General features: G+C 44.0%; 3 protein-coding genes across 3 annotated transcripts in view; all 3 read right to left on the bottom strand.

The window, feature by feature from the left end:
- Nucleotides 1–1,661, bottom strand: part of RAX (retina and anterior neural fold homeobox) — a gene marked incomplete at both ends in the record, with an annotated part of 3,920 nt that extends 2,259 nt beyond the window's left edge. The window contains 2 exons of the mRNA XM_080714576.1: nt 639–895; nt 1,373–1,661. Of these exons, the coding sequence (XP_080570702.1) occupies nt 639–895; nt 1,373–1,661 (546 nt within the window). The remainder of the gene's footprint in view (nt 1–638; nt 896–1,372) is intronic.
- A 16,951-nt stretch (nt 1,662–18,612) lies between these two features.
- CPLX4 (complexin 4) lies at nt 18,613–38,944 on the bottom strand (the record flags this gene model as incomplete). Its single annotated transcript, XM_080714394.1, has 3 exons — nt 18,613–18,840; nt 33,336–33,423; nt 38,778–38,944. 3 exons carry the CDS (start codon nt 38,942–38,944, stop codon nt 18,613–18,615), a joined length of 483 nt encoding a protein of 160 aa, XP_080570520.1.
- Nucleotides 38,945–50,335: 11,391 nt separating this feature from the next.
- LMAN1 (lectin, mannose binding 1) lies at nt 50,336–70,664 on the bottom strand (the record flags this gene model as incomplete). The annotated part of the gene is made up of 13 exons (XM_080714786.1): nt 50,336–50,372; nt 50,623–50,744; nt 52,558–52,711; nt 56,903–56,973; nt 57,096–57,289; nt 58,758–58,890; nt 59,335–59,393; nt 60,356–60,479; nt 63,710–63,809; nt 65,551–65,612; nt 66,471–66,578; nt 66,662–66,816; nt 70,427–70,664. 13 exons carry the CDS (start codon nt 70,662–70,664, stop codon nt 50,336–50,338), a joined length of 1,557 nt encoding a protein of 518 aa, XP_080570912.1.
- Nucleotides 70,665–72,089: the final 1,425 nt, after the last annotated feature.

The following is a 72,089-nucleotide window of genomic DNA, read 5'->3' as shown; positions in this document are numbered from 1 at the left end:
TAAACTCTCTCAATTTGGAAATCCTCCCAGATTTTTCACAGATGACTAGCAAATATTTAAGGCTTTCAAATATTTTAATGATCAGGGATTAAAGATAATTCAGCTTTAATTAAAGCGAAAACCTTTTTACAATAAAAAAAAAAGGAAAGAAAAGACCTCTGCCAGCCCCCGGTTGGGTTGGATGTGCACCAGAAAAGAAAAAGTCAGTTTCTTAAATCCGCTCAAAGTTTCAAGTGCGCGGGGCCAGGGGCTTTCGTTTTCTACACGGTGTTAGCTAGTAGGCGAGGAGGTTGGCGTTCGGATATGCAATCCGCGACCCTGGATCCTCTGGCGGCTGCCTACCTTTCCTTTCAGCTCCCCACACCTCGGCCCCATGTCTTCGGCATCTGTCAAGTTCTCGGAATGGAAAACCTCCCCCAATTCCTCTTCTGAGTTTGGAAGAGGGAGACCCCCAAAGGGGCGATCTACTTTAAGACTGCCCGAGAGGTGGTGCGTGGGGGGACCTTGCACACCTAGACCTTGGGCGTTCCAGGCCCAGGAAACACCCTAATAAAAGCACGGGCGCCCGGAAATTCAGAGGCGCGGGCTGCGGTCTAGACCTCGAGCCTCCTCTCCCGGGTGGGGTGAGATCGCTTTACCTGGACTCGGACCTCGGGCAGGTTGACCTTGCCCGCCAGCTCCTCCCGGCTGTACACGTCGGGGTAGTGGGACTTCTCGAAGGCGCGCTCCAGCTCGTGCAGCTGGTACGTGGTGAAGGTCGTGCGGTTACGCCGATGCTTCTTCTTGGGCTGTTCCTCCTCCGACAGCTTCGCGTCGCCCGCTGCGGGCCCCCCCACCGGCAGCCCTGGGCTCTGCCGCGCCTCCCCGGGCTCCTTGGGGCAGTAGGGGCGAGAGGCTGGGGAGCGACAGGCCCGGGAGGGGGTGGTCAGAGACACTCCCTGGAAGACTCGGGCCCTTACTCCGCGTCCCCATAGCTCCGGGCCAGCCCAGTCGTGGCTAAGAGCTGGCTGCAGGCGGTAGGGGCTGGGAGATGCTAGACGGTCCATCGATTTCTCTGGACGCAACAGGGAAGCTCCCGCCATGGACGGTGCCTGCAACCCTGTGTCTAGGTGTCCCCATTAAATTTAAGGAAACTCAGGGTCATTCTACCTCTGAGCGCCCAGCCCTTTAAACTTTTATTTTGAAACAAGATCTCGCCAAGTTGCTGGGGGCATTGCTAAAATTGCTGAGGCTGGCCTCAAACCTGCGACCTTTTCATCTCAGCCTCCCCAGTACTGGGGTTTACAGACGCGTGCCTCCGTGTCCGTCTCGGGGAGCTCTCCTCTTGCAGGGCGCCCCAAAGGCCTTGAGGCAGCCCAGGACACACACTCACCTTCGTACTCGCGGACTGGCGCGGGGGCCGGTGGAGGGGAGGGCTCCGCGGCTCCCCCCGGCGCCTTGGGGCAGGCAGGCCGCGACCCCAGCCTCCTCTCTCTCTCCTTCGCGCCCTGAGCTCCGGGCTCGGTCGGGAAGGTGCCCAGGATCCCGTCGTCCTTGGTGAAGCCCAGGATAGCCTCGATGCTATGCAGCCGCGAGGCGCTCCCGCCGGGACTGCGGAGCAGGTGGCCGGACAGCGGGAAGCTTCCGTTGGCCATCGCGGACGCGCAGCCCTGCAGGTGCATGGGGAGCGCACCGGAGGGAGGGCGCTTTGGAGATCCGCGGGGCCCCGAGAGGACTCTTCCCAACTGTGCACGTCGGGCTAGCCGGACTTCTCGCAAGTGGACCGCCCGATCCAAGGTCAGGCTCCTCCGGCAACGCCGTCCAGGCTGCGCGCCAGGGAGGTGGGCGAGCTCTCGGCCGCCTCAGTCCCTGCAAGAGTTGGAAGGTCGACGGAGGAACTGGGGCTCTGCTAGCTGAAAGCCAGGAATCCTCCGGTCCCCAGCTCCTCCTCCCTCGGGGGGAGGGGGCTGAGCCCCTCTCACCACCCCTCCCCCGCAGAGGGGCGGGGCCTTCTCCAGCCCGGCCCGGGTCCCAGCCTGGCCACCCGAGACCAGCCCGCGGATCATCCCTCAACACCCCACCCCTCTAGGTTCTTCCCAGTCGCTACCTGTCCTGCGGGGTCTAGACGTGGGGTATTTGAGGGTCTGGGGACTCCCAGTCCTCCCTTGGGCCCACCTCCCCTCTCCCTCGCCCGCGCCTCCCCACCCCGGCTCACCTCCGCCGCAGGGCTGCGCACCCTGGCCCCGCGGACCCGCGCCCCTCGGAAGCCCAGAGAGCCCAATGCAGGCTTCCCAGCTCCAGGGCTTCGGAGATCAGCGCGCACACACCCTGTGATCTTCTCTTCCCTGACCTCACTAGCTCTCCTCTCTTGGTCCGGTGGTCCAAAGGCCCAGACACTGGGGGTCTTTTGTCTTCGTTTTTAAGTACTCCTCGACCCCTGGGACGTGCGCGCCCGCAGCTCCGCTCACTCCGGAGCCCGCCCTGGAGCCGGCGGGGCCATCTGTGCCGGCTCAGGCTCATCGGGTGACCTCCAGCCCTGGAGGCGCAGAGAGGGGCCAGCGATGGAGACCCGCAAAGGGCCTGCCTCTCTGACTGTCCTGCCGGAAGGACAGGGGTCCTTTACTGTTGTGCGGCGATGTCCACCTCTAGCCCCCACTCCCCAACACGGCGCCAGCCCTGGGAGATGACCCTAAGCTGATGGGGAAGGACCTTCGCCAGGGCTGCCCAGCGCTTTACCAGCATAATCCGCTTGCGTTTCTCCCCTCTTTGGGGGCCCCTTGAAGCTTTCATGACCCCGAGCGACTCAAAGACTAAGAAGAGAAGCGATTTGTGAGGGCCATTCACCGGGGCTGATGGACCACGGTCCTGCGAGCACCGCATCATCCGAGGCTGAGTGGACGCTTGAATTAAATACTCCCCCAAAGCCTAAAGACCCGGGAGCCACAATCCTAGACTCTTCTTTTGGTCGACGCTCTTATCTGCATCCCAGCAAGGGCTTCCTTATCCTCATCTTCCATTTCTTCTCCCTTGCGTCCAGGGTCCAAGCTGGTGCATTCCAACTGGCCCAGCACTGTCCTGGGCCCTCGAGGTGGTGAGCAGCCCAGAGAAAGGAAAGGCCCCTGGTCTCAAGAAGTGTAATGTCCAGTCTGTGAGACAAGGCAAGAGAGAAACTCGGGGAAAACCTCTTAGCTCCTCCACCTTTAAACTGGTGTTTGAAGAACATCACCAGAAATACCTAAGGATTTTAACTGGTCCTGTCTTGAAAGGAAAGCAGGGTTCATTCAACTAAGATGTCTATTTTATTTTATTTTTGTAGCACTGGGGACTAGAAGCCTGGGAAGTTCTACCACTGAACTATATTCTCAGCCTTATATTTTATTTATTTATTTATTTATTTATTTATTTATTTATTTATGTTTTGAAATAGGGTCTTGCTAAGTTGCTGAGGCTAGGTTCGAACCTGCAATCCTCCTCCTGTCTCAGTCACTCAACGACTGGGATTACAGGAGTGTGCCGCCATTCTGGTCTGATAGCTCTATTTAATTTAGTTAATTCATTCATTTTTTTTTTGTGGTACTGCGGATGGAGCCCAGGGGCAATCTACCTCCGAGCTACACCCACCCCCAGCCCTATTTTTTTCTTCTTTATTTTGAAACAGGGGGCTCACTGAAGGCCTCACTAAGTAGCTGAGGCTGTTTGTGAACCGCAATCCTTGGGTCTCAGGCTCCCGAAGCCAGTTATGTAGACCAGGTTGCTGACTGTGGAGATGACCAGAGGACAGCTGTAGAGACCATTCACTAAAATCTCTGTTTTCCCTTCTGATTGAGACTTTTTTATGCAACCTCTCCCAATATTAAATGGATCTCCATAACAGCCACTAAACAGAGATTGGCAGCGATTGTTTAAGCCTCTGCCCACGCGCGCTGCTAGAGAGTTTATATGCCCTCTCCCTTCCATTTTCCAAAGTTAATTCCTTTTGCGACTGCCCAGCTCTCTCTAATAGGTCCAGGTGAGGTGAGCTTTTATTTGCTGTTTATTTCGGAGTCTCAGGAGAAAAGCAGAAAGACTTCAACAGCCACTGGGGAGGGCCTGAGCAGAATGGGGAAGCTGGGGGCCCCTTTGTGCAGGACCTAAAAAGCCAGTCAATACCATTGTGGGCTCGGTGGAGGGTACTCCAAGCAATCAGCCGGGGGCCATTGTTAGGGGCTAATCTACATGTGTATTTCCCAAGAACTCGATTAGGGATGGTGAATGGACTCCACCTCGTCCCTAATTCTTCCAGCTGAAAGCCACATTTTCCCAGCAGTTATGCCAGTTCATCATCAGCCCTGCTTTAGCAAAAGTAGGGAGCCTGGCTTCTGAATTCCGCCTCTGTTTAATTCATTAATTCATTACACGGATCAGAGAAAACTCCCCCCTCCCAGCCCCCACCTGCAGCTGACCTCAGAGACAGATTGAGCCCGTGAAGACATGCATTTTGGAAGTGCCGAAGTTGAAGTATGCCACGGATGTGTGCAGGAGGGCTAATTTCTGGAAGTTTGCTAAGAAGCACTGCTTCACCTACCACGTTCTTAGGAGAAATGGTCCACTGCTAGAGGCTGGGGTCCCCGGGCCTGGAGTGGGAAAGGAGGGGGATGCCAGGGTATCCTGTGCCATTTTGCCACAGTTTCTAGTTATTTTGCCTTTTAGAATTCCTTGTTGTTTGGGTCAAATATGTCTATTTTTAGGGCCAATGGGATATCACTTCCTAGAGTGTATAGAAACAACTTGAGTGTTTGCATGTAGATTAGTACCTCAGTAGATGTGCTTTGATCCTGACAAACCACACTCCTCTGCCTGCCTGATACATACTCTGGGCAGGCAACTTGACTTGAGTTAGTTTTTGTTTGTTTGTTTTGTTTTTGTTTTTGTAGCACTGGGGATGGAACCCAGGGGCATTCTACCTCTGAGCTACACCCCCCAGCTCTACTTTTTTTAGTCTTTATTTTGAAACAAGGTCTCTCTGAGTTGCAAAGGGCCTCACTAAGTAGCTGAGGCTGTTCCTGAACCACGATCCTCCTGCCTCAGCCTCCTGAATGGTGGGTGGGTGTCATCACACCCAGCTTTGACTTGAGTTTTAACCAAAGCAAAACACAATGGATATATCAATAAACACACACACACACACACACACACACACACACACACACACACACACTGAAGCTCAACAAATTCAGTTGGACAGTACATATATATTTCATGATATCTATATCTATAATAAAAGCTATTCTGTGACAGCAAACATATGCTATGCTCTGTTGAATGCCTTACAGGGATTATCTAATTTAGTCCTTACACCATCCCTTTAAGGAAGACGCTATTATTATCCCACTTTACAGACAAGGAAACAGGGGCACAGAGAGAGCAAGCCACTTGCCCAAGCTTGCACAGCTGATTTCAGGTGGGTGGGGGCAGGATTTGAATCCAGGTGTTTTATTCAGTTATATAATCATCTACCCAGCAGGCGAGCGTAAATGTGCTGGTTAGTTCTTTAGTGTCTTTGAAATAACGGGTAATTAAAGCAAGCAATTTGGGGGAGTCGAGGAAAATAAAAATAGTATAGCTCAGGGTGAGGTCATGGGTGGTCTGCTAAGTTGCCAAAGTCCTATATTTAGGAAAATGGCCCAAAACATTCATCATTAGTTGCCTACATGTAAAAATGGAGTTTCTCATTAAGTGCCTCTAAGAACATTTTTCTGATATACCTTCTGTGATGCTTCAAGTAGGAAAATATTTTATCAGTTAGGAAGATCCGGTTGTGGGAGGTGAGCGGCATGGTGTACTTTATTTCTGAACTCATTATGCCAGTATTTTTTCTATTCTTTTTTCCATACACCAGTTTATCACACAATAGGACCAACTGAATATTGTTTTCAGACTCCATTGAATTAATTGTCGCTATATCGACATTGTTATGAATAACCACCCCATCACATATTGTAGCACAGATGCACACCAATGAAGAGTAAGCCGTTGCGGAGCATTTCCGACTCAACTAGGAGCCCTGTCAGACGGGAAGCGAACATTGCATGTGGTCACCAACAAAAGAAGGGCAGTTGGGAACTGCTGTGTCCCCCGGAAGAAATCCCCTGTTTCAAAGATGTTCTTTCCCTTCAAAACAGAAACTACCGCTCTTTCCAGGACTTTGAGCAAAAAGCAAGAAGCCATCCCCATGGTTTTCCAGTAATACTATTTTGTGTGTGTGTGTGTGTGTGTGTGTGTGTGTGTGTGTGTGTGGTTGTGAGGATGGAACCCAGGGGTATTGACCTCTGAGCTCTACCCCCTGCCCTATTTTTTATTCTTGATTTAGAAACAGGGTCTCACTAACTTGTGGAGGCCCTCACTAAGTAGCCGAGGCTGTCTGTGAACCGCGATCCTCCGGTCTCAGCCTCCTGAATACTGGGATTACAAGCGTGCGCCATCACTCCCAGCCTCGGTAGTACTACTTTTGAAAACAATATCACTTAAAACTAGTTTATTGCTGGGTGTAGTGGTGCACACCTCTCCTCCCAGCTACTCTAGAGGTTGAGACAGGAAGATAGAAAGTTTGAGGCTAGCTTGAGTAACTTAGTGAGACTCTGTCTCAAAATAAAAAATAAAAAATAAAATGAGGCTGGAGGTATAGCTCAAGGCACTTGTCTAGCATGGGGGAGGCTCTGGGTCCCATCCCAGTCCTGCAAAACAAAACCAAACAAATTTCCCATTGGTTCCTGTGATTTCTGTGGACCCTATGTCGAAGCATAGAAGGGGAAGCTTGGTGATTAGCTTGTTTTCTCATATCTAGCCTCCACCCTTGTTTCTGGGGGGAGGGATAGTAGAGACTGAACCCAGGAGCATTTAGCTTCTGAAGTCCACCCCAGCCCTATTTTATTTTGAAACAGGACCTTGCTAAGTGGGGAAGGTCTCACTGAATGGCCGAGGTGATCCTCCAACCTGCTATCCTCCTGTCTCAGCCTCCCAAGTACTGGGACTGTAGATGTATGCCACCCTGCTTGGTTTTCATCTTTCCTTTTAAGCGGTGGAAATGTGGGCCCAGAGAAGGTAAGTGATTTGCCAAAGTGAGATCCAATGTGTGTGGCCAGGCGCCCGCTCTCCCGGCCTCCCAGGAGGTCACTCTGGGTGTACCATCTCTTGTAGACCTCGCGGGCACTCACACTTGAATGTCCTTTGCTTGTAGTTAGAACCTGTGTGTGAATCCAGGAGGAACGTACCTGTTGCACAGACACTGTGAAGTTACTCCTGACACAATTATTTTCGTGCTGGACTTGATTTTAATGACGTAGGCAAGTCCACATCATCTTAATCTAACAACAATTTAAAAATTCTTTTGGCAACAGGTTTGCGGGGCATCTTGGCAAACAATGGACATTCCTTTCTATTCACACTGGAGTATTAGAACCAGTATCTTGTCCCAGCTCTGAGTTTAAGGTTTCACTTTGGTAGCTTGAAATTGGTAGTAGCAGGAATATATATATATATATATATATATGATATATATCATATATATGATATATATCATATATATATATATATATGATATATATATATATATCTCATCACAGAAGTTGTTACACACTATAAATCAGGGTGCCCCCCCTTTCATTTTTTATTTTTATTTTTTGGTACTGGGGATTGAAACCAAGGACATTTTACTACCAAGTCCTATTTTCAACCCCCAGCCCTTTTTTATTTATTTATTTTTATTTTGAAACAGAGTCTCACCATTGTTGAGGCTGACCTTCAGCCTGCAATCCTCCTGTCTCAGCCTCCCAAGTACTGGCATTACAGGTGTATGCCACCGTGCCTAATGGTGGCATACACCTTTAACTTCAATTTTGAATGGTTTTTAAACATTTGCATCATAAATGTTTTAAACATTAAACATCATATCACTGCTCCTATCTTTCCAAAGAAATAATCAGTGAATGTTTATTCATAACATCCTTAAAACTAAAACAAGAATATGATTAATTGGGCATGAGAGATGCTCACGTTTTTGCTTTAAGTGGCAATTTGCCCCACTATCTCAGATTATGGAAATAAAAGAGGGAAATTTGGATTTCTGCCAAAGAAAGGGACTTCTTTTTCTGAGTTGCGAGGAGCCACGCTATATTAAGATAATGCCTCTTTACTTGTTTTCTAATTAAACTAATTGAATTCAGAGTGTCTAGGGGGAAGCACTAGAGACATTTATCTTGAGGGATGATAGTCTTGAAGCTCATCAATCCTCTTAGGGCGCTAAGAAGGCGGATCGGGGGCGTCCATTTGCTGCAGCCTCCCCTCCCCCCCGCAACCCGTGTGCCTGTTCTTCTCCACTTGTCCTTCTTCAGGAGCATTATTGATCACCCTTCATGAGAGCACTGATCGATCACCCGCACTCACACTTAACACACTCATTCTTTGCTCCCACAATTGGTGGTGGTGGACTTCTTTTTCAAACAGGAGTTCAAAGCTGGGTGTGGTGGCACATGCCTGTAACCCCAATACTTGGGAGGCTGAGACAGGAGGACGGATTACAGATTGGAGGACAGCTTTGGCAAACTAGTTGAGCCCTGTTTCCAAACTACAACAACAACAACAACTAATAATAATAATAATAATAATAATAATAATGATAGTTGGGCGTGGTGGTGCATACTTGTAATCTCAGCATTTGGAGGCTGAGACAGGAAGATTGCAGTTCGTGGACAGCCTCAGCTACTACCTAGTGAGGCCCTTTGCAACTCAGTGAGACCCTGTTTTGAAATAAAAAGAATGGGGAAAAAAAATAGGGCTGGTGCTGTGGCTCAGAGGTAGAATGCCCCTGGGTTCCATCCCTAGTACTGCAAAAAATAAAATAAAATAATGATAATGGCAATAAGGATAATGATAATAAGGGCCTATGGGTATAGCTCAGAGATAGAATGCCCCTGAGTTTAATCTCAGCACCACAAAAACAAAAACAACAACAAAATAGGATTTTGACAGATTCTGTTTTACTAAGTAATTTTTAATTTGGAGAGTGAAGAAAAACCCAGAATGTACCTAAACCCTGATCAGTTGGGCCTTAGCTATTCACAAACACAAATAATTCAAAGATTAGGACTGTATCTTTTACTTTTTTCTTTTTTAAAAATATAACTACAGCCGGGCGTGGTGGCGCACACTTGTAATCTCCGCGCTTGGGAGGCAGAGACAGGAGGATCGCGCAGGTTCGAAGTCAGCCTCAGCTACTTAGTGAGGCTCTCAGCAACTTAGTGTAAAAATAGGTCTGGGAGTATAGCCTGGAGGTAGAAAAGCCCCTGGGTTCCACCCTCAGTACCACAAAAAATTAAAAAAAATAAAAAATTAAAAAAATAAAACTGTAACTACCTAACTAAAATGGTACCTTTTAACCATTTTGAAGCAAAGAGCTTTTAAGTACATTGTGCCATGATAGTCATCATCACCCATTTCTATACTTTGTCCTCTTCGCAAACTCTGTACCCAGTAACTAGTAACTTGCTTCTGCCCTCTCAGCCCTTGGCAACCACCATCTACTTTCCATCCCTATGAATCTGACCACTGTAAGCACCTGCTCTGAATGGAAGCACAGAGTTTTCTCCCTTTGCAATGAGCTTAGCAGAACAGGTTCAAGCATTATTATTTATGTTATAGCATGTGTCCAAATTTTCTTTCTTTATAAGGCTGAATACTATTCCATTGCTTCCACTTACCACATTTTGTTTATCTCCTGATACAAGAGGCGGGCTTCTCCTACCTCTTGGCTATTGCAAATAATGCTGCTAAGAACATTAGAGTGTACGTGGTCTGAGTTCCTACTTTCAGCTCTTTTGAACATATACCCAGAAGTGGAATCGTTGGCTCATCCAATAATTCTACATTTTAATTTTTTGGGAACCACCATACCATTGTCTATAGCGGCTGGACCTTGTACATTCCCATCAATAATGCACAAAGCTTCCCGTTTCTCCACATCCTTGCCAATTCTAGTTCTATTTTTTTTTAAATAATAGCCTCCCTGATAAGTGTGAAATGGTATTTCATTGTGCTTTTGATTTGTATTTCTGAGTGATTAAAGGTGTTAAGTAGCTGGGCATGGTGGCGCACGCTTGTAATCCCCGCGCTTGGGAGGCGGAAAGAGGAGGATCGCGCAGGTTCGAAGCCAGCCGCGCTGACTTAAGAGACCCTGTTTCCAAATAAAAAGTATAAAATAGGTCTGGGAGTGTAGCCCGGAGGTAGAAGGGCTTCTAAGAACCCCAGTACCACCACCACCACCAAAAAAAAAAAAAAAAAAAGGTACAAAAATAGTTCTGGGAGTGTAGCCCGGAAGTAAAAGGGTTTCCAGGAACTCCAGTACCACAAAAAAAAAAAAAAAAAAAAAGATGTTAAGTACTTTTCACATTTTCACATACCTGTTGGGCATTTGTATTCCTTCTCTGGAAAAAAAGGCCTCTTTATTTTTTGTTTATTTTTGAAAATCAAGTTATAAGTTTTCGTTTACTGGTGAAATGCATGTTTTATTAATGTATTTTGGATATTAGTCCCTTATAAGATGTATGGTTTGCAAAAAATACCTTCCCCCATTATATATTTGATATCATAGCCCCCAAAATCATCACTGAGACAAACATCAAGAAGCCTTTTTCTGTTTTCTGAATGCAAATCCAAACTAGTTTCAGATCTGATATCTTTAGTCAATTTATGTTAATTGTTGCACGTGGCATACCATCCAGGTTAATTCTTTTGCACATGAATATCCAGTATTCGCATCACTATTTGTTAAAGAGACTCTACAGCCAGGCGTGGTGTCCCACGCTTGGAATCCCAGCATCCAGGAGGCTGAGACAAGAGGATCACGGTTTGCAGACAGCCTCAGCTACTTAGTGAGGCCCTTTGCAACCCAATGAGACCCTGTTTCAAAATAAGAATAAAAAATAGGGCAGGGGTGTAGCTTGGAGGTCAAATGCCTCTGGGATCCATCCCCAGACCCCCCCCACACAAAAAAGACTCTACTTTCCCCACTGTGTATTCATGATGTTCTGTTAGCGATAGTTGACCATACATATGTGTGAGTTTATTTCTGGGCTCTTTTGTTTCATTGCCTGTGTCTGTTTTTGTGCCAGTACCATACTGTTTTGATAACTACAGTTTGTGTGTGTGTGTGTGTGTGTGTGTGTGTATGTGGTACTGGGGGTTGGACTACTCCCCCAGCCCTATTTTTTATTTTTGTTGTATTGGGGATTGAACCCAGGGGCATTCTCCCTATGAGCTACACCCCCAGCACTATTTTTTATTCTTTATTTTGAAACAAGGTCTCACTGAGTTGCAAAGGGCCTCACTAAGTACTAGCTGAGGCTGTCTGCAAACTGCCATCCTCCTGTCTCAGCCTCCCAAATGCTGGGATTATAAGCGTGTACCACTACGCCCGGCTTTCCTCAGCCCTATTTTAATTTTTGTTTTTTAAATAGAGTCTTGCTAGGTTGCTGGAAGTCCTGATAAATTTTTGGGGCTGGTCTGGAACCTGTGATCCTCCTGCCTCAGCCACCCAAGTACTGGGATGACAGGCGTGAGCCACTAGACCTGGCTCAAACCTGTATTTCTCCTTTACTACTTGCCTCTCCCCGTTAGACACCGAGCTACAGGAAAATAAGGACCTTGCCTGATGGATTCCCCAAACCCAGAATCTATGTTGCAAATGGTAGTGGTTGGTTTCATGAATAACTGTAAAGAATTCCATTTCACACACGAGGAAGCAGTTTAGAAACTCGTCTGACTTCACGCAGCTATTAGCTGGCACAGATATACATTTTTTCACATTCTTTTACTCAGTCATCTGGAGTATTCTAAATATTAATTATTTCCCATGCATTTGGGAAATGTCAAACTGCTTTGCTTTCCTTCTCAAATAGCCCGCAGAAATCATTTGATCACTTTCAAAAGGCATTTGGGTCCACTCCAGTCTCGTTAGCATCAGCTCAGGCTGGGGCGTCCGCTACCGCCTTTGATGTGAGCATTCATTAAAAGAGGAGACCGAGGCTCCTGTGTAGCACCGCCACCACTTTGACCAGGGCCCACCCTATCCCAGGCCACGTCATTCTTTTTTAAAGTGGCTCCTGTAGCCCGGTGTGATGGAGCACGCTTGTAATCCCAGCATTCAGGAGGCTGAGACAGGAGGATCGCTGTTCGCGGCCAGCCTCAGTTACTTAGTGAGACCCTTTGCAAGTCAGTGAGACCCTGTTTCAAAATAAAGACTAAAAAATAGGGTTGGGGGTGTAGCTTGGAGGTAGAATGCCCCTGGGTTCCATCCCCGGCACCATAAAAAATAAAGAAAGAAAAAAATAAAATAGCTGGGGCGTGGTGGTGCACGTTTGTAATCCCCGCGCTTGGAAGGCAGAGACAGGAGGATTGCGCAGGTTCGAAGCCAGCCTCGTTGGCTTGAGACCTTGTTTCCAAGTAAAATATAAAATAGGTCTGAGAGTATAGCCTGGAGGTAGAAGGGTTCCATCCCCAGTACCACCAAAAAAAAAAAAAAATAAATAAATAAAAATAAAATAAAATAAAATAAAACAAAGTGGCTCCTGCAACTCCATGGCTGACTATTGGCTTTAGTTTATTTTTACAGTTTACTGTAATTTTAGGGAGTTTTTTGTTCTTTGGTCCATTTTATTGTGCTTTCTCCTTTGACTCCTTAAGTCTTAGAAGGGCTGAGCCTATATGTCCCAAGGAATCGAATTGGCCCCCGTTGCTCTCCAGTGGGTTTTCTGATGCTACCCAGAAGTGTCTTTGCTCAAGTGTCAGAAACATTGTATGTTAAATGAATGGTCTTTGGTGAAATACAACTTGGAAATTTTTAAGGATTTCTGAACCAAGTAAATATCACTTGGTGCATGTATATTATCTTTCTGTGGCTCAGAAATTAGACAGCATCTAGGAATAATGTCTTTAGTTTATATGGAGCTGTGACAATATATAGTTTTCCTAGGAGAGTGCCACTTTAGAGGTGGGTAAGGAAGCTAAGCTCTAGAATCGGTGGATTACTGAGTCCACAGATTTATTATGCTAGTCTTTCTACTTTTTTGTTCAGATTTAAAATTTTTCATGATAAAGTTTTTAAAAGGCAAAAACTTCAAGATTTATACATCTAAATTTAGTTTGTATGATTCTAACTTTTATTATATTCTTCAAGCAAATATATATGTGTGTGTAGATATATATATATGCATATATATGTATATGTACTTATATATGTATTTTTTGTGATATTGGGGATTGAACCCTGGGGCATTTTACCTCTGAGCTATACCTCCAGCCCTAATTTTATTCTTTATTTTGAAATAGGGTCTCACTAAGTTGTAGAGGGCCTCACTAAGTAGCTGAGGCTGGCCATAAACCTGCGATCTTCTTGTCTCAGCCTCCCAAGTACTGGGATTACAAGTGTGTACTACCACACCTGGAATATACATATTTTGGGTGGTGCTGGGGATTGAAACCAGAGGCATTGTACCTCTGAGCTACAACCCAAGCTGTAATTTATTTTTTATTTATTTATTTGTGGTGCTGGGGATTGAACCCAGGGGCATTCTACCTCTGAGCTACACCCCAGCACTATTTTTTATTCTTTATTTTGAAACAGGGTTTAAGTTGCGGAGAGCATCACTATGTAGCCGAGGCTGGCTGAGAACCTGCAATTCTCCTGTCATAGCCGCCCAAATACTGACTCAAGCATAATTTTTGTGGTTGTAAAAAAACGGCTAATTCTAGTGAGGAGAAAAATCTAGAAATTATCTAACAATTCCACTTTGGGGTATATTCACAAAAGAATTGAAAGTAGGGACTCATACAGATACTTGTACACCTTTTTTTCTTGGCAGTGTTGTTCACAAGCGCAAAAAAGAAAAAGCAGAAGCAACCTAAGAGTTTCCCCCAAAATGCAAAATGTGGTCCATACATGAAATATAATACAGTAATAAGGGGGAGAGGAAATTCTGACATATGCCACAACATAGATAAACCTTGAAGATATTATGCTAAGTGAGACAAGCCAGTTACAGAAACAAAATACTGTACGATTCTACTCATGTAAGATACTTAAAGAAATCAAAGGCACAGAGACGGAGAGGAGAATGGTAGTCGCCAGGGGCTGGGGTGAGGAGTGGTGAGGAGTTACTGATGACTGAATGTAGGGTTTCTACTAGGGCAGATAAATAGTTTTAGAGATGATGATGCTGGCGATGGTTGTATAACAAAGTGACTGCACTTAATACCACTGAACTGGACACTTCAAAATGGTTAAATTGCTAAATTTATGTTGTGTATACTTAACTAAATTTAAGAAATAGCCAGAGTCGGGTGTGGTGGTACTCTATTCTCATCCCAGTACTTGGGAGACTGAGACAGGAGGATCCTGGTTGGAGTCTCAGCAACGTAGTCGTAGTGAGATTCTCAGCAACCTAGAGAGACCCTGTTTCAAAACAAAACAGGAATTTTAAAAGGGCTATTTCTTTGCCTTCCATGGGAGTCCACCCTTAAAAGAAATCAGTAGATAAAGGTCAACTCATCGGTAAATCTTTTTTCTTTCCAGTGTAGATTGGATTCCCCTCTGGAGGAGACCTGTGTTAACTCATCCCTGTTTTTCAGGCAATTGCTTCTTAGTTTTGTGCCTAGAATATATAGCTGTCATGCGCAGGAGGCCTCCTAATTGGGAGAAGCTATTTCGTTATCAGAAGCGGGAGGCCTCAATTTGTTCTTTCTTATCTCACGTCTCTCTCTGTCTCCAATGGTTCTGTCTGTAAGAGGCGATTTGGCCAAGTTTCCAGCGCAAGAAGCGAAACCGAAGTGCTTATATAACTCCTAGACTGGATTAGTTGGCCTCTGACTAACTGAGCTTGCTGTGTTTATGTGCTTTCAAAGTAGAACTCCCGATCATTATGCAGTAGGAGGCCACATCTAATTGGGACTAGACTCACGCCAGGCCAAACCGGGAAGCCCATTTTATTTGTCTTCCTGGAACCTATTCTTCAGTTCCTCTCCCCGGTGTTATTATGGTTCTTTCTGCCTGGATGGCCCTGCTTCCCGGATCTCTAGAATTTCCTCCGCAGAAGCCCTCCATGAAGCCTCTTTCTTCTAAGTCTTATCAAAACTGTCTCTTGTCTTTCCCTAGTCCTGGGGCCTGTGGTCCCTTTGCTCAGCTGGAGTTGGTAAAAGGACTGGAACCTAGTTCTGTGTGTTTTCTTTCATAAGTGAAATATCTACTGGGTATTGCCCACTCTGAAACGAGAGCATGAATCACAGAATGTAAAGTAACCCAGCTTCTTCATTTTCCCCATTCAGAAAATAAATTTCCAAAGAGGATGAATCAATGTCTGAGGTCCTGCCTAGTGAAATTAGGGCTAAGCCCCTAATTCCAGACTGAGTGGACCCAGGCATGGCCTCAGGAGTTGTTCTGTGGAGGGGTGTGGAAGGCGACAGAATAGAAGCTTTTGAGGCTTCACTCCTTTACATCACAAGGTATATTGGATGTGGACCATTACAGGGGACAAGGGGGGACATGGTGACCTTGTGGATTGACAGTATCAATAACTATGATGTGGCTGGGGAGGTAGCTCTGTGAAAGAGCACTTGCCTAGCATGCAAAGACCATGGATTTGGGTCCCACCACACACACACACACACACACACACACACACACACACACACCCCAGTAGTGTACAATAAGAGCTGATGAAAAGAACTAAGAATATCTTTCTCTAAGAGAGCAAACAGAGTTAACAGCATCAAAGGCTTGAGTGGGAATTTAGGTATTTTCTATGTAGCCCCATATAACAGAACCATGGCAAACAGGTCAAAGATACAACCGATTCCAGCTCAGGATGAGGAAGGATTTTTTCTAACCGTGGGAGCTGTCTGCAAATGGAAGGGCTGGTGGCTGAATTCCTTTGGGGCAGCAGGTGGTAAATTCTATACCCTGGGAGCTTTTGGATAAGGCTCAGCTGAGACCTCTTGGAAGGGGTTCTTTTAGTATCTGGGAGTTGGGAAAGATTCCCTCCTAGTTCTTCACAATTGTTGGAGTCTAAGTCTTTTTGTCCCGTAACATCACAAGGTATATAGATATTGTTGACCTCCTAGAGGGAAGGCAGCCCTCGAATACATGAACATGCCCACTCTCCCTGTCCTCTGGATACCCTAATTCACATGTCCTCCCTTTCCAACTCCCTGCCCTTGGGATTTGGTAACGATTGGGATGGGGTGCTGGGGGTGGTTTGGTGTGTATCGTGTGTCAGTAACGTCCTGTGGTATGGGTACTGACGTATGGGGTGGCAGGATTTGCCGTGCTGGTTTTGGGGTTTGGGTGGTACCATGTGTAGTTACGGTGTGCCCCGTTATGATCTGAGAGAAATCCTGGCCAGTGTCTTCTAGCAGCCATGCAGCCCCATGACCAAAGAGTAGTGGAGTCATTTTGTTTCTTGAAATGAAATGCTGAGTGACGTCCTCGGTAGTATGGGCCAATCTTTTACCAGAAAGCAAGAGTTGTGTGTCATCCTGCAGCGGGTCTGTGGAATGGCTCAGCAGTACAGTATCAGACATCACAACAGAACACACACGTAGGGTTTCACACAGTACCTCCCGCCCACCGCTCACCCCATAGGCTACAGAGCAGTCAGGCACTGAGCAGAGAATAACTCATGCATCATTTCATGGCTTGAGAAACTGTATTTTATCCCTCATACATGGAAGATAGGGAGAGAAAGGATCATAGGGGGAACTCGAGATGAAGGAGAGAAAACCACAGTGAGCCGATAATGAAGCCTAACTCGGGGTGATGGGAGGGGGAAGACGGACACTCCCTAATGTACATAATGTGCATTTACAAACACATCAGGCCCTAAGCCAAACACGAGAAGAAGGGAGCGGGAGGGGATGGGGCGGGAACTGGGGAAGGGCTAAATGAGCGCCGTGTGCGTGTCTGCCTCCACCATCTTGTACCCCATTAAGATGTATGACTACAGTGCACCAATGAAAAATTAAAACAAAAACAAAACCCCCCCTGCATTTTATAAGTTCATCTGTAAAATGCATTACAACTCACAGGCCAGTTCTGCTAGAAGACAAATGTGGTTTTGAAATGTGTCGGCAATGTCTGGGTTTTGTGGACTACAGGCCTGATTATCCTCGGGGATTGCAGCAGCACCCTCCTGGGAACTTCCAAGAGGCGCTAACCTTTGCCAAGGACGGTAGGTTCTAGAACTCTAAGGTGTTTTTAAGGTGTATATTTTTATAACACGAAGCTGCTTCTTGTACGACACATTTGGGAACTTGGGATAGAGAACAGGTAAGCCCCTGGTGTTTTACACTTAACTCCCTTTGTCTCTATTAGAGTGGGGTTTTCTCAATAAAACTTGTCATTGAGCATCATTAAGTCTATGAAGACACTGACTGAGAAGCCAGTATTTGGTTTGGTTAGTTTTGGTGAAACTGATCTAAATGTGTCAGAGGCAAATCCATGAGGTCTTTTGAATAATTCTCTTGAGAGACAGCAGAGGTTAGCAAAAAGATGTCCATGTCTACTCTGGAAAACAGTGGTACAGAGGAGGAGGAGGAGGACGAGGACGAGGACGAGGACGAGGACGAGGACGAGGACGAGGAGCGAGAGAGGGTGGAATGAGGAGAGAACAGTCAAAGAGAATGAGTGATTGGAGGGGAAAGAGACTGAGATCAGGAGCATCTTTTATTTATATACTTTTTGGGTACTGGGGATTGAACTCTGGGGTCTTCTACCTGAGCTACACCCCCAGCCCTTTTCAAATTTTTTTTTTAAATTCTGAAACAAAGTCTTGCTAAGTTGCTGAGGCTGGCCTTAAACCGCTGCTCTTCCTGTCTCTGCCTCCCAAGTGCTGGGATCACAGACATGCGCCACCACGCCCAGCTTCTGTGTCTCTCATTTTGGACCACATCCCCGCCACTGCCACCTGGCTGAGAAGTGTGTAAGTGCCAGACTTGATGATACGCCTCACACATCTAGGAGCTTGGGCGTGGAGTTAAGTGTAAAACACCAGGGGCTTACCTGTTCTGTATCCCAAGTTCCCAAATGTGTCGTACAAGAAGCAGCTTCGTGTTATAAAAATATGCACCTTAAAAACACCTTAGAGTTCTAGAACCTACTGTCCTTGGCAAAGGGTAGCGCCTCTTGGCGCTAAGTCCAGGCATGACCTTGGACTACCCCGCAACCTGGGCTCCCAGAGGGCACCCTGACCCTCCACCTCTGTCTCTGAAGAGACCTGACTTCGTGCTCATGGTTGGACAGGGTGGGAAGAAAGTTGGAGAGAAAACGTCATTTGCTTCTGTTTGTCTTAAAGATGCTTAAGCAGGTCTGGGTTCTGCACCAGCATTTACAGCTGAAATTTCATAGCTACCCACATTTATAACTAAGAGGAACGTATGTTTCCTGCTGCAAGGGCTAGCTAGATGCTCTGCCAGGAATATTGAGCATGACTGAATTGTTGTCTGTGTGTCTGAAGACAGCTTTCTCATCGTAATTTTCCCAGTTGTGTTCAATGCATTAGTTGCCGGAGCAGCCCACAGGAGCCTGTCCCTCCCTCCGCCCCGCCCTGACCCTCACATCACGGAACACTTCTGCTCGGCCGACTGCTTGATCTCGGTGAAGGTGGCCTGGGCTTTCTCTTTGATGGTATCCAAGTCCATGTTCTGGAGATTCTGCAACTGCCCCAGGATAGAATCCTTGTCTTCCTCCTCTTCTTGATCTTCGTCGACCATCTTCCGGAGATCTTCGGGCACATCCACGTCGTCTCCGGCCATCTGGATTTGGGTCTCATCCATTTCACTCTAGGTGAGACACAGACACACACGGAGACGAAAGACTCTAAAGTTAACCGCCGAAAGAAAGAAACAGGCGGGTGTGGTAGCGCACACCTGTCGTCCCAGTACTCGGGAGACCGAGACAGAGGAGGATCACAGGTTCGAGATCAGCCTTGGCTACTACTGAGCGAAACTCCTCAACCCAGCTGAGACCCTGTAGCTTGGAGGAAGAATGTCCCTGGATTCAATCGCCAGTACCACTCCAAATAAATGAATAAATGAGTGAATGAATAAATAAATGTGAAAACAGCAGGAACATAAAGGTTTGCCAAGAATGAATGGGATATGTGGCCATCTCGCAAAACCACCTGTTTCTGGTGACCATGATGGAGACTTATGCTTTGGGCTGGAAGGTCTTGTCTTCCCTGCACCTCAGGTTGACCGAAGACTTCTAGCCTGCTGTTCTCTAACTGTGCTTCCTAGACAAGCAGCATAAGCATCCTCTGAGAGCCTGTTAGAAATACATTCCTCCAACCCTATCCTGGATCTTCTGGATCAGAGACTCCGGCCTGGGGCTCAGCGCCCTGGGCGTTCAGAGCCCCCTCTGCAGGGCTGGTGCACGCTGGAGCTGGATCACACATTCCAGCTCCTCCAGGGGGTAGCTTGGTGAGTGTGGCACAGCCTATCAGCTCTGTGCCAGGCCCCGCGCACGGGCTGACCCCGCTCTATTGGGTGGGTTTGGGTTGGAAGTGACCAGACTGGGCTCCATCATTTCACGCATCATACTTTTGGGGCTACTTTTGCTAAACCCATGCTCTGTTCCTCCCCTCTGCGGGCCGCTGAGCCCTCCTGGGAGCCTGAGCCTCCAGCACTGGGACTAGTTAGGTACACAGCACACCTGTATCAGAGACCTGTCTCTTATGATAATGCAGCCACCAGGGTGCCAGGAACCTTTCATCTTGTGATTCTAGGCTTGGCCACCTTTGATTTCCTATCTCACGCTGACCAGCCTTTGGGGTCCTTTCACTCTTAGGCAGTAGGAGCCTTTGTTTCCTAATGAGAGAGCAATTTAAAGAAAAAATATTCCCTGAAAAAGGTTCACCCAGTCCCCAGTCAGTCAGTGGTTCTCAGATAATTTTCAGAGAGTAGGTTCTGACAGGAGATGAACTGGGTTTCGAGGACTGGAAGACGAAAGGGCATCAGAAAAGCGAATGCTGGAAGAGACCTATGTTCGTGGCCACCTCCATGGGTGGTGGACAGGCTTGCATCTGCTCCCCAAGTCACATCAAGATACAATGATCATCTTAGTCTTGATCAGACCACACTGACTTAAGAAGGATTTCAGCACCTGCTGAGTCCCTGGGTGGAGTTCAAGCCAACCCATAAGGGAGATGGGAACACCACTTGCCTGGGCTCTGAGCAGAGATGATCAGAAAGGACCACTAGTTGTCTCTAGGGCCAAGTGAACTTCTCCATCAGTAATGTGGGCAGGGGGACCCAATGGCTGAGATCTTTTCCAGAACTGACACTTCATAGTTTATGCTTCTCTAGCCTGTTGTGGAAGGGTTGAAGCCTGTGCCTTTCCCCAGAGCATTCTCTCCTCCTTCTCCTCCTCACCCCCCTCCTCCTCCTTCTTCTTCTTCCTCCTCCTGCTCCCTCCTCCTCCTCCTCCTTCTTCTTCCAATCTCTCTCTCTCTCTCTCTCTCTCTCTCTCTCTCCTCTCCCCTCCCCTTTTCTTCTCTCTCTCTCTCTCTCTCTCTCTCTCTCTCTCTCTCTCTCTCTCTCTCTCTCTCTCTCAGGATTGAACCCAGGAGGCATTCAACATTCTATCTCTGAGCTACACACCCAGCCCTATTCTTTATTTTTCATAAAATCCTCCTGTCTCAGCCTCCCAAGCACTGGATTTCAAAGGTGCCCCACCAAGCCTGGCCCAGAGCTTTCCTTTATTCTGTGCTTTTGGTTTTGGTATTGGAAATTGAACCCAAGGGTACTTTATCTCTCCAGTTACATTGCCCAGCCCTTTTTATTTTTTATTTTGGAACAAGGTCTTCCTAAGTTGCTGAGGGTCTGGTTAAGTTGTTGAGACTGTCCAGGAACCTGCAATCCTCTGGCCTCAGTCTCCCAGGTACTGGCATTACAGGTATATGCCATCATGCCCGGCTGCTCTCTTTTATTTGGTCCCCCACCCAAGAGACAACCAGGTCTGGCTCCAGAGTGAGCTTGAGAGGCAAATCCTGATGGCTGGGAGAGGAATACCTTTGGGGGAGAGGTCACATGGACCCTCCCTTGGAAGAGAGCCACATTCTGCCTGTAGCACTTAGCTGGGGCCTTGGCCCCTCTAGTGCTTAGTGGATTAATTAGTTCCTCATCAAACTATTGTGGGATTAATTAGTTAGTTAGTTAATCCCCAGGGGCTCCCGGCCAACCTTGCATTTCTATTTATTTCTTATTTACCTACCCTGGCAGCTGCTTTCCTTGCTAATCATCCTTGAGACATTCTGTAAGAGGAACCAGAAAAGCAGACTGCACTCAGTCCTGGCTCAGTCCGTGCTAGTGCAGGGGCTGCATTGCACCCCAGTTCAGATGTAAATGATTTGAAATGTAAAAGACACTCTGGGAACTCTGGCTCCTCCCTTCTGTTTGGCAGTAAGATTCCTACGGATATCACCCACGTTCTACCCTGTTCAGAGTAAAGGCTGGGGACCCAGAGGTTCAGCAAATGGGGCTAGAGGATAGAGCCAGCTGGCTGGTTCCCCAAAACACTGCTCTGCTATCAAGAGCACGAGTGCTGGCCAAGGCCGCTGGCTCCTGACCTGGCCCTTGCTCTTCCCAGTCCTGGGCTTCACCCTTACTCAAAGGGCCTCAGGACTTGGTCTATGGCCCTGGCTGGGTCCTCAGGCAGCAGCTGGGTGCACCATTGGGAGAGCGGACCACTGAGGAGGCCAGGGACCCACACTCTCCGTCGTTCTAGAAAGACATGCCCCTGGCCCTTTTTCAGCAGTATGGCTGCTTCCAGTAGTAATTTTTTTTTATTTTCATTTTACTTAAAAATGTTTTAATTGGTGCATTGTAGTCATACATCTTAGTGGAGTACAAGATGGTAGAGACATACATGCACACATCACTTATTTAGCCCTTCCTCAATCCCCACCCCTTTTATTTTTAAAATTTTGTTTATTTTTTATGGTATTGGGGATTGAACCCAGGGGCATTTTACCTCTGAAATACAGCCCCAGCCCTATTTTATTTTCTATTTTGAAACAGAGTCTCACTAAGTTGCTGAGTGCCTTGCTAAGTTACTGAGGCTGGCCTCGAACCTGTGGTCCTTCTGCCTCAGCCTACCAAGTTTTGGGATCACAGGTGTGCACCACTGCTCCTGGTCTATTAAGTTGGTGAGTTTAGTTCTGGAAGCAATCGCCCTGGACTCAGGCCTTAGCCACACACACCTTTGACTAGGGGTGGGAGGGCCAAGCGGGGCCAGCGAGCGCTTCAAGGCTTCAAGTCCAAGCCCACTAGAAGCAAACCTGGGCCTCTGGCTTCTAGAACTAAACTCACAACTCAATACGACAGGAGTAGTGGTGCACACCTGTGATCCCAATACTAACTAGCTGAACTGTCCTGGGGCCCAGGACTGGCCAGGCGCACCCTCCCCAGCCTCTTTTCCTGAAGGTGGCCCACACAGGGGAAAGCATGTGGGGCCCGCGGTCAGGAGACCTGGGTTCAAGTCCCAGTTGGGTGACTGTGTGGCCTGGGGCCAGTCCCTTGTGTCTGATTCCCAGTGGGATGACTTATCAGACCGAAGAAAACGCGGTGCACCGGGCTCTTAAGCTCCCAGCCCTGAACCAACCGTGGCTGTGGTTCTTAATATTTCAGAGGGAAGGGAGCAGCTCCAGGTCCAGGTTCCCAGAGTAAAGAAGCCCGGGATAAAGAAGGTCAAGACAGAGAGCCAGAGGCGGGGGAGCTTGGGCCCTACCCGACGGAGCAAGCAATTAATGCGCGCAAATGGCACTGTGCATGGACACTGGGGCCTTGTTTCCGCCTCTCCTAATGAACCGTCCTGCTGGCTGGGCCCGGCTGCCATTCGAACAAAGCCTGTCTGGTCCTGGCTTCCTGCTGCCCATTGACAAATCTTAGGTGGGGAGACGGGGAATATTGGACACAGTTCACACTTCCAGGAAGGGCGGCAACGCTTCACTAGGTCTCCCGGGCCCCGTGCAGTTACAGCCAATGAGAAGCCGCAGCACAGGGGTGGGCGGGGCCTGGAGCTGCAGGGTGGGGGGGGGGGAGAAGGGGAGGGGGCTGCGTTTGACTAGGCTGCACTCTGCCCTTAGAGGGTTTATTTCAGAGGGCTTCTCATTTCTACAAATTCTGTCAACTTGGGATCTTGTTTAATACAGTTAAGAGCTAATTATTTTTATGCCAGTTGACCAGAATCCGTCTTAATCTCTTATTTTTCAACCAGACATTATTGCCAGGGTGGAATTCCCCCATACTAATTAATTAATCAATTAATTAATTGGTACTGAGATTAAACCCAGGGGCATTCTACCTCTGAACTACATCCCTAGACTTTTTTTATTTTTTATTTTTATTTTGAAGCAGGATCTTGTTAAATTGCTGAGGGGCTCCCTAAGTTGCTGAGGCTGTCTTTGAACCTGAGATCCTCTTATTTCAGGACCCCAGAGAGGTGCTGGCCTGGGGCCGGGGCTCTCTGGCTCCTCCTTCTGCTCCTCTGTCCCCAAAGCTTCTGTCTTGGCTACTCAAGAGACCTCTACACACCCGGAAGAGCCGCCTGTGAACACCTTGCATTTTATCAGGACCCAACAAGCTCCTAGAGGTCACTCATACAAATTTCTCATTTACATGTGCAGAAACCTAGTCCTAAGGGGGAAGATGCTTGCAAAAAAGTTTTCCCCCTTGCTTGGAATGCCCTTCCCCGTGGTCGCCCGGCATGGCTACTACCATTGCCCTACAGAAAACATGGCCTGTGGGGTCAGGTGGAGTTGGGATGGGATCTGCTCTGCCACCCGCAGGCTGTGTGACCTGGAGGAGCTGCGTTTCCCTCTCTGGGCTGGTGTCCTCGCTTGTATAGGGCTTGAGGGCTGAGACAGCCAGTATGGCTAAGGAATCTATACTGACACCCTCTCCACTAGTCTCTTGGCGCTGCTGCCCGTCCCCAGGTTCCCCTGGACGCTCAGCCCCCGCCTCCCACAAGGACCCAGTGGGAGGAGCAAGCAGAACTGGGGCAGGGGGAGGGAGGAAGGGAGGCAGCAGAGGGGACCCCTGAGGGCCCCCTGCCACCACCAACAGCTGCTGGGAGCAGGAGGGTCCCGTGGCTCTGAGCCCGCGGGGCATCCCCGAGAGCTTCTAATCTGAAGGAGTCTGGCAAAGAAGGTTCCAGAATCATCTTTACTGTTTTTTTTTTTTTTTTTTTTTTTTTTTAGAGGCAAATTTTAAATTCAATTCGAAGGGAGCTTTCCACAGGACACTTTTAAAGATGACTCTCTGGGGAGAGTTTCTTCTCTTATCATCTGTATTTGTAATGTCCGACGCCCTTAATATAGCAGACAAACACCAGGTGTAACTAAATCATATAGCTCAGTGGGGCACGACATTATTCTTCAGGGACTAACCTAGATTGACAATTCTGTTAATAGGATTAGGGCTCATTGTGGAACTGTTTTCTCTTATTAATTTGGCTTGACTTACATATACATTTTGAATTGGCTGGGGATGGGGCCCATGTGCTTTCAGAAAGAATCTTGTGGCTTTATTGAAAACATGACTTCCTGCGTTGGAAGAAATATGACATCTTAATTATAATATGAAGTGAACTTTGTGTTTTATACAAGACGGTAATGTCCAAGCCAGACTTCTTTTCATGAACGTTTACCTTAATAGAACTGTTAGGGCCGACTGATTAATTTTTTCTGCTGTTTTGGATCTGTCGTTTTGTGTGTGTGTGTGTGTGTGTGTGTGTGTGTGTGTGTGTGTGCGCGTGCGCGTGCTTGCCCATGCCACTTTTATATACCAGGCCCCATGCTAGGCGCAGAGGACCGAGATGAAAAGCCAGCAAGGAGCACAGAGCGGGCGTGTGTCCAGGGTCATAAGATGTCAGAGACATGCACCAGGGCATGGGGAACAGAGGAAGGTGGCCTTAGATGGAAGAAGGGAAGCCATGGAAGGTGTGGAAGAAAGTTACACTACAACAAAATCTTAGGAAAAAGGAAAGGGACCCTAGGGATGAGGGTGCAGGGGACGGAGTGGGGGAAGGTCCAGTCCCGGCAGGGAGGGCCTGGACATCAGGCTAGAAAGATAGGAGTTGCATCGTTCAGGCGGGAGTCTGGACTTTATTCTAAAAAGTCCCAGGGAAGGTACAGGATTGCGTTTGCATTTTGGAAACCTCAACCTACAATTCCCAGGCTGGGGTAGAAACGCTGCCTGAGAGGGAGCCCCATCAACACAGAGGTGAGAAGTGGGGGGCTTGCACCTGGGGGAGGAGAGAGCAGAGTGATCCTGGAGGAGGCGACTTAGGGTGACTTGGGGATTCCTAGACATGAGGCCAGGCGGGAGGGAAGAGGCCAGGTGATGTCTGCGGCCTGGGGTCAGGTGGGGCCGGGGGAGGGGGCCGGCAGAGCCACCAGCGGAGGTGACGGAGGTGATGCTTGCGGGGAGGAGCAGGTTTGGGGCCGGTGAAGCAGTGTGTCTGGGCATGAGCTTGCTCTGCCCCGAGGTGATGCAACCCAGGCAGGCAGCGAGAAGGCGTGGCTGGAGGTGCGGATCTAAGAGTCACCCCCGTGCAGGTGGGAGCTGAAAGCAACCATCAGATGCAGAGTGCAGACCCCAGGGTGGAACAAGCTGATCAAGGGATCACCCGGGACAGTCCAGGGAGTGGGGGCAGACAGGGATGGGCGACCCAGGAAGAAGATAGAGAGCCGGGCGTGGTGGTGTGCGCTTGTAATCCCAGCATTCGGGAGGCTGAGACAGGAGGATCGCAGTTTGCGGACAGCCTCAGCTACTTAGTGAGAGGCCCTTTGCAACTCAGTGAGACCCTGCTTTAAAATAAAGAAAAAAAATTAAGGCTGTGGGGTAGCTCAGAGGTAGAAGGCCCCTGGGTTCCATCCCCGGTACTGAAAAAAAAAAAAAAAAAAAGGAAAAAGAGAAGAAAAAGAAAGAAAAGGAAAAAGAGAGAAAAAAGGAAAAAGAAGAAAACAGAGAAAAAAAGAGTTGGAACCTGGTAGGGTGGCACAGGCCTGCAATCCTAGCGGCTTGGGAAGCTGAGACAGGAGGATCACAGGTTTGAAGCCAGCCTCATCAATTTAGCAGGACTCTCAGTGACTTAACAAGGCCCTGTTTTATAATAAAAATATAAAATAGGGCTTGGGGGGAGTGTAGCTCAGAGGTAGAATATCCCTGAGTTCAATCTCCAGTACCACAAAATAAATAAATAAAAATAGATGAACTAAAAGAGGGCTGAGGGGTATACCTTGGAGGTAGAATGCCTCTGGGTGTAATTCCCAGCACAAAAATGAATGAATGAATGAATGAATGAATGAATGAATAAATAAATAAGGGTGTACTTTGGAGGTAGAATGCACCTGGGTTCAATCCCCAGTAACATGAAAGGAAGGAAGGAGAGAGAGAAAGAATAGGGGTGCATGAGAACCAGAGGAGGAAAGGGAGGCGAGAGAGGCTTCAAGGGGGGAGCCAGCACCAGGGTAAGCAAAGCCAGGTGGCCCCCAGACCAAGTCTAGACAGAGTGCTGGGCACCAGGAGAAGACGGCTTCTGCAGAGGGGGAAGCTTGGTCATTTGAGGGAAGACACTTAGGCAAGTTCACGGAGAACTTGCTGTCTGCTTGCTTTTAGTTTGGAGAGCGGTGACCTCATTTATAAAGGAGAGGGCAGTAGGGCAGGAGAAACTGGAGGCACAGGGCAGGGATCACTGGCGGATGTGATCCCAATTTAACTAGAGCATCTTGGGTTTCCTTGGGCATCTTAGGCCCTCCAATGACCTGCAGTTGAAAACCAGAGGAAACTGACATGGGTTGAGTGTGTGCATGTAAACGTGTGTGTGTGTGTGTGTGTGTGAGTGTGTGTGTGTGATCAGAAATTGAGCCCAGAGTCATTTTACCTCTGAGCTAAATCCCCAGCCCGATTTTATTTTTTATTTGGAAACGGTCTCACTAGCTTGCGGAGGGTCTCGGTAAGTTGCCGAGGCTGGCTTTGAACCTGAGATCCTACTGTCTCAGCTTCCCAAGCACTGGGATTACAAGTGTGTGCCACCGCGCCCAGCTTGCACATGAACATTTGATGACTAATAGAGATGTCTGTCCAATATTCATATATTCTTCAGATGACTGCAGCTGCATCCCTGCATTTATCTGGTTACTTATCTGATTACTGCAATTAACAACAGCCACCCCAAAACAGGGTACCAGCCGGGCATGATGGTGCACACCTATAACCCCAGTACTTGAGAGGCTGAGTCAGAAGGATCTCAGGTTCAAAGCCAGCCTCAGCAACTTAAGGAAGCCCTCTGCAACTTAGAGAGACCATGTTTCAAAATTCAAAATAAAATAGGGCTGGGGGTATAGCTTGGTAGAATGTACCAGGGATTAATCTCAAACACCACAAAAAATTAAGAAAAAAAAAACCACCTGAGCACCACAAATAGTGTAGTCATCAGCAGTTAACAATAAACTGGGAACTACAGACCTTCACTGTTTGCCTAGAGGGCAAGGGTCTACTTTGCTCCTTTTTGAAGAGTCCAAGTTTGCTTCCCCAGTGAGCAGTAGAGACTCTCTTGCATAGAAAACACCAGCCAAATACTTTCTTTAGAAAATACAGTTCTGAGTCCAAAATGTGACATAGTTATCCTCATTAAACCCGACAGCTCCCGGGAAGATATTTTCTCAAATTTGCTCCCCGTTGGGCCTTGCTAAGGGACCGGGTCCAGAAACCGACCCCCGCTGTTATTTAACCCCTTAGTTGTGCAAATGGGGAATTATGAATGGAAGGCACAAGGGGTCACCCCTCCTTAGAGGGAGGACCTGCCGAATCCATCCAGTTCCCCGTGGACTACTATTACTGCCTACCCAGAATGGGTACTGGGGATGGAACTCAGGGGCATTCTACCTCCGAGCTACACCCCCAGCCCTATTTTTTATTCTTAATTTTGAAACAGGGTCTTACTGAGTTGCAAAGGGTCTCACTAAGTAGTGGCTGAAGCTGTCCTCGAGCCACGATCCTCCTTTCTCAGTCTCCCAAATGCTGGGATTACAAGCGTGCGCCACCATGCCCGGCTCAGAATGAGTTTTATAAGATGGTGCAGCGCTATGTATTCTGCAAAACTTTCATGGAGGGCAGGTTACTAGGTGTCCACTACAATTGCTCTTCGCCCAATACCATTCTCTTTGTTACATGATACTCAGTTCTGAAGTTGCCACCATGAATGAGATTGGAGTTTTAGAAGGGGTGTGAAGAGAACATGCCACAAAAAAGCCCTGGATGGAGAATAAGGAGGCTTGCTAGGCGTGGTGGCGCACCCTGTGATCCCAGTACTTGGGAGGCTGAAGTAGAAGGATCGTAGGTTCAAGGCTAGCTTCAGCAACTTAGGGAGGCCCTCAGCAACTAGGTAAGACCCTGTTTTATTTATTTATTTATTTATTTATTTATTTATTTATTTATTTATTTATTTATTTATTTATTTGTGGGTTTGGGGATGGAACCCAGGTGCATTCGACCTCCGAGCTACACCCCTTGCCCTATTTTTTAAATTCTTTATCTTGAAACTGGGTCTCACTGAGTTGCAGAGGGCCTCACTAAGTAGCTGAGGCTGTCCATGAACCGCGATCCTCCAGTCTCAGCCTCCCAAATGCTGGGATTATAAGCGTGCACCCCAACGTCCGGCAAGACCCTGTTTTAAAATAAAACAAAATAGGGCTGGAGTGTAGCTTAGAGGTAGAAGACCCTTCAGCAACTTAGCCAGACACCAGCAACTTAGGGAAATCCTGTTTCAAAATAAAATAAAATAAATAAATAATAAAAAATAAAATAGGGCTGGGGATGTAGTTCAGAGGTAGAATGCCCCTGGGTGGTTCAATCCCTAGGAACACACACACACACACACACACACACACACACACACACACACACACACGAAACAAGAGGCACAGTCAGATCCTTAATAGCAAAAAGAATGGATGTTAAAAAGAAATATCTTGAGTCTGGAGAGACAGCACTGGCATGTTTTACTGCCCATTGCGGCTGCCACATTGGGGACCACCAGGGGGCGTCAGGCATCTGGGGACTGTTCCCCTCGCAGGTGACAGCTGCTGGCCCTCCACTTGCCAGGATGCGGCTGATGGTGGGAGGGGATGCTCTGTGCAGAGAAGGAGCTGCCACCCAGACACAGCAGGCGGCAGCGGGAGGCAGAGTAGCCCCCCCCACCAGGTGCTGGGTGGGGGTGAGATGTTAGCCATATTTACTGATTAACTAGACTAAGTGGAACGTGAGCTGCTTGCCTTTCTTGTTGTATAGTAAGTACTGTTTTTGTAGACAGCCACACCAGATTAGAACTCTCATGTGCTTTATAAAAAGAAGAAAAAGCAGAGCCGGGTGTGGTGGCACATGTTTGTAATCCCAGCACTCAGGAGGCTGAGACCGGAGGATCGCAGTTCGTGGACAGCCTCAGCTAGTACTTAGTGAGGCTCTCTGCAACTTAGTGAGACCCTGTTTCAAAATAAAGAATAAAAAATAGGGCAGGGGGTGTAGCTCAGAAGTCGAATGCCCCTGGCTTCCATCCCCAGGCCCGCAAATAAAATAAAATAAAATAAATCAGGTAATTGAGCTAGGTGTGGTGGCGCTCACCTGTAATCTCAGTGCCTGCATGTGAGGCTGACACAAGAGGATTGAAGGTTTGGGGCCAACCTCAGCAATTTAGTTAGGCCTTGTTTCAAAATGAAAGAATAAAATAGGGCTGGGGGTATAGCTCAGAGGTAGAATGCCCCAGGTTTTCATCCCCAGTAACACACACACACACACACACACACACACACACACACACACACACACACTCCACACTCACTCACTCTAGGAAGGCAATGAACAACGAGTGTGGATGCTTTCAAGGGAATTCTCCTCTGAATTTGGGTTGTATTTGGAATTGAGGACAACACACTGCAAAGATCTCTGGCCAGACCACTAGACAGCAAGGAGAAATAAGAGAATGCTCCTAATCTCCTGGGAGAGGGACTCTATGACAGTTCTCTGGAATAGCAAGGCAGTATAGGTTGTCTCAAATGTCATCGTGCAGTTCACACCAAGCACAGTGCAAAACCACCTTAAAACATTTGAGACACTTTGGAGATTCAGAGTAGAAAGAACAGACACGGCGGACAAGACGGAGCTGCCTTCCAACCCTTATGTGCGGTGCTTTTTCTCGCGGCCGGGAGACTGAGTTATGGGCCTTGTTTTGTGCCTCACTTGCTGTGGATTTTGTAAAAGGACATAACTCTAGCCGGGCGTGGTGGCGCACGCTTGTCATCCCAGCATTTGGGAGGCTGAGACAGGAGGATCGTGGTTCGCGGACAGCCTTAGCTACTTAGTGAGACTCTCTGCAACTCAGTGAGACCCTGTTTCAAAGTAAAGAATAAAAATTGGGCTGGGAGTGTAGCTTGGAGGAAAACACCCCTGGGTTCCATCCCCAGACCCACAAAACCAAAAAGGGCATGCCCCTCCTGGGCTGCAGTCTCTTTGGGTCTGAAATGAGGCAGCGGCATTAGATTATTAGATGGACTCCAAGTTCCTCTTCAGGGTCGAGGAAACCATGAGCTCCCCAGTGTAGAGCCTTCAAAGCAGCTATGGAAGAAGGGGCCTGTGAGCGTGGGTAAGCCACATGATGAAGCTCCTGGGTGCCACTGTTAATTCACCGACCTCCTTCATCAACCCCACCCAACTCCTGCCCCAGCCAGCTCCAGGGAGCCCTGGCCTGTGTGGAGACAGTAGCCGCTATTCTCCAAGGAGGAGCTAAATTTGCACATTTTTTCAAAGCTCTAATTCATTCCTCTTTCCATAGTTTCTTTTGGGAAGAATCCTGTCCGAAGGGTAGCTTGACACAGAGATATGGGGATTATTTTTCTTCTGAAGAGCATCTGAGCTTGGGGCCTCGAGATGCTGCGTGAATCACACACACACTTACACACTCACACAACTTGAGAAATGGCCCTCGCTACACAATGTGCTTACCTTATGTCCTCAAGATCCCTGCTTCTGACTCTCAAGAAATAAGACCTTTCTGTGCACAGTGATCATGGCAGCAGTGACGAGAGCTCTCTGCCATGGGCTGGGCTCTGTACTGGGTTCTTTGTATTATCTCACACAAGCTTTACCTACGACATTAGGTGTTAGCTCATTTTATAGATAAGGAAACTAAGGACATTTGATGGCTTTTTTTTTTTTTTTTTTGGTACTGGGGAATTGAACCCAGGGGTGTGCTACCTCTAAGCCATATCACCAGCTCTTTTTAGTTTTCATTTTGAAACAGATTCTCCATAAGTTGCTGAGGCTACCCTCGAACCTGCGGTCCTCCTGTCGCAGCCTTTTGAGTACTAGGATTACAGACATGCACCATGACACCTGGCTCAGATGTGTAGCTCAAAGGCAGAATGCCTCTGGGTTTAGTCCCCAGTAACACACACACACACACACACACACACACACACACACACACACTCATACAGGCCATCTGAAATTGTACTGGTCACAGCCACAGAGCCAGAGGTGAAATATTAGATTCCCACAGTAGGCTAATAGAACTGTCATTAAACATAAAGCTTCAAAAAAGCCCAGGTATGGTGGCGCATGCTTGTAATCCCAGCATTCAGGAGGCTGAGACAGGAGGATCATGGTTCACGGACAGCCTCAGCTACTTACTGAGGCCCTCTGCAACTTAGTGAGACCTTGTTTCAAATTAAAGAATAAAAAATAGGGCAGGGGGTATAGCTTGGAGGTAGAATGCCCTTGGGTTTTATCCCCAGACCCGCAAATAAAATAAAATAAAATAATAAAAAATAGGGCAGGGGGTATAGCTCAGAGGTTGAATGCCCCTGGGTTTCATCCCCAGACCCTCAAAATAAACAAACAAATAAATAGATAGAAAATATTCTATGGGGGGAGGGCATCATCAGAATATGAAGTCAAATGCCGCAGGAGGTGAGACTGGACTCATTTATTTTATTTAATTTATTTATTTTGGTGGTACTGGGGTTCCTGGAAGCCCTTCTACCTCCGGGCTACACTCCCAGACCTATTTTATGTTTTTGAAACAGGGTCTCTTACGCCAGCGCGGCTGGCTTCGAACCTGCGCGATCCTCCTGTCTCCGCCTCCCAAGCGCGGGGATTACAAGCGTGCGCCACCACGCCCGGCAGAGACTGGACTCATTTAGAGGAGATGGGTGTTTCCCTAGGTGGCAGCGGGAAGTGGGGATGAAGAAATGAGCCATAATAGCAAAGTTGGGCCCCAGGACTTGTATCTAAGCTGGGCCCTCTGTCAGCTTAGATACAAGTCCTGGGGCAGTCCACTGGGCCAGGTGTCATGTATCTATCCCAGCATCCTCTTCGACCAAAGCCTACAGGTAGCCATCCTCTCAGCCATGGAGAAGACGGTGCTGGTTGACAATGATCACTGCTCTATTGTCTCCCCGCATAAGCAACAGATTGTTCCTTTTAAATAGACACAGGATATCATGGGAGTTAAGATGCTGGGTTCCTGGCTGGCTGCTTTATGGTAGGAGGATATTTCTTGGCTGTGTATCTGTCTCCTCTATTGTAAGACAGAGGTGATAATAGGACCTAAATGAATTAATATGTGCAAAGCCAGGGTTTGGCACAGAGAGAGCTAAAAAATACCAGCTCTGGCTGTTACTCTCATTGTGTATTTATATAGAGAAGTTCCATATTCTTTAGATGCTTTTCCATAGAATTTGTATAATGTCATTTTATGGAATGGAAATTGAATTTCATAGAGGTTAAATAACTGGAACCTGGCTTTTTTGAACCTCCCCAGTTCAACACTTTTTCCACAACATTGAACATATACATTAAGATTAAGACATATACATATTCATGAGCATGAGCCTTTGCAGATAATAACCAAACATTCTCACTTTCTATTAATCAAGAAATGATGATCTGGGCGTGGTGGCGCACACTTGTGATTCCAGTATTGGGGAGGCTGAGACAGGAGGATCGTGGTTTAGGCCAGCCTCAGCTACTTAGCGGGGCTCTTGGCAACTCAATGAGACCCTATTTCAAAAAAAAATAAAGAATAAAAAAAAATAGGGCTGGGGATGTAGCTCTGAGGTAGAATGCCCCTGGGTTCTATCCCTAGTACCACAAGAAAGTAAAAAAGAAAGAAAGAAAGAAAGAAAGAAAGAAAGAAAGAAAGAAAGAAAGGGAAGAAAGGAAGGCAGGCAGGCAGGCAGGCAGGCAGGCAGAGGAGATGCTTCTGTGTCGAGTCTTACCTTCGGGAGCCTGTACTTCTCCCTGAGGTGGACTCGGAGGCACGCCCTCTCCCCCTTTCTTTGTGTAAACGCAGCGTCTCTTTCCATCCTAAAAGTTAAAGCATAGAATAGAGGCTGAGGCAGGAGGGTCACAGGTTCAAAGCAAGCATCAGCAACTTTGAAACAGATATGACTCTGTTTCACAATAAAACATAAAGCAGGGTAGGGGTGTACTCAGAAGTAGAATCCTCTCTGGGTTCAGTCCCCAACCCCCCCCCAACTTACAATTTAAAGTATAGAATAAAGAATCCAGAACATTCCAGCCATTGCTCAGAGGAGCCAGACCCTGGGACACACCAAAGTCACCACCGGCAGCAGATACCTGGGCTGTACGGCATGAACCCCCATACTCCCCAAGTCTGACTCTCCTTCACGCTACTACCAACCCTTGGCACAGATCCCTAAACCCCAAAGTCGTCTTGGGTCTGGGAATCTTTGTGATGGAACTGGAAGAGGGCAGGGTGACGGTTCCTGAGGTGGCGATTTCCAGAGCCCACAGGGCCCAGGACCACGACCTGCAGACAGACGTGTGAAGAGGGAAGCTTCCTGGGTCCGATCCCAGTCCTGCAGGGTCCCTGGGGCAGAGGCGGGGAAGCTGTATTTCTACCAAGCCCCTGAGTGGATTCTTAGGCAAGCACATCGGGGTCGTGTCTTCGGGGAGAGGGCATCCTTTGGGGGCCCATGGTGTTCCGGGGCATAATATAAAGCCATCCCCCTTCAGTGTCATCCCCTCCAGGCCCCCATCTAGACACTGTGTATCCCTGGTTGGAGATCCCCCCAAACAAAGTAGGGTAGATTCCCCTGCCAGACTGCTGGCATCTTGCTCTGTGGAGGACCTAAACGGACCCTCGCTTATGCTGGTTTGAAATGGACCCCCTTGCACTAGTCAAAAGCAGACATCTCTAGGGACATGCATGGAGCTCACAAGGACCACCTCTCTGGCTGCCTGTGAAAGTACGTGTGTGTGCGATTGTGTGTGTGTGGTACTGGGGATTTAACCTGGGAGAATTCTACCTCTGAGCTACACCCCAACCCTCTTTAATTTTTATTTTGAAACAGTGTTTCGCTAGGTTGATGAAAGTCTCACTACTTGCTGAGGCTGTTCTCGAACCTGTGATCCTCCTGTCTCAGTCTCCCAAGTACTGGGATGACAGGAGCACACTACCATGCCCGTGTTCAGCATATTTTTTCCCCTCAGATTTATCTATGTTGTTTGATTTCTGAGTAGTGTGTTCCTTTTAATTGCTGAGTAGTATTCTGTGCATAAGTATATCATAGCTTATTTGTTCTTCTGTTCATGTACACCTGAAGTACCTCCCATTTGAAGCTATGGTAAATGAAGTTTGCTATGAATGTGCATAAGCCTTTTTGTGGACATTATATATTATATATATATTATATATATTGTATGTGTGTGTTATATATATATATATTGTATGTGTGTTATATATATATATATATATATATATATATATATATATATATAGTGTGCGTGTGTGTGTGTGTGTGTGTGTGTGTATTTTTTTGTGGTGCCGAGGATTGAATTTAGAGGCATTCTACCTTTGAGTTATACCCCCAGCCCCTTTTTATTTCATATTTGGAAACAAGGTCTCACTAGGTTGATGAGTCTCACTACTTGCTGAGGCTGTCCCTGAACCTCAATCTTCCTATCTCAGCCTCCCAAGTACTGGATTACAAGCCTGCGCCACCACGCCTGGCTTGGACATATATATTTTTTCCTTGAATTGCTGAGTTGCAGGGCACCTTAGTTGAGTATGTTCAGTCTTCTAAAAAATGGTCAGACTTTTTCCCAAAGTAGTTATACTAATACCTTTTCAAGAGGAACGAGAGTTCCAGTGGTTTCACATTTTGGCCAAATATCAAGTTTTGGCCAACATCTGATATTTTGTTTATTTTTTCAACTTCGTCATTCCAGTGTGTATGTAGGGTGACTTGCTGTGATTTTAGTTTTCTGCATTTCCATGATGACTAATGGTATTAATGTGCTTTTTAAATGTAACAACTGGCTTAATCATTGAAGCATTATCCAATTCTTTTGGCCATTATTCTTTGCTTTTAACTGAGTTGTAGAAGTTCTTCTTGTATCCTAGATCTCAGATTTTTGTCAAATGTGTGTGTGTGTGTGTGTGTGTGTGTGTGTGTGTGTGTTACTGGGGATTGAACCCAGAGGCCTTCAGCCTCTGAGCTACACCTCCAGCCTTTATTTTATTTTATTTTATTTTTTTATTTTGGAACAGGATCTTGTTAGGTTGCTGAGAGTCTCACTAAATTGTTGAGGCTGTTCTTGAACTTAGATCCTCCTGTCTCAACTTCCTAAGTACTAGGATTGCAGGCATGTGCCACCATGCCCAGCTTGTCAAACATGTTTTGCAAATAATCTTTCTCAGTCTGTGGCCTGTCTATTTCTTCCTCTCATTTCCCCCTTTCTCTCTCCCTTCCTTTCTTCCTTTTCTTTTCTCTACTTCGCATTCATTTATTCTTTACTTTTTTTGTGTGGGGCTGGGGATCAAATCCAGGGCCTTGAGTACGCTAGGCAAATGCTCTGCAACTGAACTACACCCCCAGCCTCTATTTATTTTCTTAATAATGTATTTGTTGTAGAAAGGGTTCTAATTTTGATAGTGTCTGATTTAAAATTTCTAAATTCTATGGATATTACTTTCTAGGTCATGATAAAGAAACCTCCACCCACTTCCAAGTTGCAAAGAAACTATCACGTATTTTTTTTTCTAATGCTTTATAATTTTAGCTTTTCTGGTTAGGTGTGTGATGCATTTCAGATTCTTTTGATGTGTAACGTCTAGGTCACAGCTAAGTGTTCAGCAGTTTTGGCCCTGGTTGGAAGGAAACTACCCAAAGTAGAGTAGATTGGACCAAACGTTGAAATGACTTTTCTATCCCACTAGATTATTTTGGCACCTTTGTTGAAAATTAAATAACTAGTTCATCATCGATCCTAATTCCTTACAGACTCAGATTCCAATCTACCAATCACTCAGAAAAGCTAGTTGCTCTGTGTATGGTCACGGAGCTGGCTTCCCCCACGTGCAGTGCAAAATTCTGCAAAGAAAGCCCAGGCCTTCCATTTCAGTCTATATTCCACAGCACCGGGTCCACAGTGGAGGACCCAAAGAGTGACAGAATCAAACAAAGTTCAGAGTAACGCTGACCCATCGCTATAGTGGAGCATTTCTACACAACTGCGAAAATGGAGGAGTAAAGAGACCACTGCTTTTCTTCTCAGTGATTTCTTTTCTAAGTCTTTCATTTAGGTCTAGACTTCAGTACCAGTGTTATCAGTAGTGGGAGGAAAAATCTGAACACAGAAGAAAAATAAAAATGAATGCAGTAGGATGTGATGTTACGTAGTTTTCACTGACGATTAGTAGAGTCATCCCACTTTTCTAAAATGATCAGGATAGGTTTGTGATGCATTTATGTGCTGATATTTGCTTTAATTATTTTATGTATATAGCACTGCCTACAGCTCTCTCTACATGTAACTTGTGATCCGTAGACATTTATATCCCATTCTAGGTGGTGAAGCTTGGGAAAAAAAACTCAGGCAAAGAGTGTCCTACATAGATCCTCCTTCTTACCATGGTGAGACAGGCTGCCCCACTGTTAAATGGCATTCCTTAAATTGGTTGACTACATACATTGTAATATTATCGTGCACACACAAAAAGTCACGCAGTTGGCAAATAACCCAGTGTACTGGCTGACCATATCATTTGGCCACTTTGGACTTTGATATATCTAGGTATAAAATTAAGGAAAACTGCAACATTAACCAAGCAAACAGAGGTTATGTCTGTGACCAAATTTATTGCTTAGACATATTAAATGATCTTCTGTGTCATCAGGTATATAGTCTAAATTTCTGATCATTTTCACTAGCCCACTTGAACCGGTATTACATGATGCTATTGTTCTAGTATTTATTTCTTCATTAAATTTGTCTTTTTATAAGCTTTTTTTCCTTTTATATGCCATAGGTAAAGCTAGCCAATATTTAAAGAATGCTGTCTTTTTGCCCACATCTTATCTTTGTACCAACATAATTTTGCAGTTGCATTTGCTGTTTTAAAAAACCGATTTTAATTTACTGCAGAGTCAATAATGCATTTTAAGTAGTTTTTATAAGCCATGATTCCTTTCAGAAAAATACAATAGCAAGCTTTCCACTAAAAGTAGGCTTTGTACTTTCTTAGTTTCCTTCAGGTCATTAATCTTTTCACCTATAATCATCTTAGCGATGGGACTTAGGCAATGCTCCTATAATTGATCATTAGCAAAACAGCCATGGTAAAAACAAAGACATACTCCTCTTTTGTAACATCTGATGAACATTTAATCTCTAGGCTGACACTTCAGTTTTAGTTGATTATTAAAAGACTCAAATTAATTACACTTTAAAAAAAATCACACGAAGTTACATTTGTTTAAAGATGAGTTTTCTCATAGCAAAACACTATTGGCAAAATTCACATTCCACTAAACCCAACCAAGATGTTGCTCATATTTCCCGTTTTACTTGTATTGAATTTTATAGAGTCAGGAGAATGCCCTTATTGTTAGAGGTATAGGGCTAAAATATTTAGTGGTGATGTATATTTCTATTTTACTTTTAGATAACCATATTTAATCTGTAGGCAAATATGGCCAAAACATTAACTTGCCTTCTGTTAGTGGTATACATGAATATTCCTATTTTTCAATGTTTCTGTGCAGAATTTTCATAATAAACAGTCTTAAAAATTATTCATAGTCTTTGATAAGCCACGTTTTATGACATAATCATGGTGTGCTTTCTGTACTTCTAATGCAAGCTCAAGGAAGTTGCACCATACATTCTTTTTGGCCCTCTTCCAGTCATAGAGTCTGAATTCTTACAATTTAAAAATGGTCTACCTGGTAGGAGGCTGAACTTCAGATTTTGGAGATAGACTCACCATTTTTTTTCTTTGAACAAGTTAAACTGAGACCAATTAAAACATGCCCAGACTAGAAAGCGTTAAGCTGCATTCAGAATGGCATATAGCAATTTAGCGAGACCCTGTTTCAAAATAAAAATAAGATGTAATAAAAAAATAGGTCTGGGGTGTAGCTCATAGATAGAACAGCCCTGAGTTCAATCCCCAGTACCACCAAAGGGTAGGGTGGAGAGCAGCATATAGATTAATTTAGTATTTTCCACTTCTATATTTGTACGCGGAGCACGTAGTAGCTGCTAAAGAATTGCTGACTTCGGCAGAACAAACTCTCCTTGGGTTAGAGGTAAGCAGTCAAGGGAGAAGCATCCTAACATCACAGAGCGGGACCCTGGAGCCCAGCTCAGCTCGGCTTGGCTTTGGAAGGGAAGCAGAGCGGCTTACTCACTTTTCCTCAATCATTTGCTTTTGGTATTCCTCATACTCCTCTCTAGTCATCCCTTGAGCTGTTGCCGGGTCCGACGTGCCGCCTTCTTCTTTTTTCTCTTCAGACCCACCACCGAATCCCAGATTCTTTACCTGGTTACTGATCATATTTTTCACAAAGAAAGCCATCGCCTCTGCTCTAGAGCGGGATAAAACTCAAGCTCAGATGAAAGCTGGAAAAATCAAAATCAACCAAACGGATCAAGACAAAACCTCCAGATACCCTCAGTGACAGCCGCACATTTGGGAGCAAAGGATTTTGCACGGCCTCCTCTGTTCAAGGGCATCGCGATGGGGAAGGCTGGTTTGCCGGTGTAAGCTGGATTACAACAGTGAAGGCCTTAGCGTGGCTGCAGATGGCTCTGATCGCTAAAGCCCACGGGCAGATGCAACGGATGCCCTTCTGATAGATACACTCAGCTAATTTTGCCTTTTCAGTTCCCCCTCTCCCTGTTTCTTTACTTTTACTTTTTCTGGCGCTGGGGGCGAAATCCAGGACCTCGCACATACTAACTAAGGCAAGTCCTCTACCACCGGGCTGCATCGTCAGCCCCTAAATTTTAAATGATAAACACAGCAGGGCTTCATTAAGACTCTGATCGCTAATTAATCAGAGCTGACTGATTATATAGCTGTTATGGAATTTCCAAATTCCAGCCCTTGAGCACAACACCCTGCTCAAAACTGAATCCATTGAGGCTTTGTTAAGCAAAATCCGATTTTTGGTCCATGTTTTAGCTGGCTGGGTTCTAAGGACCACAAAAGGATTTGCATATTGGTTTGTTTGAATTGTTTACTGTTAAACAATAGTAACTGTGTCTCATGCATAAATAAAAAACTGAAGCAAGAGCCGGGTGTGATGGCACACACTTGTAATCCCAGCATTCTGGAGGCTGAGATTGGAGGATCGTGGTTCACAGACAGCCTCAGCTACTTAGTGAGGTCCTCTGCAACTCCGTGAGACCCGGTTTCAAAATAAGAAATAAAAAATAGGGCGGGGGGTATAGTTCAGAGGTCGAATGCCCCTGGGTTCCATCCCCAGACCCGAAAAAAAAAAAAAAAAAAAAAGAGCCAGGGTCTTTAGTTCACGCTGAGAGATTCCTTAGCCTTCTGCCCAAAAGTGGCAGAAGCTATTGGTCTACCTGGACCGGATGCCTGACACTTCTGATGGAGGGAACAAGGGAGTCAAGTCATTGATACACATGGGGCCACTTTCCCCTTACATACGGTCCACTCTCTGGGCACCTGTTTAAGCTCCTGGGTGTATCTGGATGAAACTTGAACCATGTTTTGTAGCTCAGGATTCTCTCTGGCTGTGGTTTTCTTCAGGTCAAGGTAAGAATTGAGTATAGCTAAGACTTTAATCTATGCAAGTATGTTTCTAATTAAAGCACTCCGGGAGGGGGAGGGAGAAGAGGGGCAAGCTGCAACCTATTTGTAACCTACGCTTATTTTAGCAGAAGGCACCAACCCTCTAAGGAAAAATAGATCCCGATCCCTCAGATTGTGTGCAATTTATAATCTGGGTTTTGTCTAAAATTCTTGCTTTATGTATTTTAAGGTATGCCTTTTCTGTTACTAATCAATTTTTAAATGCTGCTAAAATGGCCTTAATATGAAAGGCTAACACGTCAAACTAAGGGTAAAATAAAAATGGTACCCAGAGCTCTCTGCGCACGAATGTTAATACTTATCTCCACTTTCACTTTTAGATGGCTTGTTTGAAATTTAATACATTCAAAACACCATCTCTAAATTCCCATTTATAATACATTACACTTCATCGCTACTGAGAGGTGTTGCTGATTATGGTCTTACAGAGCTTTTCAGATTGCAGATTAAAAGTCCTAGCCTGTGTTTCTGTTGTTCTCCCCCCACCCCCCACCGCCCCCTAGTTTAGCACACAAAGGTCTCCTTTAGAAAGTATTGGGCAAGTATCTGACATTAAAAGACACTTGTATTTTCCAAAGCAAAGGAAAACCTAAAGTTCTATTTTCTTTTTCTTTTTCTTTTTTTTTTTTTTTTTGGTGGTACTGGGGTTCCTGAAAGCCCTTCTACCTCCGGGCTACACTCCCAGACCTATTTTTACATTTTAATTTGGAAACAGCGTCTCCTAAGCCAGCGCACGCGGCTGGCTTCGAACCTGCGTGATCCTCCTGTCTCTGCCTCCCAAGAGCAGGGATTACAAGCGTGCGCCACCACACCCGGCTCTAAAGTTCTATTTTCTATAATAGTTTTGGTCATAAAATGAATTTTGCAGTTATACCTACAGCCAACTTGGGTCTGATAGATCTGAATTAGAGGATTAATACTTCTCTTAACTAAACAAGAGACCAAGATAATAAGAATAAAATCCATTTTATTATAATTACTTAAATTTTTACTTCAGTTCATTTATGAGATCTATCATTAAAATTCCATCTTATTAAGAAATACTGTTAGCTGGGCATGGTAGCTGGTGCATGTTTGTAATCCCAGTGCTTGGGAGGCTGAGACAGGGGGATCACAAGTTTGTGGCCGGCCTCAGCAACTTATTGAGGGCCTCCAAAACTTATTGAGAACCCGTTTCAAAATAAAAATAAAATAGGGCTGGTGACCCTGGGTTCAATCTCCCGTACTGAACACAAACACACCCCCCCCATGATTGTTAATGGTGAGAATGTCAATATTAAACTCTAAAACCAGTTTCTAATCTCTCTGTCTGTCTGTCTGTCTGTCTGATCTCTGATCGTTAAGCATTGTCGGGCTCATCAGGTGAGTACTGTGTGTGGAAACTCAGTACCTTCCTCTGTTCCTTTGTTTTATAAAATCAGCTATCTTCCTTGCTCCCTAACATAATCCCATTGAGAGTGGAATCCTGTCTTCAGACACTTTTTGCTCCTCAGTTTATTGCAATGGCCCTTTCACTTGGATATCTAGTAACTCTTGGCTACTGTGTGTTGAACCTTGCAGAAATGTCTGTAGAAATTTCTATTCCTCCAGGAAGGGAACATAAGTACCCCAGGACTCTTGAAATGTGACTGTTAGCTGTTGCCCCTCCAATGGCTCCCCACCAGTGCGGAAACCAGCCCTTGCTGTGTACACGGCCTGCAAGGCCCCCCTTGCCTGCTCCACTCTCCGTGGCTTCTTGGCCAGGCTCCTGGTGCAGCCCCCGGGCTGGACTGCTCTGCTCCATCTTCACTCGGCTCACCCCCACTTATTCAGGACTCTGTTCACATCCACCATCCTTAGGAGGAATTCCCTGACTATCTGAAAATGCCCAGCCTCCATCACCCCACACTATCCCTCTGTCCTATTCTGCTTTTCTTCAAAGTACGTAACTCTTCCCGAAATTGTATTTTCATTGATTTAGTTGTTTAGTTTTCCATTACTCCACGAGGATCAGAGCTCCAGGAGAGGCCAGTGCAGTTTTGTGTGCTTTTGTCTCCCCATGTCTGAGAATCCTATGTGGCACATACTAGTTAAGTAGATGATGCAAATCTTGAAAAAGAAATGAGTGAGTGCCATTAGGTTTAATGGCTTCTTTCTTTCCTTTTGGTCCTGGGATGTGAACCCAGGAGTATTCTACCTCTGAGCTACACCCCTAGCCCTCCTTTATTTTTTATTTTGAAACTGAGTCTTGTTAAGTTGCCAAGGCTGGTTTCAAGCCTGCAAGCCCCCTGTCTCAGCCGTGTAAGTACTGAGATTACAGGCATGCACCACTTTTAATGGAGGTAAGCAAGATTCTACTTGGGAGAGTTACCTTTAGCAGGCGTATTGCTTCAGTGCTTTGCAAATCAAAGCCATACGAGCCATTGCTTTATTTGCTAGTCACCCAGGAACAAGATTGGTGGCTGTAGTTTAAAAACAAAACTAAAAAACATATTTCCTCCTGATCTTTACATAGATCATCTTTACATAGATCACCTTTTTTTTTTTTTTTGTAGTACTAGGAATTGGACCCATGGGAATTCTACCTCCAAGCTACCTTTCCAGCCCTTTTTATTTTGAAACAGGGTCTTTACTAGGTTGCTGAGAGCCTCATTGGGTTACCGAGGTTGTCCTTGAACCTGCAATCCTCCTGTCTCAGTCTTCCAAGTGTGCCATCATACCTACTCATCTTGAAAAGTTTAATGACATCTGATCTGAAGAATTTACTAGTGAATTATCCCATTAGTGGAACTGAATTTTAGGGAGATAGCACATTAAAACATCAAGTATACTTAGGTCCTTCACCTAGGATTTTTCTTTTCACATGAAAGCTTAATTCTGTGCCTGTAATTAGGTTGGTTTGTGGCATCCCTTTTTTTTACTTTCTCTAAGGAAATCATGGCGCCTGGCTCGGCTGCTGTATCCTTGTAGTGGATGGTACTATGGCATTTTGGGGTAGCCAAGCAGCTAAACCTCATGAAGGTCAGCGGAACTGGCAGGGGGAAAAAAAAAAGGTCACCAAGTGCCGAGAACAGAGATGACTTAAAGGTCAGATACGCTGGGATGGCCTTTCAATCTCTATTTTAACTGGGAAAGGAGGTAATGTTAAATGAGAAAAGGTCTTGGGAATGGGAAGAACCATTACAAAAAATTAAAAGCAAATTAAACATATAGTCCTAATCAAAATAAGTCTACTAGAAAAATGTGGTTCCTGTTTTGTATCAGTTAATTCATAACAATAAACTGTGTTGAAATGACAGGATCAATAGCCTGACTCTACATTTCTTTCGACTGCTTGATATTTTTGTAGAGACAAACCCACGGTTACCCACCAGCTATGCAGAGAGACTTCACAGTCACAACAGTAAAATTTTCATTGAATTACAGACTTGAGATCCTCATACCATCTGAAGCAATTGTGATCTGCTAGGGACCATTTGGGATGCTGTGGTGTCCAACACATGACCCCCTTTCTGCAAAGTGAACACTTCAGGAAATGTCTACCAGGTTGACTACTCCAATCTTCTGGTAGTATTCAGCAGTCCAAATCCCTCTCGGACCAATACATTTGTCACTGTCTATTTTAGTTCACAGATGTCACTTCTTGGTGAGGTAGCAACTGCATTCTATTTCTTATCCTCTGTTGTAGAAATTCCATGCAGGTGAGTGGCAAGTTGGTATGGAACCCGATGGTTGTTATTCCCAACAGGATAGGCCGACCTTCATGATCTGGTTATAAATCTCCATGTCAGTTCTGCAAGGAAGGGAAGATGGGCTGGGAACCACAGACTAACTTCCTAACTTATTGTTTACACTATGGGCTGACCAGTCTGCCTTGAGATTGTGCTTGGAGCGCAGGGAGTTGGCAAACTGTAGCTATTACGGATGACTTGAAACTAGCCTGTTTGCATGATGCCTGAAGGAGGTTTTAAGAAGAGGACACAACCCAAGCAGACACATGAGCTTGTCTCACTTGGAAAGCCTTTGTTCTCTGAGGTATGGTGTGTGTGTGTGTGTGCGCACGCGTGCGCGCTGGGGATTGGACACTCAGGGGCATTCTACCCCTGAGCTACATCCCGATTTTTGAATAGGTTCTAAGTTACAGACCTGGCTGAATTGCTGCAATCCTCATCTCAGCCTCCAAAGTGCTGGGATGACAGGCTTGTGCCACCATGCCTGATTTGGTGTAACATGTTTTGAGTGTGGTGTCTTTCACTCGGGGGCATCCTGGTCAAGGCCCATGAACTAACTCACTGTGGCTGTTTTCTGTGGAAATGAACCTGTAGCTAAATGTTAACAACTGCTCTGAGAACTGGCACTGGGACCCATCAATCACTGCTTTAGGACTTTAAGAGTGCACTGAAGATGGAACAGAGTCATTCTCCATTTGGTCACAAACCACCAGTGATGGTTAACTTTTTGTGCCTACTTGACTGGGTCATAGGATGCCCCAATGTCTGGTTAAACACTTCTGGTGTGCCTGTGAGGGTGCTCATGAAGACTAGCATCTGAGTTGGTGGACTGGGTGAAGAAGATGACCCTCCCTAATGTGGGTGGGCACCAACTCATCTGCAGGTCTGAATAGAACAAGACCGAGGAAAGTTGAATTTTCTGACTGATGGAGTTGGCTTTTGAACTTGAATGGAAACTATACCATTGGCTTTCTGGTCTATCAATAGCTTTCCTGGGTCTCCAGATTACAAATGGCAGATCATGGTGCTTCTCCACTATTACAACCACACCCCTCCCTCTCCTTCTCTCCCTCTCATACACACACACACACACACACACACACACACACACACACACACACACACGGACGGTATAGCTCAGAGGTAGAGTGCCCGTGGGTTCCAAGCCCAGTACCATAAAAAAAAAAAAAAAAGAAAAATCCTGGTCAGATAACATCTGTGGTAATTCCCCTAATCCCCCCTTCTTTGGATTTAGGATTCTTCAAATATGAACAGCTATGCATCAGTCCTAGAAAATTCTGTTGTCATACCTTTCAACAGCTCTCCCATGATTTTCCCTGTTCCTTTTAGAACCACCGATGGATATATTTGTGTCTTCACTGATTGCCAACTTAGTGCATTTCTAGCATTTCAATCTCTGTAATTTTTTTAGATTTCTATTCAATCACCTTTTTTAATCATCTGAGTTGAATCTGGTATCCACATTTAAGCCTTCCACCCATATTTAAGTTGTTGCGTGGTTTTTTGAAAGCTCAGTTGTTCTCTTGGTCAGTGTTCCATTCCTTCTTTATGATTTCCAGTCTTCACAACCTCTGCAGTTTTGTAAGTTACCTGCAGGACACATGTCGTCCTGGTCATGTTCTATTGTTCAGATTCTTGGTGGTGCCAGGTTTTCTACTATGTCTACTGCCATTCTTTGGCCTTTTTCTCATCTGATGTATGTAAATTTTTAGAGTTAATTTCAGTTCGGACTGCCTGTTCTGTGGTTGTCTCATGTGTTTTTGTTGTGGAATTATCCCTAGAGCACTTTTGTTTTGCCTCCTGGATTTTACCAGACCAGAACTAATCTAGAGTTTGGGCTTGAAAAATTCCACATCATGCAAATTGTTTGGATATTGTGATAGCATAAGGCATAAATCTAGGGCTTCAGTGTCTTTTTCTTATATCTGAGATATACCCTAGCCCAATTTTATTTTTTATTTTGAAATAGGGTCTTGCTAATTTACTGAGAGTCTTTCTGTGTTGCTGAGGCTGGCCTTGAACCTGTGATGCTCCTGTTTCAGCCTCTCAAGTACTGGGATACAGGTGGCTACCACCATGCCCAGCGGGGGCTTCATCTCCTGCTCAGAACCCCAGAGAGAGAAGATTCTTATGAATTCTCTGAGCTGTTGGAGTAAGAGGTCCAGTTATCCTAGCTTTTATCCAATTATCTCAGCTGAAGCATCTTGGGTTTTCCAGGCCCAAGGCCATGTCTCTAATGTCCCAAATAAATGTAACCTCTAACCACAATACCCAGGGCCTGCATGGTCTAGTTCTTGCTATACCTGTCCTTGGCATGCTCCCTGATGGGGCTTTAAGTCCTGACTTCTTTTAAACCATCTACATACTTAAATCTTTTATTCAGCATCTTTGTTTACAGCAGAAGGACCTGTTAACAGTACACACAGCACACTGTTTGTTTTTTACAGTACTGGGAATGGAACCCAGGGGCATCTGACCTCTGAGCTACACCTCCAGCCCTGTTTTTTATTCTTTAATTTGAAGCAGAGTCTCACTGAGTGGCAAAAGGCCTCACTAAGTAGCTGAAGCTGTCCCTGAATCGTGATCCTCCTGTCTCAGCCTCCCAAGCACTGAGATTACAAGTGCTCGCCATTGCACCCAGCTGCACACTGTGCTTTATATCTCTTTAAGGACTCTTCACAATACTAACAAGCATGTAAGATAAGTACTATGAGGACATTGAAGGTCACCTCCAGGAAGTGGCAGAATCAAGATTCAAACCCAAGCGTCAGATTTGTCTGATCCCAAAGAACTACTATTTGGTTAAATGGTACCTGTTAGAATTTTAAGATTAAATAAAATGCTGCTAATTAGTAATTACTAAGAGTTTCAGCTTGACTATTCTTTTTTTTTTTGGTCAGTGTTTGGTTATTTTAGGTGAAGACATCAAATGTACTGTTTTAACGAATGTATTCTTTTCATTATCAGCAAGGGCAAACATTTATCCATTGTCCTTTATACTTTCTCAATTTATCCTTCCATGAGTTGACTCCATAGGAGGCAGGCCATGCATGGCAGAGTACAGATCACAGATAAAGAAAATACTAACACAAATCAGAACCTACCTAGAAAGTAGATACTTATTACCTGAGTTCAATGAAGAAAAAAACAAATTACTAAAATATTTCTTTATTTGCATAAGGTTGATGTCATTTCTTAAATTCCAGCTAGCATCAAGTAACAATCAGAAGAAAAAAAAATCTTGATAATATGTTATCCAATTGAAATTGACAGTGGATAGAAAACCCTTTTAAACTTTAAGTAGTATCATAAAAGAAATATATTAAACTGGCAACATACAGATCTAAAAAGTTGCAAGAGTTGATTTTACACTAGATCTTATAAATAAAAAAATGCCCAATATAATAATTTGTTCACTATCTCTCTTTGACAAGCACATGGACAAGGAAAGAAACTCACATCTTAATATTCACAACTGCTGTTTATGTTCTTTACAAAGACTGTCTCTCTGTAAAGCGACAGGGCAGGTAATCCCTTATTCAAGTAATTTCTGTTTTCCCCAAGTTATCAAAAGTACAGCTGTCTGAGAGGAAACATCAGCACAATCATGACCAAGGAAGCAAAGAACTTTAGTAGGCAAGCTATGAGATGGAAGTTTTCATGGCTTGACCTGGATCTGCAGGTGATTTTGTAAGTCTAAAAAGCCATGACTAAGTACCAAGAGCTATAGGTCGGTAACAAGATGATTTAGTTTGTAGTTGCAAACAAAGTGATATTTAAGTAAAAAGAACATTAAGTACATCTTGAGTATAAAAGAATCAGTGCATATTTGCTAATTTCACGGATAGCAAAAATATTATAGTATGCTCTCAGCTCAGTTTTAAACCAATACAACAAAACGCCGAATTTTTTTTTAACTTCCCATCTTGGTGGTTCTCAACTATTAGTGTGCTCAGAATCACCCAAGTGCCTGGGGAACACTGACAGCCCAGAGCCCCGCCCCCAATTCCGATGCAGGTGGCTTGGAGCGGGGCCTTGGAGTCTGTATGCTTGACAGGCGCTTCATGACCCTGATGGTCCATGGACTATGGTTTAAGAAACACTGATACACCTTTCATATATAACAAACTATTATTGTTTGGAACTTCATGGTAGAGTTTTAAGCTGAATAAAACATTCACACACTTAGGACAAACAGGTACATTAGGTAAGGGAATCAGCCATTATGTAATTGCATTCCTTTTTAAGAGTGGCATCATTAACACAATGACTTACATTGAAAATTTTAAATAAATTCTTTTACTCCAAGGCACCTGTAAAATACTTGCTGGTGTGAGAGAAGTGAATAAATTCAATTGTACAAAATAGGACGGGAATGGAAGAATTCTGGCAGTGATACATATTTTTTTTCCACAGAGCGAACATTTTGTTTGGAAATGAGCTACTCAGAGTCAGTGATTTTGCAGAAAACAAACCAAACTTCAAATAGTCAGAAAACATCCTGTGTGAACTACCTCACTGAGTGATTATCACACAAACTAAATGAATGAGTTAAAAAAAGAGTCACTTTCATGTTCTTTCATAATGGTTGCCTCTGTTATATTAGGAATGATGGGAACACTTCTGCCTTGAATTGTAGCCTGAAAAATGTATACTGCAGAGATCAGGTATTCAATTACAGTTCAGGCACATGTGACCATGGGCTTTGTAATACTGGATTTGGCAGCCTTTTCTCTCAAAAGGATTTCCCAAGTCTCAAAGACTACAATTTTAACATTCTTCTGAAGGCATCAATGGAGTAAGTGGATTCTATGATGATGTCTCTGAAACATTAATTTCGTAATGTTACATCTATGAAAGGGAAATTGTGCGGGGCATTCTTTGTCGACGTGACTGATGCAGAGCCAGTCATCATCAGAATGCTCAGTGGTCCAGGATTAACACTAACATAAAAAAGCAAAGCAGGACTGTTTGCACAGAGGAGTAGATGGGAATGCTATCACGCAGCTCTTCATGAAGTCTTAATATTGATTTTAATGACAATCTGCAAATGACACGTAAGAGCAAACTTAGGAAGGCTTGGAAGAATTCAGTAATACTACTGTATAAAACAATATTGTCCTCAAGCCTTTGGCAATGGAAGACAATCATTTTAGATAAAAGAAGCAAAAGAGTATTTTTAAGCCAGCAAAAGTGTCTACCTCAGCTCTGAAAACAAAAATTAAATATGCATTTGAAAATATGAATTACAGACGGCTTCCCTAATACCCAGAACTATGTACAAAGACTAAGAAATCTCCTTCCAGCCTAATATTTCATGGTTAATTTACATGTGCTTCACAAAAGTCTTAGTTCTGGTATTACAAGGAAGAAATCAGAAGTATTTATTCTTTATTTTAAAAATTGCCTCCAAAAATCTTAAAACTGCTTCTAAGTCAAGCTTCTCTAATTTAAGAGAATAGTCACAACCCTGGCTCACATGGGGTCATGTAGACCAGAATGTAGTAGTAGGTTTTATGAATTCAAAATATCTTCAGAACATGTAATCTGAACTGAATTATGTAGTTGACAAAGCAGGAGAAATAAACTCCTTAAATTAAAAATATAAATAAAAAATTACTTTTATAACACTGAATTGACATCACTGGAATGAGGACACTCAAGAACGTGGACAGTGACAAACTGAGCCCATGACAGCAGAATGCCCACGAAAGCCATTATCAGAGCAGGGTTTTCACCTAAATAATTTCTTAGGCAAAAAGCAGCTCTCAATTTCTCCCAAATATTCTTTAAAAGTGAAATACAGAATCAATAATCAGAGGTCAAAAACCTTTCCTTTAATATTCTGAAGTCTATCGTCTACATTCTAAAGCTTGCAGAAAAAATGCTCTTTGATTGTGGAAGGAGCTGTGTTAAGATTAAAAGATAAGATCTTAGGTTAGGAAATTCTGCCCTCTAAGATAGACTTGAGTTACAAAGTACATGCGATGGGAGCTTTTAGTAAGACCTCATACTTTGAGAGGTAGGAGGGCGAGTGTGTTTATGTTAAACTAACTAATTTCCAATATTGGCGACTCAGGGGTAATACTCATACTGATTTTCTATTATTCGTTTTGTATTTTCTATTATTTACCTTCTTACTTATTAATATTCTGTTCAGTGGTTGCATTCTACTGACCAGAGATTCACTAAAATTTAAACAGATTTATGTACTATGAACAAATTTACATGTCATTATCTTTGTTTTAAGGTTTATTCTTACGAAAATCAATGTTAAACAATGTTTTGTTTTATACAAAATTTAATAATTTAGACTCTGAAGCAATTTAAATACTGAATTCCCCTCATACAGACATTTTGTACATACATACATGATGCAGACACAGGAAAATGGTGGTCAAAAGAATTTTTTGGCAGCTGCTTCTTGCTGAGTCCTAAAAAACAGAAAAACAAAAGAAGCTCTCTGTACTTACTTTTGGAAAGAAATACAATTTGCTTAAAATTAAAATGTCAATGTCTTTTGAAGTATAAAATACAAGAAGATATGCATCTACTTCCAACACGAACTGAAATAGACTAGAAATAATATTGCTTTGTATCTGAAAGTTATATTATGGGCAGTCACATTATTTCAAATTGAACAGATACAGAAAAGATATTAGGCTAAACTTCATAGAGACTTACCTATACATGATGTAACCAATGAACAACAACGTTTGTACGACTACAAATATAATGAAGTGGACCGTCGATAAACAAGATGGAAACGGGGGTAGTTCTGGGCATTTTGGTTTTTCATTGGATGGCTGTAAGGCAAAGAATTTTCATTATAAATACACAAAGTAGTAGTTTGAAAAAAGACATAAAGGAGAAACTATAAAACTCATAGTTTACTGTACAAATAAGCATTTTCACTAATTCGCCTCCCTCAGTATCTTCTATTCTTTCCTCTTTTACTTTTTTTTTCTTTTGAAATAGTTGGTGTGGGACGCTCCATGCTGTCACTGCAATCACTGACTAGGCGCTCATCTACTTCTGTCTTCACCATGGTGACCTCAGTGTCCCTGCAGATCCATGAGCCTGGGAGCCCCTCAGGCCACAGTTCCCGTGGACACTTGTAGTGCACACCTGCTGTGCTGGCGAAACTGCTAACAGCACACCCATTCCTCTCAAAAGTGTTTCAGTTCAGACAAGGTACATGGCTATATTACCAATGAACTAACCCACTCTAAAAACATAATGGTTTTTCCTCAGTTCTATTCTTCGCCAATCCTAGTGTTCGACATTTTCAATAAAGAGCTAATTAAATATCAGGAACAAAAATTTCATCGAGGTATCCAGATGTAATGGCATCCAATATAGTTGTTCTCAACATGTTTACCTCTATTAGGAGCATACATGTACATGTACATGCTATCACAGCATTGACTTGGCCTTTGCAAAAAAGGGGGCAATAATATTTGGAGCAAAACCCTCAAAACTAAGATAATAATGTTTTGAATAAGAAGTAATGATCAATAACAAAACTATTAACTGTATTTAACTATTAAATGTTAACCATATTTGCAAAAATCGTATAGTTAAGGAATATATATAGACATAGAGATATAATTTAAATAGGCAGTCAGTGTCTAAAAATATAAAGGGAATAGGCCGGGCATGGTGGTGCACGCTTGTAATCCTCGCGCTTGTGAAGCGGAGACAGGAGGATCACGCAGGTTCGAAGCTAGCCGCACGCGCTGGCTTAGGAGACCATTCCCCCCCCATATCTATATCTATATCTATATATCTATATCTATATCTATATAATAGGTCTGGGAGTATAGCCCGGAGGTTGAAGGGCTTCCAGGACCCCAGTACCACACACACACACAAAATAATAATAATAAATAAAAAAATAAAAAAAATAAAGGGAACAAGATTAGAACTTGAAGACCTAAACTTTTCCCCTGTACCACTTACCCTGCACATTCAAAATGAACTAAGGACCTTGGGGAAAGTTAACATTATTTATTAACATATTTTATAAAAATACACCAAGTGTTAAATGCTTTAAAAAAGATAAAAGTTCCGTATAAAATATGAGGGAGTGGTGAATCTTTTGCCTCTGGTAAGTCTGACTAGGAGATATGGACCAACCATGTTCCACACTGTGTCTTGCACAAGATAACTAGCAGAGTGAGAAAAAAAATCCAACCCAACCCACCCAAACACACAAAACCTGACTGATGGCAAATGAAGCTAACAAGATAGCAAGAAAATGTCAGATCAGAACCTTGGGGAACATAGGCCAGAGAAATACACTTTAAAAACTTGTGGGCCAGAGAAGATATTAAAATGGGAATCAGAAAATATTTCCGTTGAATGAAAATATAAATTCTCTATATAATTTCCATCACCAGCTCCTGCCCCTCAAAGATGAACTGTTGTGGGAACTGCTCTTCTACCTTAAATTAGAAAACCAAAACGCACGGGCAATTCAGATGGAATAATTCTACCGTGCACATTCAAAATGAACATTAGCTTTGGTTAAAACGTTAAGATTTCCAATAGAATACGTCGAGTGCAAGTTCCTCCTTTTCTAAAGACCACGACACTGTCACAGGGAAGTGGACGCACCGCGCCCCGCTGCACCAGGTGGTCTATGTCCCTCTTCACCACGTGGAGGTGCTCCTTGATGTCCAGGAAGTGCTGCGTGGTCTCATAGGCTCCTCCCGCAGAGCCAGGGTGCTGGATCCCGCTGACCAGTCTCACAGTCTCACTCATGGAATTCCTGAAATAGAAAAACCCTTTTATGCAGTGAAATCACTATAAAGATGATTTTTTTTCAGTAACAGATTTTAAATACTTGTGCTTTTTTGAGCAATATATCAGATCATAGAAAAAAAAAAGCAAGTATTAAAAATCTGTCTTCAGATTTTGAAAATAATTTACAAAACTACAACTTAACATTACTTAACATTATACCTTTCTCCTTTACTAAAGGTCACCTAAAATCACTGCACAGAGACTACTACTAAATCATCACTGTCAGAACCAAACTGTAAGTGCACACTGAGTAACTCAGTGATGCTGTTAGTAATGAAATTATAAGTAGTACTTCTGGGGTTCGGTGCTGCACAATAAAAGGATTAACTCAGCAGGGCTGGGCGGTAAAGCCTGTGCATTCCCAGGGTTGTCAGGCCTGGCCCCTGACCAGCTTCGCGATGACCGGGGAGCACCTGGAGTGGCCTGCCTAATGACAGTCTCTTGCTTAAACGTTGGGCCTGCAAAGACTTTATACAAACCCCGTGACTGTCTGTTTGGTTTATTGAGTAATGTTGTAACAGGGTCCAATGTGACATCTTTTTTTTTTTTTGTGGTACTAAAGATGGAACCCAGGGACATTCTAACTCCATGCTATACCCTCAGCCCCATTTTTAATACTTTATTTTGGAATAAGGTCTCACTGAGTTGCAAAGGGCCTCACTAAGTAGTAGCTGAGATTGTTCGTGAACCGTGATCCTCCTGTCTCAGCCTACCAAATGCTGGGATTACAAGCCTGCACCACCATGCCAGCTACATATTTTTGAACGATAATTCTGACCTTATGTAAAAAAAGAGCTCTATCAATGAGTGGGCCTTTGGATATGAATCTGTAAGCATATCTATCTTAAATAATGGCAGACGCATAGCAGGTCTACTTATTAATATAGGAATGGATATGAATTTCAATTCACCTAAAATATCGGGTTATTTTACCTAGGTGTATTTTAAAAGTTTTATTAGTGGCAAGCTGTTCATGTTAACATTTATATTACATATTACCTCCATGTCATGTTGTTAACATTTATGATTTACACTATTTGTGAGGTTGATAAAATACATTTGGCAGAATGTACTTCATTGCTGAAGAAGCTGACTGACGGATATGCAGACATTCACTGTAGTACTCCGAGTCTGTGTATATTTGAAAATGGCCATAGTCTTTAAGGATCTCCATAACATTTGTCCAATATCTTTCAACATTTATTTCTAACTACTCCCTTTCATCTGTCTTGGCTGTGGCCATTCCCTGGGAATGTCTGTTGCCTTTAAGCTTCTAAAGTTGCAGTGATAGCCGGGCATGGTGGCGCACGCTTGTAATCCCAGCATTTGGGAGACTGAGACAGGAGGATCACGGTTCAAGGACAGCCTCAGCTACTTAGTGAGGCCCTCTGCAACTCAGTGAGACCCTATTTCAAAATAAAGAATAAAAAATTGGGCAGGGGTTGTAGCTTGGAGGTCAAATGTCTCTGGGTTCCATCCCCAGACCTGCAAAAAAAAAAAAAAAAAAAAAAAAGTTGCAGTGATATTCTTTCTAGTCCTGGTCCCCTCCCCTAAGTGTAAAGCCCAGATCAAATGCTATCTTTCCTCTAGATTCTCCTTTCCTGCAATCATCTCCCCAACACACACACACACACACACACACACACTCACACACACGCACATATACACCTACATACACACACAGACTGCTCTTAGTATCGGCACTTATGAATTAGCACAGGTTCCCTGAGAACAGGGTTTATGTCTGATTTCCTACCAGTACCTTCAACAGTTATGGTTCAATTGGATGAAAAGATAGAAAGCTATCTTACTTATTTCCTTGGAGTAAAATTTCATTTAGAAAGTAAGAAAGAGCTTTACTGGAAGAAAACAAAAAGGGACTCTAATCTCAGAACTAATTAGAAATAATACAACTATGTCAGACCGAATATTAAGTAGAAATTTAGAAAAGTTACATTTGCCTTATTTGAGCAATGAAGATCCCCAACTAGCTAAAAAAACATCAAGTGCTTTCTGAATCGATGCTAAAAATTATCTTTAATGGCATGTGTACTCAAGAAAATTCATGTGAGTATGCTTTTCCATTAAAGCACCAATTCAGTATTACATTTTAATACACCTAAAATACCAAGACTGAAACCTCCCAGATAATATAAATTTCTCACATGTCTGCATTTAAGAATATTGCTTCCCAGAAGCATGAATTTGCTTACAAAGAAATGTCTTTTTAATATACAAAGATTGGGTTTCTTAATTCTTCAATCATCTACCCCCTTGCCTGTAATCCTGCTGACATTTATTTGCTACACATACTAAGCCAGTTTGTAGGGAAATAAACTGGGAGAAAAATATTAATTCCCACTCTGCCGAGCCCAACAGTCTAGCAGGAGGGCCACGTCATCTAAACAACTGAGCTGTACAGAGAAAGATGCCTTTAACTTATCTGGGCACCCAGAGCTGAGGGTTAGGGATGAGGAGGGTCTTGGCGGTGGAATGTGGTGGAAGGGGCATATTTACTTCGGGGACAGGTCAAGTGACAAGAGGCCCAGACAGAACTCCAGGCAAAAGCACCATCTGCGAGACGACGGGAGGAAGAGCAACTGAAAAAACCAAATGGAAGCAGAGGCCAAAGCTCACCAAGAGGGAACAGTATGCTGAACGTCACAAAATGAGAAAGTCTCAAGATGGACAAGCCGGAATAGGCACCTAAAACTACAGAAAGGGGGTTGATCTACATGCTTTCTGGAAATTTTTTACTAAAAAAAATTATGATTTTCTAAGAATATGAAAACTCACAAATAGACAAACCATCTTTTCCATAAAAGGCAACATTTTCCCTTTTCTATTTTCCCTCAAGCTTAATCCCCAAGAAAAAGTTCTAGAAAACGAATTATAAAACTAGGGCCCGTTTTTTATACTTACTTCTTGTATGCATGGCTTGCACTCTCTATTGGTAAGGGGCATTTGCAGTGATCGCTAAGTATCTTAAGGAAGAACCTGGATGGATAGATCATACCACCAGGGGGCTGAATCTTGAATCTTCCTGTGTTCTAGTACTACTCTTGAGGAAAACAAGCTAAGCACAAAGGATTATCCAGAGCATGCTCTCCTTTTCAGAAGAACGAAGATTTAAGAGAATACACATATGCAGAAGAAATACAGGAAGAAAAAGGCAGGAACGAGTTCAGCTGCTTACCAGCGAGGGAAGATGGGAAAGTGCTGACAGGAAGGCGAGGTGGGAAGGAAGTGGCAGGGATGGAAGAGTGAATATTTCAACCAAAGGGTTACGTGTGTGTCCCTCTCTCCAGGCTGTCTCAATAGGTCATTAGATGATGGTATTGTATCAGTGTTCACTTCCTGGTTCTGACAATTATAGCGAGTTATGTAAGACATCAACATTAGGAAAAAATGGGTGAAAAGTAGAAATTTTCTGGAGTACTTTTGCAGCACCTGAAGCTTGAAAGTAGGTAAGAACTCGCCTTGACAGTGTTGTGTGTCAAGGGCTGGACGGTCTGGACAGTGCTCTAAATCATGAGCTCATGGAAATGTGACATTCTGGCTTGTTTTCTCTGCTCCAGGCATCGAGAGATGGGCATTTTCTGCATTAGTGAATCCTTCTCATGAAAACGTATCATTCAGCATTCCAAGGACACATCTCCCCTCCGCCCCTTCTCTGCCCAGTGACTTTACGAGATGGGAATGAAGAAAAGGTCACCACACACATTTCCTTCAAAATAGTTTTATGCCAGCAAAATAAAAGCTCCCAAACCAAGTCAGCTTGTACTACAGTCCTATAATTCTAATGCATATTCCCCCAGTATTTTTCATGAAATGGTTATATGTTACACTCCATATTCTTTTTAGTTTTTTCTATATATAAGCATACACCTAGCTGTCAAGTAACTACAATAAACTGTATCTCAAAACTGCTAAAGCATTTTTTTCCTTTCCAGCTTTAAACAATTTAAAAATGTAGACGTTTGCAACTTTTAAATATATTAAAAGTTCCTGTATTTAATATTCTCCTATTTGTAAAAGGAACCTAGATCATCATTGTAACCCTTGAGGAGAAATCTTACAATGGTGCCATGCACACACATCTTTCTTTAGGATGAAGGTGTCAGAAAACACTGAGACATTTCTTGTAGGTACTTACTTCATTTCATTTACTTGTCTCATAATCTCATGCTGAGTTTTCACAACAGTATCCAGTTCTTGCTGAGAGAGCTGAGGAAGACAAGACAAGCCGGCTCAGCCATCCACTGTGACCGCACGGGCACAGCGGTGCTTCTTTTCCACTCCCCCCAACAGAGGAAAAACTAGGCACGCGGTAGGTTCTGAGCGCTCACCTGCCCGGGCTGGGCCGCCATCCCCGTGCCTCTTTTGGAAATCTCCTCTGTCAGGGAAGAGACGTATCTTCTCTGCTCGTCAAGAATCATATCTAACTGCCGGTTCAGCTGCTTGATTTCCAGATGAATACGATTCTGTCCTTCGAAGATTTGTCTTAGCTCACGATCTCCTATGCTCTCAAATACTTCATCCGCTGAAAAGTGATAAGAAATTAAACTATTACAATTACCTACGCATAGGTGGTTTGTGAAAAACCATTATAAATTGACCAAAGTGCCACAGACACCAAAATTCAGACATTACAAATACGGTAGGTATAATCTCCCAAACAGTCAAAGTGCAGCTAACTAAATTATGACTAAGCTGATACTCCTTTTGCCATCTCTAATGGTTAAATGCTTATGAATTAGGTTTGGATTTTTTCATTAAAATAATTTTCTTTCATCCATACTATGTGATTCTACTCGTATGAATAGGTAGAACTAATCCAGGGTTATAGAAATCAAAACAGTGATGGGTCCCATGGAGAGGGGACTTGATTTAAAAGATGCATGAAAGAACTTTCTGAGATGACAAAAATATCCCGGGCACTGATGTGGGTGACGGTTAAGTGGGTGAGCACATTTATCAAAATTTACTATACTCTTCACTTAATATAATCAGATTCAGATATGCTCTATATCCCATGTCATGATGTTTAAAACAAATTCAAGAAAGGAAGACATTTATGTTTCGTCTTTACCTCCACCAACTCTGCGCCACACTGCTGACCATTACTAGAACTTGCCTACAACAGAGTTCATGTGCTGGCCACAGGCTTTGTTAAGTACAGCCTTGATCATTTATGCTGATGGAGAAACAACTCAGATAACAAAAACCAGCAGATAATCTAGTGACTCTATTTGGCCTTAACACATTCTATTTTTGACATTATAACAAGCAAGTTCTTAATTACATTGGTTTAGACTAGTATTTTAAAATTTTCCAGGGCTCAGCCAGGCATGGTGGCACATACTTGTAATCCCAGTACTTGGGAGGCTGAGACAGGAGGGTCACAGGTTCAAGGCCAGCCTCAGGTACTTAGGACCTCCACAACTCAGACCCTGTTTCAAAATAATAAAAAAATAATGCTGGGGGTGTAGCTCAGAGGCAGAATGCCCCTGGGTTTGATTCTCAGAAACACACACACACACACACACACACACACACACACACACACACACACACATCAGTGTAAGGGTTAAAGAAGCAAATATTACTTCACACTGCTCTCATAAGAGATTTGCTAGTTTTCAAGTGTTACCTCTAAGCTGATAAGGTAACTGTGTGTTAATAAAAGGAAAAATATAAGCCTTAGATGATTTCATTCAGCAAGTACTTAATGGGCCTAACTAGCAGGGCAGGAAAATACAGCAAACAAAACAAACCCTAAGTCCTCGAGAGGGCTCCCACTCTAGGTTTCCCGCCCACCCCCGTGCCATGGTGCTCTCTACTAAGCCACTCGTAAGGACTGAAGATCTGCTCAGAAACTGTTTCTAGAAATTACTTGGAACCTTCCAGTTCAGAGGGCAGGGATGAGACAGGCCACCCACAGACATAAATGTCCAACACATAGTCCTGACCGGTGCCGTCGTGCTGACATCAGCCCCGCTAGCACTTACTGGGCTGCCCCTGGAGTTCAGGGTGGTCCTTCTGGAATTCCTCTTTTTTTTTGTCCAATTCTTGTTGAAAGTGCTCAAATTCTTCCTGATACTTTTCTTTTTCTTTTTCTGAAATTTCTTTATCTGGTGTAGGCTTTTTTGGAATTTCAAAAATAGATCATAAGAAAGGCAAGAGAACCAGTAAGATATCTCAAAGTCTATTTTCTTATGTTCCTTACTCTATCACTAGCTTGAATTTTAGCATAAAACAGTTATTCTTTACTTCAATCATGGCCAATTTGCTCTTGCTACTGATATTAACAAAAATAATAATAATGACCATTACTACCTACTGACCATTTGCTATAAGTGAATTACCTCTTTTAATCTTTATAACATTATAAGGTGACCAAGAGAAACATCTGTTTTACCAATAAAGAAATGGTGCATGACAGAGGTTTAGAAACTTAAACAAGATCACATAAGCAGTAAGAAATAGAAACAAGACGCAGACCTGGGCCTTCCAATGTTTCCAGCCATAAGGCAATACCACTAAAAACCAAGAACGAACCTTTTGAACAATAAACGCATGACTTACCGGCTCTTTTCCAGGCTCAGTCAATTGGAAAGTCAGAAAAGAAAGAACATCATGGTCATCTATAAATTAAAAAAGAAAAGAAGTCTGAAAAAGTTCTATAATAGATTTTTATGGTTGTAAATAGTTATTATTTTAAAAAATAAAGCATTAGATCTACTTTGGTAAGGTCAATAGTTTTCTGCCAAATTCATCTGAAAGATTGACATTAGGAACAACCTAAATTTACTTCCTTAAACCACTTTATGCTTTTCATATTTGTTCCTTTCATCTGGAAGACACTAGAAACTTTACTTAATTTCAAGTTCTAAGCTGAATGCAGGGCATCAGCAGATTGAACCTTTGAACACTGAACTAAAATACCAGTCCTAGGGGTTCACATCCAAAGAGCAAGAATAGCCGGGCGTGGTGACGCACGCTTGTAATCCCAGCACTTGGGAGGCTGAGGCAGGAGAATCACAGAGGTTCGAAGCCAGCCTCAGCTACTTAGTGAGGCTCTCAGCAACTTAGTGAGACCCTGTTTCCAAATAAATTATCAAATTGGGCTAGGGGTGTAGCAGGGAGGTAGAAAGCCCCTGGGTTCCACTGCCCAGTATCCCCCCCACACACAATCCAGCAATCTTTATGCTGTCTGCTGCTCTTACGGAGATCTGGAGATGTAGATGGGTTAAAGAGAAAATTTTAATACTGAAATCTAGACGGTATCTCACTACACTGCTGAGGCTGTTCTCAAACCTGCGAGGCTCCTGTTTCAGCCTCTCAAGTACTGGCATTACAGGTGTGTGCCAGCACACTCAGCTTGTAGTTGACAAACTTTCCTGTAGCCCCAGCCAACTATATAACTACAAACCAATTTAAGAGAAGAATTAGTGGTCCCAACAGAGCAAAAGACTGGCACAGCAGACAAGGAAAGGTTCTAAATGATCTTAAAAGGTTCAATACAAACAAGTCTCCTTATCTGCAAAATATACTATTACCAATAAAATGCAATTTATGAGCTTTCAAAAGTAAAAGAGAGATTTACCTGCGAGACCACCTGTTGCAGCAGATATTCCAAAATACCCTTGTGGGGGGATAATCATGTTTTCCACTTTAGCACAAAATTCATAATCATTTTTATTTGGTGTAAAGCCATTATTGATCATTACCTATGAAGACATGTGATAGGTATAGTGTTTACAAAAGATATTATAAAACGAGTATCAGTTTAGTCAATTTTATAACTGATAATATTCAAACTTGCTTCCTTTCATCATCATAAAGGGTGATTTTAAATAACCTCCCTTACTTGTTATCATTATACAAAAAGATATTTCGCTTAGTGTTTTTTGCCTACTACATGTCAAAGGCTTAAAAAGCAAGAAAAAAAGAAGAAAACTTCCCATTAAAATCATTCTTAACTGAAATACAGTTTATATTCTTCTGAATACACTTAGAGAACCATGTTTATACTCTTTGAATGGGTTTATACAGAAAGTAGACCACACTTGTTCTGAAACTCCAGTGACTGAGCTAAAACCAACAGGTTAAACTGACAATTCTAACTATAGCTGGGTAAAAATTAAGTAGACTGACTGCTAAGCAGAGTGAGCTCCTCTTTATAATGGGGCAACTGGGCCCTCATAGATTAGCAAAAACAGCAAAAGTTCACACTGATACAAAAGGCAGAAGGTGAAAACACTACAAGGACACCTAAGGGTTCTACTTTGCAGAATGGCCCTACTTTGCATTAATGACCCCGAATTTCTTAACAGAATCTTGAGAATCTAAGAAAGCACAGATACCCCCCAGGTGCCCAAGTACTCCCCTCACTACCTTAGCCAGGCCACGGTTACCTTTTGATTACCTCTAGCAACCCAATCACTGTCCCAGCCTCAGTCTAAGCCAATGCAATTAAGAACCTGTTTGATATGCCAAAAATATAACATGTTAAAGCCACAATGAGGGACTTTATATATCATTTGCTGGTTTCCATTATCTGGTGCCAAGTAAGTATGAAGACTGTCAGACTTAATAAAGGTTTATTTGCCTTTTCTTTATAAAGGATGCTTTAAAAAGGAATCTTAAGCTGGGTGTGGTGGCACATGCTTGTAATCCCAGTATTTGGGAGGCTGAGACCAGAGGATCGCAGTTCGTGGATAGCCTCAGCTACTTAGCGAGGCCCTCCACAACGTAGTGAGAACCTATTTCAAAATAAAGAATAAAAAACAGGGCAGGGGGTTTAGCTCAGAGGTCGAATGCCCCAGGGTTCCATCCCCAGACCCGAGGGGGGGAAAAAAAAGGAATCTCAAACGTGCTAATATACATGGTAATACCCAATCTCATCTGACTCAGGGATCTTTTGGGGGACACATTTGCAGGCTGTTGGGCTCTTCACTGTGTGGGATCATGCAGGCAGCCTCTCTGTGACCTGTGACCTCAAGTGCGTACTGTCCTCACCAAGGCTGGTGCCTGGGCTTTGCCACATAAAGTCAGCATGATTTACGGATGACTATGAAACCGTACAGGATGAATAATAACTACTGTGAAACTAAAGGCCAAGTCAGTCATAATGTGCTGAGCACGTCCTCTACCATGAGATATCTAAATGAGCTTGGAATTAAAGACTGAGGGCTGGGATGTGGCTCAGTGGTACAGCGCTTGCTTAGCACCTGTGAGGCCCCGGGTTGGATTTACAGCAGTAAAGAATTAATTAATTAATTTTTTTTAGTCTACCGAAGAACAACCTTTTTCAGAGTTTCATACTAGAAGTATAATGCTAGTCTATGATTTAGGGTATAATGCTAGCCCATGATTTAGGGGAAAGAAAAATTTACAAAAGGTAATTTTTACTTTTAAGTATTGTACTAGGTATTGATGACATCTTTAAAAAGCAACATTCACAATGCATTAGTAATCTTAGTTATTGCAACTGCCAACTGAATATAGCCACCAATAGCTACCCTAAATTCCATTTATCTACAATGAAGTTCATTGTTATCCCTCTCATTTCCCGTTCCTTCCCAAACAAATAAACAAACAAATGAGGTACTAATTGCTAGTGAATGGCACCAACTAGTTGTCTAATTGGATGGAGATTCAGGAACTACCTCTGACTGCGCAACCGCATCCATTCCCAACCTCAGCACACCGGCACTGAGCCCTCGGTCTCTACCGCTCCTCATCTCTCCTGTGCCTTTCCCTGCCACCTCCACTGTTCAGACCACAACGTGGGGTCTTGCAGTAAAGATGAAGCTCGGTTCAAGCACGGCTCTGTTTGTTATTTACTTACTTACTTACTTACTTACTTATTTATTTATCTATCTATTTTTTGCAGTACTGGGGATGGAACCCAGGGGCATTCTATGTCTGAGCTACACCCCCAGCCCTATTTTTTATCCTTTATTTTTGAAACAGGGTCTCATTGAGTTGCAGTGGGCCTCACTAAGTAGCTGAGGTTGTCTGTGAATCGCGATCCTCCTTGTCTTAGCCTCCCGAATTGCTGGGATTACAAGTGTGCGCCACCACGCCCACTTCTGTTAGTACGACGCTTTTCAAGTTACAATTTTCCATGTTTAATTTTCCCACATTCCAAACAGATGCTTAGTGAATAGGGCTGTTTGAAACACTGCACATAAAAGTACAAAGCACGAAGCAAGGAACTTTAAGAGTCAAGGAGTCTAAATCATCTCACCTTTTCCTCCTTTCATAAATAACATTATTAGGACCCTGAGACCTAAACTGTCTTTCAAAATTGCAAATGTGATCACTTCATTTCTTGCTTAAAACTCTGAACTTTCTTCCAACTTCCTTACAGGATAAATTAGAGGAAGCCCAGTGCAAGGCTGCTGTGGCCAGGCTTCCAGACTTACTTTCCTACTGGTCTACCTGCAAGCCACGCCAAGCTACCTGCCTCTCTCAAAAGCCTCAACTTGACCCAATGCAAGCTTTCTGTGCCTAGAAACACGCACATATGTTCTCTTTCTCCCTCTCTCCCACCCCAAAACTTCCTGGTCCTACCTGAATGTGCAGCTCCACTAAGGCACTGTTCCTGAACTTTCCCACCCCACCCTGCAGTTACAGAATCCACCCCATGGCTGCTTCACAGCGGCTGCACTGCAGCCTTTGTCTCACAGCAGAAGGACTATGGGCTCTTTGGGGGAAAATGGCCTTCACCTTACTCATATTTCCTGAAGACTGGGACGTGTACATAACACTGGCACAGAGCAGGGTGCTCCAACACCTCCTCAACAGATGGGACCTAGAGGCAAGATATTTCAGCAGATGCCATGCACACTGGGCATGGCTAAGACGTAGAGCATGTAAACAAGGTCCACCTTTGAGCACCTTTAAACTTCAATGGGGAACACGAACAGAAGAGCCAGCAGGCAGTACTCACCGTCAGCGTCTTCTGGTAGTATGTGATCTTTGCCTGCACCGGGTAGGGCTTATTGCGAAAGTCCCGCTGGCAGCTTGCTAGGGCCTGACTGGCCCCATCGCTGGAGAGAAAGGACCCAGAGGCGGCTCAGAAAGCCTTTCAGTACTTAAACTGGCAAGACTGAAACAATATCAGATCATAACAGAGTTCCAGGACACTTCAGGTTATCTATTCAGAACCAAAGGTGGCACCTGAGTTTTTCTTGTTAGAACTCTGAGGGGCACTGGAAGCCCAACATTAGCATGTGCTGGTGGCGAGGGCAGGATCCACCTCCCTACATGAGGCCAAGGCAGAGGTCCTCCACCTTGGGCTGCATCTGAATCCCTCATGGAGCTGCGAGAAACGTGCACCTGTAAACTCCTGCCAACCAACTGAAGCAGAGTATCAAGAAGGAGCCCGGCACGTCTACTTTACGTAGCTCTACTTGGAGTGGCGATGAACTACCAGATCGCAAATCATCAAGGCAGCAAAGAGTAAACTCGAGCAAAGATAATTTTTCTTACAGTTCCTGGAATAGCTACAAGGTAATTCCTCCACAACAAATATGTGAAAGTAAAAAATGTACATACCTAATTCATGTATGTTGTAAATATAATGAACACACAGAAGCTTTGTAACCCACTGGGAGTCTTTAAATAAAGCATTATTAAGGCTGAATAAGGCAGTGTAGGTTGGATACTGACTGGTTTGGTCAAGGCTCAACTTAATTTTTGAAAGAACCAACAAAAATAAAAAATGATGAATAGTGGCATCATTGATATCTAGATCGAATATTCTATAAATCTTCAAAAGTAATATATAGTTTTGGGTTAAATAAAACTTTATTTTGGTTTTGGTCCTGAGGATTTAACCAGGGGCATTCTCTCTGAGCTACATTACCATGACCTTTTATTATTTTGTAACAGGGTTTTGCTAGGTGGCTGAGGGTTTTTCTAGCTACACTGTTGACACTGTCCTTGAACCTGTGATACTCCTGTCTCAGAATCCCAAATACTGAGATTACAGGTGTGTGCCACCATGCCCAGCTTATCTCCAGCCTTTTTTAATTTTTTACTTTGAAACAGAGTCTCACTAAGTTGCTGAGGCTGACCTCAAATCTGCAATCTTCCTGACTCGGTCTCCCAAGTACTAGGATAATAGGCATGCACCATTGTGCTTGGCTAAAACACATTTTTTTATTTTTTATTTTTGGTGGTACCGGAGTTCCTGAAAACCCTTCTACCTCTGGGCTACACTCCCAGACCTATTTTTATTCTTTTTTATTTGGAAACAGGGTCTCTTAAGCCAGTGTGGCTGGCTTCAAACCTGCGTGATCCTCCTGTCTCTGCCTCCCAAGCGTGGGGATTACAAGTGTGAGCCACCACGCCCAGCTAAAAACACATTTTATGTTTGAAATATGATGCAGTTTCCAGAAAGAATTTTAATTTATTTGGTCCCACCATCCCAGATGTGGAATACTGGAACACTTATAAAAAGTTATAATTTATAACACAGAATTATATAGTAAAAATATGAGAATGTTATAATGACTATAATGTAATATTAATGTAATAATATATCTAAGCTCTAGATTATGATTTTAAACCTATTTTAATGAACCTTTGTCAATTTGCTGAAATAGTCATAGAACTGAGAACCTGGGTTAAGATACAGCTAAGAACTTTTCACTAAGTCACAAAATGACATTACAAAGAAAAACAATTTCATTTTATTTGGGAAGTGTTCAGATTTGAAACAGTATCTTTCATGAGATTCCCAAAGAGAAGCACAAATGGGAAATACTGTGAAAGTCAAACACTTACTTTTGATGGTCATAATTGATCTGTCCATTGTTGCCTACAACTACTATAGCAGGATTATTTTTCTGAAAAGAAAGAGAATGTATTTGTTTTAATGTCCTTAATAAAAAATATATACACCATTCTTTTTGTGTGTGTGTGGTACTGAGGATTGAGCTCAGGTGCATTCCACCTCCGAGCTACACCCTCAGCCTGATTTTATTTTTTATTTTGAAACGGTCTCGCTAAGTCGCAGAGGGTCTCACGAGGTTGCTGAGCTGGCGTGAACCTGCAATCCTCCTGTCTCAGCTTCCCAAGTACTGGGATTACAAGCGTGCGCCACTATGTCCGGCTACATCATTCCTGATATGCTATAAAGCCTCCTATCTCTAAAATCCTAGGACTCAACACTTTAAAATACCATGGCCTTGGCATTCAAGAAGCTATTAAAGTTCTTTAAACGGCTAATAATAACCTCTGCAAATCAGTAGAGAACTGCCAGCTAACAGGAAGATCATCGATCTTAAGACTATCAAGCCACCAGACATGAATATGTGAGCTCACGGCAGTCATGCACTTGGATACCATCATGGCAGCGAGCTGTTAGAGACTTCTTAACACTGGCGGCTTCACTGCCTACATTAATGTCTCAGGGCTCCAGCTTACCTATCATAATTACTAAGCACACACAGGGCAGGACAGTGGGGTCGAGTTTTGCAAAGCTCTGAATTAGTCTCCATTCTGATCTCAGGTTAGTGTTGTGCCTGCAGAGCTCTTGGTTGCTGAATTCTCTGCTACAGAGAGACTAATTACCATACTTAAAATATCACACGAAGAGTTCTCTATCATTAAACTCATGAAAATGTCAATTAAACGGCATTTCTTACAGCCTAGGTTTGCTAGCAGATATATTAAAGTAGTAATAGTTCTGACAATCAATATACCTTTCCATCATTGTCAAAAGAATCAAAAAATATTCCAACACCATTCCACAAATCGGATGATCCGAACACAGGGCCCTCCAAGCCTTGATTTTCTGTATACCAAATTGCCTGAAAATACATAAGAAGGAACAGTTAGAGGCCAGTGGTATGTTTGTTTACATTCATTTTCTAAGTAAAAGAAGTGATCATACTAGGCCATCAGCTCCAATTCGACCTCTTCCGGTCACTCGAAACGTCACCTCCAGTTCCCAGTTCTCAAAGGCAGCTTTTGTCTTCGTCCACACTGACCCTCTTTGGCTTTTTAAAGATGGTGCTATTCGAATCTGATCTGAACTTGGAATAGCATCTACAGCAGAAATCAGGGAAGAAAGGCTTTAAGTTATAATTAGGCAAAATTCAATGCCGCATCACCAAACAGCTACATTTACCTAGAAAAATCAAGTTTTAACTTGGTAACCTATATGATGACTTTATTAGGAAATGATTTCACACTGACAGTTTGAACTTTAAAATTTTAAGGCTAACACCTCTCATAGCTTTTGAACAGTGAAACATCTCTGCTAAAAGAAATAAACCTATAGCCACACACTAAAAATTCCTGTTATTCTCCTGTCTCCTCTTGTCTTCCAGGGGCAAGGGGCAGAAGATGATTTAAAAGGCAAATTGTCGTATTTGATTTTCATAATATCCTTTTCAAATATCTCAGTAATTTACACATTATTAAAACCCTGCTAATATATATCTTACTGGTTTAAAAATGTTAGAAAGTTCAAATACTTTAAAAAGAACATACCACTAGGAATCAAGAGACTTGTTCCTAGTCTCAGTTCAGCTGGGACTTTAACAAGTAATTCTCTTATTCTCTTGGGTTCACCATGTGTCACCTGTAAAATGAAGGGGCTGGGCTTGATCACTTCCATAAATACCCCAAAAGTTGTATGCAAAGTATTCAGCATATATATGGTTTTCTACAGAAAGGGCCAACTGAATTTCAATTCAATAGGCAGTTTTTAAGCTTTGGAAGATTCTCAGAGAAAATAATGATCCCCCAAGTAATGGTTTGCATCTCTAGGCTTGGTTCAAGTCCCGGCTCTGCCACTAACTAGGTATTTGTTCTTAGGCAAGTTTCTCCATTTTTTTTTCTTTTTTTTGAGACTTTGCGATAGATAACATTTAAGTAAGGTTATTCTGTTTCTCTAAAAACTTCACAGGTATATAAGTGCTTATAAAAGTCCAAGTACAGGTATACATTGGAGATATTGTTGGTTTGGTTCCAAACCACTCAAACAAAGCAAGTTACACAAACTTTTGGTTTCTCAGAGCATGTAAAAGTTATATCTGCACTCTACTGTGGTCTGTTAAACATACAAGAGCATTATGCCTAACAAAACACTATGCATACATTTAAATTAATTAATTATTTATTTATGAGCTGGTTGTTCATTGAAAAAGCTATTAATTATCTCAACTGTTGAAAAAACAGTGCCAATACATTTGCTGGACACAGGGCTGCCATAAATCTTCATTTCACTAAAAAAAAAAAAAAAAAAAAGTATCTGTAAAGTACATTAAAACAAGTATGCCTGTAAATGTTTCAATCCTCCTATGTAAGATAATTATTATTAAAGCACCTGTTGGGCCTAAAACTTGAACGATTCTAGCATATTCTTTTAGATATTAACCTGTCTCTATGCTGGGAAATAAAACAACTGTTTTATTGTAACATCAACCTTTCAGGTAGGAAAAATGAAGCTGAGGTGCTATAGCACGACCATTCAATGCCTGTCAGCATCATTTTCAAACACTCAAAGGTTGGGAGGGTGGCATTACAGAAGGAGTGCTGGACAGAGGATCAGAAGACCTAGATTTGAGTTCAACTGTCCTGACACCAGCTATGTGAACCTTTTCAAGAACCTTAACTTTTCTGAATCTCGGCTTTTCCATCTATAAAGCAGATTAGCACCTGGCTTATTTAGTAAGATCTAACTAGAGATTGAAGGTGAAAGAGCTCTGAGAGCTATAAAGATTACAAGTTGCTCATTTTTTTGCCCGTATGGACGTAAAGATGTATCTTGACTGTACAAATGGACATTAGAGATAAGAAAAAGAAATGCTATATATTTATCCTAATTGGGGGCTGAATGTAAAGAGCTATGCTTTAGCTAGGTCCTGCATTTCTTCACATTTTAAACAATGGATCATAGGCTCAAAAAAAAGGGGGGGGGCGGAAAACAATGGTATTAGGAGAACTATGAGACTATAAAACAAGGGCATCCATAGCAGCGACCCCCCCAGAGTCAGTACATCATGAACGATAGCTAACATGCAAATCTCCTTATTTCAATTTTGTAGCCACACAACTTAAATGCACTCAAGTGCATTATTCTGACACTGCAGCAGACTAGATTAGCTGGTTGTGGCTCTGTAAAGAAAGATGAGGCAACTCATTTCAGTGGTTGACTAACACCGCTAATGTGCTAATGTGTGAGTGCATGGGACGGAGGGAGGGAGGGAAGGAGAGGAGAGAGAAAGAGAGAGAGACAGGGGGAGAGGCAGAGGCACAGGCAGGCAAGGAAGCGAACAAAGTGAAAAACTGAACAAATCCATCAGCACTACTGAAAAATTCATCACCACTCCAAAAAACAGAAAGATCCAAAAACTTGTGTTACTATCTGCCTCATCTTTGTGTATTTAGAACAATGTTATCTTGATAACAAGCACCCAGCATTGTGATTCTTGCCCAGTGGGCTCATAATAAATGACTGCTAAGTAACAACATAATTGCACTTGGCTTCAGACCCTTGATGACTTGGTCATTAAATGGAAATGAAATTTATACCTCATAATTACACATTAATTTGAGGGTAATGGCTCTTCCTAAAAACGTGTTTCCTACTTAGTAATTAATGTCTAGAAAAGAAACAGTTTTGTTTCAGGCACTAGATAACCTAAAATGATGTATACAAGCCTTACATAAATGACTGCCTAATCACACGTTGGACATGGGATTTAAATTGCCAAGTCATAGAAAGGCATTTGCCAGTTGCTTCAAAGAGTGTGTGGCGGCCACAGAACAGAGATTGTGTCGTGCCAAGTGCTGTGGCCGATTCCTTAGTCAGCAGAGACACATCAGCACTAGAAGGTTCAGCTCTATGTTTTCTTTCACAAACACACATGCTCTAACAGGGCTCTCTTACTGATAAGAGTGCCACAGAGTGAACAAAACCTGAAGCAGAAATTATTTCTCTTTTCCCAAAAATATTTCCATAGAAAAGGAAGATGTGCTATTCTCAGTCTTAGGTTCAGACTCAATCAGTTAAAAAAAGATCCCTTCTACTTAATAAGTGTGACTGTAAAGTTACATAATGTAAAGATCAAAGACCACGTCAAGTCACAGACAGAGATAACTCTGAGGTTATAGACAGGTCCAACAGCTTCAGAATGTCTTCTGACACACAGACTTAGAAATTACTGTAAGACTCGTCTCTGTCATCTCTGCAGCAGCCAGGGGGCCTCGGGTACAAATCTGAGCATTGCTAGCAGCAAAGAAAAGCAGCCTGGAGAAGGGACGCTGCTGGAACAGGTCTCGGGTTGGGCCAGGGGGTGGGGAAAACGTCCCCGGGAGACGTGGCGTCGGGGTGAAACGTGACACCTGGAAGCCGGCTGGGGTGCAGGGAAGTGTAGGAAGTAACAAAACACCCTTAGATCAAACGGAAAGTACCCACGAGATCAAAGCAGGGAAGGCGGGCGGTGGGTGAGAGCGCACAGGTCAGGCGGGCAGACCCTGGAGCAGGCAGGGGAACTTGCGGGCTGCCCAGAAGGTCCCCACCACGGCGCATATGGCGCGCAGCTGCTGGGACGGGACACTCAGCACACCGGGGAACCCAGACACAGGAGAAAGGAGGCAGCGGAGGGCGGAGAGGGGACCCCGGCCCCCGCCCCCGGCCCGGGCTTACTCCCCGCGTGGGCCCAGAAGGGCACGGTCCCATCGCTCTGCACCAGGTGCGGTCCCTTGAAGCTGTATTTGTACTCGAAACGGCGATGTGGCTGCGCGGCCTGGGTGTTCGTGCCGCCGGAGGCCGCAGGGTCTGCTCCCGTGTCGCTGCCCACGACGAAGCGGCTGAGTGACAGCAGCAGAGCGCAGAGAAGCGGCCGAGCCCTGGCCTGGGGACCCCTTCCCCTGGATCCCGCCATCTTGGATTGTGGGACGCGGAGGCCGGCGGGAGAGGGAGGGGCGCGGGAGCTGCGATGGCCAACAGGGCGCTCGCTGATTGGTGGAGCCCGCGGGGCCGAGGGCCAATGGTGAGCCCCGCCCCGGGCCTCCGCTACTCCGGCCACCGAGCATTTGTGGGCGTGTCCGAGGGGCGGGGCTTGCGTCTGCCGTGGGGGCGGGGGGGGTCCGCTAGCTCAGCGCTGGGGAGAGGCTTAGGACTTTCCCAGCCTTAGTTACCCCGAGTATGGGTGAGGCAGGCCTATGCCTACATGCAGGACTTGAGGACTGGGCCCGTAATAAGCGTATATTTGAAGAAACCAGTAGTAGAAAGGAAATACCAAATAGTGGTTTGTTTTCCATTTTGTGAACTTTTCAGAAAAGAGGCATCTTCATGAATACCTAATGGACCCAGCTTACCTAGAGTACTTCAAAAGAGCCTATAGGATCTTCTCGTTGTTGCAGTGGGAGAATTTTTATGAATTTGACAGTCAACTTTTACTTCTCAAAATTTAATTCCAAGGGCTTTTCAAACTTCCTAAAACCAAGACAACAGTGCATTCAAACGAAACAGCTTTGTTCAGTTTGAGTGAGAGGGATTATGTTCTGTGGAAGGAGTCCCTAGAACCTGGATGTTTGAGAATGTCTTTGATTCCAGGAATAAATCCTGCATTTTTTTAAAAAAAATATGGAACGCTTCACAAATTTGCGTGTCATTCTTGCGCAGGGGCCATGCTAATCTTCTCTGTATCGTTCCAATTTTAGTATAATGTGCTGCCGAAGGAAGCACTAAGTCCTGCATTTTAAGGAGAGAATTTTGTTTCCCTTTTTTCTGTTGTTATTGTTGTCTGTGTGCGTGGGGGGGTAATACCTGTATTATCAAAATATTCTTGGTTATTCAGACTTTTTGTTTCATAATCAGTTTTAAAAGTATGAGAAACAGAGCCAGGTGTGATGGTGCATGCCTATAGTTCCAGTAGTTGGGAGGTTGAGATGGGAGGAATGCAGGTTTGCAACCAGCCTCAGCAACTTAGCCAGGCTCTGTTTTGAAATTTAAAAAAAAAAAAAAAAATAGGGCTGGAAAAGTAGCCCAGAAGTAGAATGCCCCTGGGTTCCGTCCCCAGTACCCTCTCTCCGACCTTCAAAGCACACACACACACACACACACACACACACACACACACACACACACACACACACAGTCTGAGAAACAGCACTATGGTGTGTCTTGTCTTACATACAGTTCTTTATTTCATTACCTGTTTTTGTAGGATGTGAACACACTGTCTTTAGGGACTGCATGCCCATACTACTTTAACTTAATTTTACTGACCTTCCAGTTTCCCATCTCCAGCTTCATGGCCCCTTACTATTAACGCTCTGCCTAGTGCTCAAGTAAAACCTTTACA

This window comes from Muscardinus avellanarius, assembly GCF_963383645.1.
Source record: "Muscardinus avellanarius genome assembly, chromosome: 17".
Lineage (NCBI taxonomy): Eukaryota > Metazoa > Chordata > Mammalia > Rodentia > Gliridae > Muscardinus > Muscardinus avellanarius.
Note: the sequence above shows the minus strand (reverse complement) of the source record. Positions and strands in the feature narration are given on the sequence as shown.